At 40.1% G+C, this 72,089-nt stretch overlaps 1 protein-coding gene across 1 annotated transcript; it reads left to right on the top strand.

Moving 5' to 3' along the window:
* Positions 1-13,293: 13,293 nt before the first annotated feature.
* LOC124143394 (cerebral peptide 1-like) lies at positions 13,294-64,173 on the top strand. The gene is made up of 3 exons (XM_046512364.2): positions 13,294-14,197; positions 40,087-40,197; positions 63,843-64,173. Exons 1-2 carry the CDS (start codon positions 13,595-13,597, stop codon positions 40,150-40,152), a joined length of 669 nt encoding a protein of 222 aa, XP_046368320.1. The 5' UTR covers positions 13,294-13,594; the 3' UTR covers positions 40,153-40,197; positions 63,843-64,173.
* The last annotated feature ends 7,916 nt before the right edge of the window (positions 64,174-72,089 follow it).

The following is a 72,089-nucleotide window of genomic DNA, read 5'->3' as shown; positions in this document are numbered from 1 at the left end:
TATTATGATTATGCCATCAAAGGTGCAACTCAATAAATGTGTTTTTAATGTGGAAATACAGAAATGGTACAAGGTACTGTACGGTCAATATAATGCAATCTTTGTCTAGTTTGATTATCTATTTCGTAATTCCACTCAATGAAATGTATGTCGTAGTGTGGGCCACAAATGAGCTTCACACATCTTACCCATGTATGTATGTATGTATGTATGTATGTATGTATGTATGTATGTATGTATGTATGTATGTATATGTGTGTGTGTGTGTGTGTGTGTGTGTGTGTGTGTGTGTGTGTGTGTGTGTGTGTGTGTGTGTGTGTGTTTATCTTTATGTGTGTGTTTATCTTTGTGTGTGTGTGTGTGGATGTATGTATGTATGTATGTATGATGTATGTGTGTGTGTGTGTGTGTGTGTGTGTGTGTATGTATGTATGTATGTATGTATGATGTGTGTGTGTGTTTATCTTTGTGTGTGTGTGTGTGTGTGTGTGTGTGTGTGTGTGGTGTGTGTGTGTGTATGTATGTATGTATGTATGTATGTATGTATGTATGTATGTATGTATGTATGTATGTATGATGTATGATGTATGTGTGTGTGTGTGTGTTTGTGTATGTATGTATGTATGTATGTATGATGTGTGTTTATCTTTGTGTGTGTGTGTGTGTGTGTGTGTGTGTGTGTGTGTGTGTGTGTGTGTGTGTGTGTGTGTGTGCGTGCGACAAAATTGGGCGTGGCAGTATAACGCCTCTTTTTGAGTATCCAAGCCTCACGGACGGAGAAACACATCATGACTGTCGTCATACACTGTTACCATGTTTGGAATCGAACTCGGTTCTTTGGAACCATGGGTGTACAATGACACACAATCAGCTACTATAAGTGAGTGAGTGAGTGAGTTGGGTTTAACGCCGCTTTTAACATTATTCCAGTTATATCACGGCGCGTCAGCTTAATGTGGGAGAAAACCCGATGTGATGCAGGTCTCAGACCTTTACCACTTCGGTGAAACCCACGAGCACGTGTATGGTGCTGACAAACCTAGAAACATAATCGTGGCGAACCTCAGCTGCTATAAAGTAGTCAGCACATAAGTACTGGTGACCTATTCAGCCATATTTTACACCTGCGGATAACAGTCGATATTACAGAAATAAAACAAATGATCAAACCAGTTGTTTAAGAAATGTAGTGTGACAACCAGTTCAGTTGTTTCATTTGATTAGCTCTGTGCTGAAAGAGGTATTAAAAGGTTCACAATAAATGTTTATTACTTTCTAAAAATATAAACTAAGTTAATTACATACCAAAACATTAAGATCAGGCTGCAGAACGGGAAATATGACACAAGGACATGATGGAACTACCGCATCAAAGAAGCGGTTTTCATCAAAGCATTCCTGATTCCATCTTCACAAAACAACATGATGCGGGAAGCTATCCAATACTATGATCTTTACAGTGAGTTTTCACATCTTTTTACTCACTGGCACATCCTTTAATGGATCGGGTGGTCATCATTGCGGATGACATGAACGAGTGAGTGAGTGAGTGAGTGAGTGCGTGAGTGCGTGAGTGCGTGCGTGCGTAAGAATGGTTTTACGCCGCTTTTAGAATATTCCAGCAATATCACGGCGGGGGACACCAGAAATGGGCTTCACACATTGTACCCATGTCGGAATCGAACCCGGGTCATCGGCGTGACGAGCGAACGCTTTATCCACTAGGCTACCCGACCGCCCCGCGAACACCTAGTTTCATCGCTCCAGGATAAAATCGCTAATGCATTAAATACATGGTTATGATATAGTCGGAATTGTGCAATGGACTCTCATGATTAAGGAAATAGTTTAGTCGTTTTAACAGCGTGGAGTCGTACCCTGTTGACGAGAATCATTACTCATGGTACGGATCACTTGAATGTGTGGTATAGGCTCGAATGCTTACAGGCCGCCGTTGTATGGTCGGAGTATTGCCGAGTGCGGCGTTTGGCAATAACACTTACTTTTTAAATTGTGTGAGTGCTATCGGTAGAGCGGGACATACTTACCTGGTGTCAACACTGATTTTCAGTGACCTTTTCAAATAATTGTCATCACTAATTGCATTTTACGCCCAATGTATCTGTTTCGGCAGAGACTCAAGACTGATTATTCTCTGGCGTTGACAGTTGGTATTTAAGTAACGAAAAGCTGAGTATCACAGGGCAAAATGGGTGAAACGCACGCAATAAACACTCATGTTAATACATACTCACTCACTCACTCCATGTCGTAACAGTCAAGCCAACATAAATATCAATATGGCCGCCATGGAGTTCATTTAGAAAATAATGTGGGACAAGCAGTTTTGTCAAGTTTCATGACAATATTGATGAGATCTGTTACTCTTAGTGAGTGAGTATGGTTTTACGCCGCTTTTAGCAATATTACAGCAATGTCACGGTTGGGGACACCAGAAATGGGCTTCTCACATTGTACCCATGTGGGATTTCGAACACGGGTCGTCGGCGTGACGAGCGAACGATTTAACCACAAGGCTACTGATTAAGAAAGGTGATAATATGCATAGGAATGAACATCGACTTAATACATTTCTGCATGTACGTAATTACTTGGTGTCGAGTAACACATTGATAAATTCATCAATGGCTAAATATGGAAGAAACGACGTTTAATAATATATATGTAATTTATATTCATCTTTTAAATATTCACAGCCTCAATACCACTGAAAACGAAACAACAATAACAACATCCAAACAACAAACTGTATTTATGATACATCCTGGCAATAATGTCAACCCATTTTGACGAAATGGTATGTTATTCTTTGTATACAAATACTCACATTTTTCGTAACAAAATATGAACGCTTAATATGTGTTGCTCTTATCGATCATTGGTAAAAACAACACAAAAAGGCCTTTAACAAACATAACAGCATGCAAAACACAATATATTATAAATTGCGCAGTTACAGAGCGCCTAGCTTGTCTTGCAATATCTGTAAACTGATATCCCAAGTCAAATTTATTGCTACGGAAAAATAGCCATGTATGTACATTAAGTTGTATGCGCATATGCTTTGGAGCTTTCTCATTGGTTGTATTTCAACCAGTCAATGTTTCTAGTTTTCTCAGTGAGGTGGTGCACAACTCGCAGTCAAGTTACTACGGATCAATATCAGCGATCATTGCGTTTAGGTTGCGAAACGCTACCTTGCATAACTATCAAACCTCATATACGATGCGAATGCCAAAGGATCTGTATTATCAGGTTAACTGTGTTCCGTGTGCATTTTAATCACTGGCCATTTGCACGCTAGTGTATATTTCATAAACGTTGTTTATAATTTCGTCACTAATATTCAACCAAATTTTTATGTTTCTTTGTTTCTTTGCTAGAGCAGACAAACCTGTGATGGATATCGTGAGCAACGATCACCGCCGTCGCGGTACGATGACAAGCAATCAACCGAGTCAACGAGTCTGACCACCTGATCCGTTAAGTCGCGTCTTACGACAAACGTAGCAAGAAGACAGGGCAGTTCCACATAAACTACATTCTTTAACATATGTCAGTCAGACATACCGCAGATCGCCCGGCCCAGTCGTCTGTGGCGCTGCAAACACGATGTGCAGTGACGCCTCCGGAACATCCAGACGTTCCAGAAACCTATGATCGTGGCTTCGAACGCGTTCAACCAAGTCACCAAGTCTGACCACGCGATCTATAAAGTCGATCTAACATATGTCTGTCAGATACCGGAGATCGCGGGTGGCTCGGCCCAGTCGTCTGTGGCGCTGCAAACACGATGTGCAGTAACGCCTCCTTCAGACGTTCCAGAAACCTATCATCGTGGCTTGAAGCGATCAACCAAGTCTGACCACACGATCTATATGGTCGCTCGCCTCTAACGACAGAGAAAGGTTTGCTGTGAAGCAATTCTAGCCCGAAATCCCCATTACGGGGTAGTCATACAGATTACAAAAAAATTGTTCAGGATATTCCGATTTTTTTCAGTTTTAGAACTACAGTAAACTACGTTTATAACGAACACTCTTATCACGAACTGACGGATATAACGAACTTTTTTGCCCCGACTATTTGCTGTAGTTATGCTGTATATATGCATATAACGAACTACGGCTATACCGAACTAAAATTAGTGGTCCCTTTGAGTTCGTTATAACCGTAGTTTAGTGTACTTTTAATAATGTTAAGACGAACAAATATGTGAGTGGATGAGTGCATGAAAGAATTAAATTGTTATAGAGCTTTATTTATAGAACATCATAACGCGAGGTCTCGTTCTTGGGGACTTTTCGCTTGAATGAAACTTTTGCTCGTGGGTTCGAACCCCAGATTCGCCTTGAGTATAATTCTAGGTTTTTCTGTACTCTGCCTGTGCTCATGGGTTTCACAAAATTTGAAGTTAAGACATGCCTCATCTATGTGGGGTTTCAAGTTAAGGTTTTCTCCTGAATCAAGCTGACTCGCAGCTGAACTACATGTACCGTACATGTAATAAAAATGGGAGTTGTGACAGTACATATGCTTAAATAAAGACATATGCCGATAAATGAGTTTCGAAAATGCAATTATGCAAATATATGTCAGAAAAAGAATAATAAAAAAATTTCTTTTGTCTTGACTCCGCTGTTTACTATGGCATGCCACATTAATGAACCGTTATTTTAACAGTCAAAGCAGTTTAAGCAATGCATACATTACCACGTGAAAGTTTCAGCCACATGTGGTATGTGCATGAGGATTGTCAACACATATCCTATAGATCATGTTGCAATCGAGGCGTTGAATGCACATGCTTGTCCATAGTGCAAATTTTAAGTTCCTCAAATGCAAACAGTTTCCGATATTTGACCTTGCACTCTTTGATTTCTTTGAAAGTAAACAAGAAAGTGTAAAGCACGTAGATCAATAATCGACACTGAAACATTCAGAAAAGAATTTACGCCAAGCTGCGTGTGTGTGTTTGTGTAACCACTGCCGGTAAACACCATCGACTTCAAGTCAAATATGTGGGAGGAATGTGCAGGCGGAAAAACATTCTCACACCATATCACAGAGGAAAGTTGCTTTATGCACTTAGGGGTATTGGATCAGTGGTTAATTTTCATAATATTCACACGCTGTCAGGACGTCTGAAAGAATAAATCCCCCTGTAAGATATAGCTAAATGTACAGGCCCTACCGTCAACCTTGCTCGTTGGCGCTGAATAAAGCAAGAACAGTCGAGACGACGTCGAACTGTGATCGAAATTGGGTCAGATTGGTTGATTGGTTGTTGGTTTGTTGTTTAACGCCGCACTCAGCAATATTCCAGCTATATGACGGCGGTCTGTAAATTATCGAGTCTGGACCAGACAATCCAGTGATTAATATCACGAGCATCGATCCACGCAAGTGGGATACGATGACATGCATCAACCAAGTCAGTGGGCCTGACCACCCGATCCCCTTACTCGCCTTTTACGACAAGCATAGTCACCTTTAACGGCAAGCATGGGTTGCTAAAGACCTATTCTACCCTGGAATCTTCATGGGTCCAGATGGGTTGCAGATGGGTTGAACGCAGCTTTCGTGAAACATACATGTGAGGATATGATGGCGACAAAACCTGGTAACCCTTGGATTCTTCTACCCATAGGTTATGTCAAAGCCAGAGAATATATAATCACTGTCGATTATCAGCCGAAACAGATTCCCCAGGTCATAAAAGACAATGGGTATATGATTAGATCACTGAAAATCAGTGATGACATGTACACCAGGTGTTCGCGAAAAGGGTAAGCATATCCTGTCTTGTCGGTAGCACCTGGTATAATGAATGAAGGTTACATCGTAATAGAAAATCTAGATACCAAATTGACAATCGTCATGTAGATGTACATGTAGCAGGCTTCACACATCACCCAAATCGACGTCCTCTATGGCAATACTATCGCGACCGGGTTTCGAACCTGTGGCGACAGTGCCGCCATCCGACTGTGATCGAAGCTGACTCTGGTCGCGATTCAGTCGGGATCATAACCTGTTGCAACCCGACTGCCATCGGGGGAACAGGACATATGAAGCGTAGCGGCCATCATTACATTTGAAGTGTAGCGTCCCCCATTACAAATGAAGTGTAGCGTCCACCATTGTCGGTGTTGATTTGGTTGACGGTTCTGTACTGCTGGACGGTACAGAAATGAGTGTCAACCAAGCGGAGTGCCATATCAAGTCGGCCCAGTCTCGGTTTTTCAAGGAGAGGCTTTCTGAACGACCACTGCATCGAGTTTATGTGCAGTGTGTTGAGAAGGTCAGCAATCCTGCAGAGTCCTTTGCGTGGATGAAGTCGTCTGGCCTGAAAAGTGACCAGTCACTTCCAACTCGAAACCATCAGTGTGTGCTTTTGCATCAAAATGTAAATATGAAATGTAGATTATGTAATGAATTTAATGAGGCTGTCCAACACATTGTCAGTTGATGCCCAGCTTTGGCACAAACACAGTATCTTAAGCGACATGATAGAGTGGCTCGATCCTTTTATTACCGTCTTCACCATGCTTGTGGTTTTGACACAGAATATGTAGAGAAAAATGATAAATACAAAATTCTTTGGAATAGGCACGTATTCAGCCTCAGACCTGTTCAGGCCAACCAACGTGATCTTGTCCTTTTTGACAATTCAAAGGAAATCTTTTATATCATTGAATTTTCTGTCCCCTTTGACACTAATGTGATTGACAAGATTCAGGAAAGATATGGCAAATATGCGGACCTCGCTTTTAAAATGTCACGCTTGCAACCCAAGTACCAAGTTGTCTGACTTCCCATTGTTCTCGGTGCCTTAGGTTGGTACCTTCCAATCTGCCGACTGTCACTGGGTGAGTACCCGGGTTTGCTGCCAGGAATAAAGCCCTTCCGACAATCTGGATAATGCAGAAGGCTGCAGCGTTGGGGAGTTTTCACATACTCTGAAAGGTTCGGGATGAGTTCGACTAGCGCTTCCTGGGAGAAGTCCCATTCACTGTCTGGGCTTCGTGTAGATGGGACAAGGGCCCTGAGCTGATGATAAACCTAACAAGCCTGACTCTGCCAGGATCACCCAGACCCTCCTTGCTTCATTTATTCATTTGAATCTGTGAATAATAATAATAATGTATAATATATCGTTTATATTATAATTCGATGTAAGCTATGTATTTTGGATTTCGCAAACGAGAATCGTTACTTAAGTTACCTTGTCCATACGAATGTAACAAGATATTTCCAATGGTTCCTTGACATATAGCGTTGACCTTGTGATGACCCTACTGCAAAACCAGTGTCAGTTGGAAGCGTAAGTTAAATCTCAAACAGTCAATCCGTCAGATGAGTCGTCATTGTCTCAAAATATATTCTCAAGTAAAGAGGTCTCATATATACTGCGTCGTTTTCACTGAGGAGTAGAGCTACATAACAACATACGATACGAATGGCCAAAAGGCTCTATTTTCGGTGTGTGATCGAATGGCACATACATGTATACCTTTCTAGAAACCTGTCTGTATGACTTGGCAATTATTTACATACATTTTAGCAAATCGCCCATAAAGGGATCCGATTTGATGGTGGTAGACGTTTTAGTATTGTATTGCACAACATTATTTATATTTGTCAGAACATTTGGTTCCATATTCTTGAAGACCATCATGAGTCACCCCGTTTACAATGGAATTAGCATCGCGTGTTAAATAGCAACAATTTGTCTATAAAAGTGAGTGGATAAGTGAGAGAGTGAGTATGATTGTACGCCGCTTTTAGCAACTTGCAAGCAATACCACGACGGAGACATAGCATTCGTCACCACTCGCCCCTTTCCGTTACCTTTTGATTTTACATATGTCTTGCATCTAAATATATACCCAAGACACAGTTAAAAGAGTTCAATCATACTGCAAAATTCCGCACGTCCCGATGTGCTTTAAGTTGCATCTGAAATATATATAATATATGGGGAAATGTGTGAACCATTACGCAACGAGTTGACAACTGTTTTAGGTATACCCGTTTGCGATAAGACGGAACCCGGTCGCTAAAATGGCCACGAGATGGGCACGAGTCGCTATTCGGCTTGTCCCGGAATAACACGAGTTGGGCACGAATGGGAGACATAAGATGACCAGCGAACGCTTTAACCAATAGCTGAAGGCTATCCCATCGCCCCAATACAGGAAACGGATGTGCTCAATTTATTATATATATGTACACGATCAGTCACAATCCGAAACTTACTCTAAACAGAGGGTAGTGATGTCTACCAAAACGTCAATGTCCACAACAACTCTCCTTCCTCTGACAGCTTGACATCTGTGTTGATTGCCACATAGCAGAGCTGTCTTGTATTGTTGAGATCCCTAGTTCCTATTAATCAATCTTTATTTTGAGTATGCTCTCTCACAAGGAACGCCTATTTTAGGGCAAGCCATTAGCTGCAACTGCCTGCGTACCCTGGAGTTCGCTCTTGGTCTGTTTGGAAAGAATCAACGTGGAACATCTCAGTAAGGAAATCTCCGTAATCTACGGTCCCATCTTTATTGCGGTTGGCATCATTAGGTTCAATGAGACCTTGGAGACTTTGGAGACCAAGGTCGTAACACCTTCATTCGCGGATGTACTTAATTGTCTGTGTAAGGCGAGATCTGGCCCTGGGTTTGAATCTTAGATCGTATCTACCCACCCTAATTTAGTACATTTGGTGTACGTTCTATTGGTGCAATGACCTGTTAGCTAGGTTCATGAGATGCACATTTGATAAGTATCTTCTATCTATGGTGGATTATCAGGTTCATTCTCACTCCTCATCCGTACAGAGCGTGAACGTAATCAATGTGATAATGCCGAAATGATTTGGTCATTATTTAGATGTTATCTGTCGATACTAAAATCTGAAACCATTTATGCAAGGTGAGCGTGTTTTAAGAATAGCGTCATTGTCCGTATGTTACAGTTTTCTAAAACACACACTTTCATATTCGTTATAGATTTATCAAATCTTGAAATAATGTCGGATTGTTTTCCTTAACTTCCTATCCTATCAATACGACATGTGGTTTCAAATCCTTGACTGATCACCTTCTAAAACGAACAAAATGTCATCAATTGGAACTTATAAGCATTATGTGTTTCCGGTATAGCAGGACATTTAAAATGGACTTACATTTCTTGGACATAATCGAGAATATCTGTACTAGTGAGTGAGTGATGTTTAACGCCGCTTTTAAGAGTATTCCAGTTATATCACGCCGTGTCAGCTTAATGTGTGAGGAAAGCCCGAAGTGAAGAAGGTCTTAGACGTTTACCACTTCGCTGAAACCCACGAGCACGGGTATTGTGCTGACAAACCTAGAAACATAATTGGGGCGAACCGGGATTCGAACCCAGAATCATAGGTTTCTGGCGTTCCCAAGGGACGCAACTCTGCGCAGCGAATCGCGGCGCCTTAGACGACTGGGCCACCAGTGCCCCCTAACTTATACGAACGTTTGCAATGGAGTCGGTATTTGTTTCTCTGTTGATTGTCTAGTTAAATACTTGGGCGAGTATCTGTATATTTCTATACAGATACACACTTTCTCAACAACTCCAGAACTACGTTTCGGGTTGGATTGATATGAGGACCAACCCCAACTGTGTCATTTATTTGTCTAGACGACAGTGGCTTGTGTGAGAAGAAGATGGCAGAGAGTACATACCATCAGGACGCACCATGAACTATTAGTCTGCTCTCGTGTACGTGAGATATGCCAGACCACGAAATGAACTGGTTGCAATATATGTCCTTCTGGAACTACGTATGACTGAACTTCGTCAAGGCTAAACACAGTGCTTAAGGTAAACAATTATAATTCATCATTCTATCATGGTTGGAAGCGAGATCAAAACGCCGCCCATCATGTATTAGACAACAGATAGGACACACGCTGTCGCGTGAACCATCCCACTCGTGAAACCGCAAGAATTCAGACCTAACCATCATCTTACAAACAGATACTGCCCAGATATTAGCGCCTCCCTAATCATTGGGAATGGCTGTATGATTAGAGGAACAGTGCTATTCTCTTCCGGTGGTAATCACGTACATATGACGATTAAAGCTCATGAATTTACAACCAGCATATTAACGAATATATGGATCAATCTTAGCTGTATCTATGATCGATATTGTGTAAATGGCCATTGCTATTACATTGACAACTGTAGTATTATTGTGTTTGAGGTGAGGTGAAATGGGGTTTAACGTCGCGTCCAAGATTATATAGCGACGTGCATGCACGTGTGTGTGTGTGTGTGTGTGTGTGTGTGTGTGTGTGTGTGTGTGTGTGTGTGTGTGTGTGTGTGTGTGTGTGTGTGTGTGTGTGCTTGTACTAGTCCGGACTGATGCCGATTTATAGTGCTGGGCTCACTGAAATACCATGCCGCAGTTTAACATGAATACCCCACTCAGCCATAGTATACTGACTCCGAGCCGACCAGTCCTTGTTTTAGTCCCTTAAATGCTGAACGCCAGACAGGGTAACAACAAGTACCATCTTTTAGTATGATCGAACCCCGGGCCTTCCGCTCTCCGGGCGGACGCTCTCCCACTAGACCACGGAGGCGGTCTTAATGTGCTTGAAGGAACAAGCAGTAAACTATTTCGCTGTCTTTTTTTGCAGTCAGAACTTCATCAATTGCCGAAAGTTCACTTCAGAGCTGTAATGGTTCGCAACGCCTTTGTTTCTTCCACACGACATTCCGTCATTGTATGATACACTCTTATTTTCGACGCTGTGCTGACCTTCAACTTGATATACACTCATACAGGTTTCCCTCCTTCCCAATCCTAATTCCATGTTCTCTGATGTAGTGTTCCACGTATGTTTTCACGTCTTTTGATCCGAAGTGATCACTGTAGACAGTCGATTTGAGTTCCATTACATCATGCATTCCGTCCGGCTGTATGAATATGCATTAAAACAGCACTTGTAAGACGGGCATTGAATGTGGAGCACATGTACTACAATATATATCGAAATAATGAACATCAAATTAACGATACATATTTTTCAATTCGTGTAGTTCTCGTGTGTTTGGACTAAATATAAATCAACCAAAAATACACTATGACCACCGACAACCAACATTCAGCTACCAACTTCAAAACGCCACTATAGAGTGAGTGAGACGGGTTTAACGCCGCATTTAACAGTATTCCAGTTGTATCGCGGCGTGTCAGCTTAATGTGTGTGGAAAGACCGAAGTGATGCAGGTCTCAGACGTTGCCACAAGGAGTTAACCTTAATTAAATCCAGTTTGTTAGTAAATTGTCCGGTCGGATTCCTGATGCTGCATTGCATTGGGAACGAAACGCAGGCCAATGTTACAATGTTGAAATTGTGAACGAGTATGTAATAATATAACAGTCGGCGTGGTGAGCAATGCAATGCAACAGCAGAAAATATATTTTTTCAGGTTCTATGTCACTCCCGTCGTTTTGTTCACTCCACACAGGGTATGTTACAGTGAAGATATACTCCACTTGATGCAAATAATAAATTGTACACTAATATTCGCAATGAATATAATAATTATACTACATAATTTAAAATCAAATTCCACGCTCTTTTCGTAGATAAGCTAATTATCTCGTTCAATTTCTGTTCATGACACAGAAATGTTATTTCAAAAACGTTAGGATGCGCTTTTTGCCGATCGCCTTCTCTCCCCCCCCCACCAGAAACATTTTTGTTCGTGGATCTGTCGTCTCATAGTGGTTCCAGGACGTTTGGACCAGGCTTCCCTCAGTCCATGTAGTTGTGGCGTACTCTATCTGCCATCAGCTCACAACACTGGTCCAGTGGCATATCTACATGTGTTACCAAATGTCTTCAAGCGGCATGTCGCGGATATTCTTCATTGTTCTCTCGCAATCTTTGGTACTGCGTTTAAAAAAATCTGTTCTCTTGTCGATTCTTTACATGAAACCACCAACACATACATAGCTACCCCGCTCCTGAAATCCTGCTTTTGCTATCTCGAATGTGATGCACATAACTTCAGCAAGTTATAACTAAACTCAGTGTTAACTTTTCATTACACAGATTTAAGTAAGGTGAACGAAGTTCAGTCATTGACAGTTTAGCACACGTAACTATCCCTAATGGGCGAAGGAAGCTTTTCACTCCACCCCCGAATCATAAGCCCTTAGATAAACACAAGTAAAACAACAAGAACAAGATTCGCCTTCCTGTGAATACCTAGTACTGAAAAAGTCGCCTTCAAGCGAAGACACCGTTTTAACTTGATGATGTTCACTTAATCGTGAGTAGAGTGTGTTTGGTTTGGCGTTAGTCTGTATGGTAACGGGGATTATGGTTATTTTTTGTCCTTGAATAAAAAATAAGTTGACACCCACGAAGACCAAAACCGAATGATTTTATTCCCACAGAAACGGACCATCGACGTCTAATACGCTGAACAACTGATGTAATACTATTTGTGAGACTGCAACTACTTGACTAAGTGCCCAATCTGTATCTTCCTATTCGTCATGGCTGTGTGCATCGCTTCATCGCAAAGGATTCTTCTAATGTGTTGCCCCCCATTGGTTATCTAATTAATTTTCATTAAACGTTTTAAGAGAAATGTTGATGACCAGTGCTTATTTTATTTATGGATCAGTAAGTCGTACGTTTCAGTTTAAGGCACCACATCAACAGTAATCAATTAGGAAAATTACAACTAGTTTAAAATAAATTAAACATTTCCCTGAAGGACAGGAAATTACTTTGCACTGACAATAGTCGTCTTGTTACTCGGGTCGTGTTTGACTACGAACTACAACGCTCGGTGACAATCCGTGTTCAGTGGAGGGATCACATGTGCTGATTAATCGATGATTGCAACACTTTTAGAGTTATCGAGATTAACTAACTTTCTCCCATTAGTAGCAAATCAACAATATACTGATCATGGTAGTCCTGATGTAACAATGGCATAAAACGGACAAGTTTATTTAATGCGGGAGAGCTTTCACAAGGGGGATTTCCATGATCTGATCGAATTAATGGTGCTGTTATTTCAAGATTAAAGGCTTTTCGATTGCAGCCTATAACACGAACTGTTTTCCGAAGGGACAATCTAAATATGCCGTTTCACGCTCTATCTTCAATGCAACAAAGAGATATACATACACCACACAACACATCAAGCTCTGATGCCACATTCCGATCAGAACTACCGAGTACACGCTATACCAGCGGATTGATTGCGGCACTGCGGAAAGGCATTGTGCGTGAGGCAGCCCACTCGTTCTTGTCTCCACCAATAACTGATGCAAAGAAGGTAGCGACTCTACAACCGATTGGCATCAATAACGCCTTCCTATGGTTGGTGACGTGGGCTTGGTGTCAGAGGGGATGTAAGCTAGGCTTGTCACAACTTTTTCTCTCTCGTTGTTCCTATATAAGTTTGCAGCAGCTGACTTGCCATTGTAACTGCCCGTGTGTCACACTGCAAGCACCGAATCCCTCCCTCTCCAGTGGGGCTTTTTCTTTCAACCACGATGTCTTCTGTCATACATACGCTCACACTGGGAGTTGTTGTGGTTTTAAGTGTCCTCAGTTGTGGTTTGGGAGAAGATCAAGTTGCCAGTGTAACGGGTGACAAAGAACAATCGGACTTTTCTCAAAGGACACTAGACTCTGTACATGTTTTGAAAAAGAGGGCCCCTGGTTGGGGCAAGCGGTCACTGGAGGATGAGGTGAACAGTGACGACGATATGTCTTATGACAGTGAAACCCCCGAGGACATTTTATCAGGTGCTGATCTTTCCAAACGCGCGCCCGGTTGGGGCAAGCGTACCTTAGATATTCTAGAAGATTACACCAAACGGGCACCCGGCTGGGGTAAGAGAGACTCTCTAGATGTTAAACGTGCACCTGGTTGGGGAAAACGAGATATCGATATGGACAAACGTGCACCTGGATGGGGCAAACGAGCACCTGGGTGGGGAAAGCGTGCACCTGGCTGGGGAAAGCGGGCACCTGGCTGGGGAAAGCGTGCACCCGGTTGGGGCAAAAGAGCACCTGGATGGGGCAAACGATCTGACACATCATGTGCTGGAATCGACGAGGAGGTTGACTATTACATATACAGAGCTGTCCAGGTAGGTGATTGCTTCGTGAATACCTCCTCTATATATCAACCAAATAATTTCAAAATCTATTATTGGCAGCGGGGGAAATTAGTTTTACCATTGAAGTGAAATTGAAGTGAAATGGAAGTAGAAAAGCGTAGACCCAATATTCGTAGGCTGTTGTCCCAAACACCATAGAACAAATACTATTGGACTTTCTATGAAGGCAGCGAAATCAATATCTGATATGTCATGCAAGCTGATGTCGATTTACTCACCCACAGTAAATGTATTTTATTAAACCCTCTCGATTTTATATACTCAATTTGTTCTACATTTCACTGTTTTAAGTTCAACTGATTTAGTGAATATTCTTCATGTTTACCATACCGCTGCTGTGGGCTCATAAAACCCTCTGATCACAGAGCTCCCTGCATTACATATTCCTCCTGAGTGTAGGATTGATGATGATTTTATTGTCATTTATGCATTATTTTAAAGTGACAAATGATTATGAGGTAACCTTTTATCGTCCTTCATCTCCCACGTCCAATTATGAACGCTTTTAGTTTGCAGATTGGGCAATTATGGTCAGTATGACAAAGGGTTCGTTGCTTAAAAAGTGAATAATAACCTAAAAACGATTCTATCGTGTAATTCCTTTTTATAAATCACCCAACTGTATAATAAAATATAAAGTATTAAGTATTCGGAATCCAGTGCACTTTATTGTTTTCATTTTTTCCCAAGTTTAAATAACATTAAATAAGGCATGAAGTGAATGTCTCAGAATATGCATTTTTGACACGGTGGTACGTGTTGTGAAAGAAAACACACCACAAGCTAGTTATGATGGTGCCGCTACGTGCATATGTGATCGTAAAATATTAAGTAAAAGTGTGTGTAATCTACAAAGAGATGCGTAAAGGGATTAATAGCATTTTATTGACATCCTCCCTAATAACCAAATGTCAGAGACTGTTGTTCACATCAGTTGTCATACTAATGCAATTATTGCAGAGAACGCGTGTCTACGTGATCAGGAAAGTAGTATTGAGTCGAAGTAGGATATGAAGATATGATATGTTCCCCATATGTATGCTGGATATGACAGGGAAGTACTGCACAACGTACATTTATGTGGATTTTGCATTTACAGTTCTTTGATAGTTGAAATCTCGTATCCTTTTATTTCTAACTGAAGTTAAGTGTATGTTAATACCGAAGGCTTAAAGTTTCTTTCTCGTGTTCTGTGAATTTCTCTTAAAACTGATTATGCTATTAAAGTCGATTATGACTTGATTTAACCACATTTTTCTTGGCGTTTTTAGGCGTGGAATTGGTGTACTTAATGTTGCCACCCACTCACTCATGCGTCTTGCGTTACTTTCAGAGAGAACCGTTCGTGGTTGTTAAGGCAATAAAAACACAATGTGGAGTATATAACATGATCAGGTGTTTACAGGTTATATGGGTACTTTCATTGTATACACTGGAAACTATATATCTCCAGTCATAGCTATTCATTCATTTTGCAAAATAAACTGCCTCAAACATACATGAAGGTTTAAGAAACAACATACTGGTATCTTCAGAACCTGCGCCTTAAATAATTCTACCTCTTTTTGTAAAAATGTGTTTCTTTCCATACCTAATGGTGAGTGAGTGAGTTAAGTGTTTCACATCGGCAATATTTCAGCTATATCGTGACGATCTATATCTAATGGTGAGTGAGTGAGTTAAGTGTTTCACATCGGCAATATTTCAGCCATATCGTGACGATCCATATCTAATAGGCGCAAGCCAAATACATATATGTGGGCCTTTAAATCTACCAGTTATGCCATTTTAGTTCAATTAGAAATGAGTGGTAATCCGTATGTTAAACGCGGATAAAACATTCCTTGGCGCCAAGGCGACGTTGAGAACAGAATTCCTGTTTCGTTGATGTTTGAATCTAAATACATGATCATGATCGATTACAATGTTACGACATTTCCTTTTTGTTAATTGTGTTGAAAAGTAATTATATCTAATCGTTATGACATAAGCGAGAGTATTACACGAACACATTATCATATCGTTATGAATTCCATTGTCGCCATTAAACAATGGAGTGAGGATATTTACTCAGCTTTTAGCAATATTCCAGCAATATCACGGCGTGGGACACCAGAAATTGTCTTCATCACACAATGCATTAAGTAATAACAGTAACTATGCGTATGGTAATTTTATCAAGATGATACTTAATACCTAACAGTGAGTGAGTTCGGTTCAACGTCGCTTTGAACGGTAATCCAGTCATATCACGGCGTGTCAGCTTAATGTTGGAGGAAACCCAAAGCGTTGCAGGTCTCAGACGTTTACCACTTCGGTAAAACCCAAGAGGACGGGTATGGTGCTGACAAACCTAGAAAATAATTGTGGTGAGAGTCGAACCCAGCTTTCTGGCATGCCCAAGGGAATCAACCCTGCACAGCGAATTGCGGCACCTTAGACGACTGGGCCACCCGTGCCCCCTTTACAATCCTTTACTTAGATAGTGAACATTCAAGTTTTTGTTGCATTTTTTTCTCAATCTGCTCTGCCTATAACCTTCGTCACCAGTTGCATATTACCTTGCATATAAACTTATCTGTTCCATGAGGTTGTGAGATCAAATGTATCGCACAGCAAACGCATCGGTCTATACTTGTTGCGTTAAGGAACTTTTGCAACTGCGACTATCAATGTGTACATACAGAATCGATGTTTATGTTGTAATATTAGATCCTACGACATTAACAAGGTGTTTAGGCGACATTTATTTGATTAGATGCGCAGCATAGTGTCTAGACGCGGATTGAGATACCTATTGAATGAAATTAGCCTGACTTGCGTATTAGATAATATTTTCTCAAACCAAACAGTTTTCTCCTCGATTTCAACATCTCGCGAAGCCAGCGATGTTAAAAAAGCCAATTTGATTAAGATAATTTACATTGGACATGAAAATCCGGTTATGTTTTCTCGTGACTGAACTAAAAAGAGACGGTGTTGAATGTATTAATGATTATATATCTTTCATGGGATATCAGTTTGATTATTGAAAACTATTACATAATTGATAATACGTTACAAACAATACATGGATGTAAATTTAATAGAATGACATTGAGTGGTAGTATTTCGTCTTTTGGTTTATTTTGCTTGGAGGATCAAATAACGAAAGTGAATAATTTCGCCCACAGCAAGAATACTCAAGAGATCCGTTTGTCTTTTGGAACATGTTGGATTACATCAATATTATTGTTTCCACTGGGTAGTGTCCAACACGAGATCAGCGCGACTTTACATGCCTCTTTGAAACACAGTGATGAGTCCCGTGAAGATCCGGGGTAGAATTGGTCTTCATCAATCCATGTTTGCCGTAAAAGGCGGCTATGTTTGTCGTAAGAAGCGACTAACGGGATCGGGTGGTCAAGCTCGCCGACTTGGTTGATGCATGTCATCGCATCCAGTTGCTATGATCGATGCTCATGATGTAACTGGATTGTTCGGTGCATAATCGATTATTTACAGACCGCCGTCGTGTAGCTGGAATATTGCTGAGTGCGGCGTTAAACAACAAACAAACAAACAAACTGTTAATCGTCTACGCTTCGCTTCTCTGGACATTCCCCCCATATTCCATATACAAACAAACAAACAAACAAACAAACAAACAAACTGCGTAGATTGATTCTCATAATGTCGATCACTGGATTGTCGGGTCTAGACTCTATTATTTATAGACCGACGTCATACAGCTGGAATATTGCTGTATGCGGCGGTAAACAAACAAACAAACAAACAAAACATAGATGGTGCAAAACACATGAACTCTGGGAAGAGCTCAAAGCGCATGTCATTACCCCAAATGTGCATTCAAATTGCATTCTCAGCTCCCCGTGAAGTATAGGACCTAATCACATCCTACCGGGTTTGTTTATTGTTTAACGCCGCACTCTTTTAGACGTCTGTCTGTTAACATTCGAGTCGGACTAGAGAATCTAGTGACTCAATGATTGACACGATGAACATCTATCTACGATATTGGGATACGATGACATGTATCTGTAAAGTACCACCCGATCCTGTTAGTCGCCTCATACGACATGCATGGGTTGCTGAAGACCTGTTCTAACCCTCATCTTCATTGGGTCATCTCACTAGGTCTCCGTTCGCTGCATCTTCTTTCAAGAGTAATCGTTTTCTACTTCATCGTCGTCACAGAAACATAAACACGATATTAAGTGAATGTACAAATGGACATGCATTGAAGAACGACACACTCCATAAATGTGTTTTAACTTTAAAAAGCGAGCGTCCGTTCGTTGTCTAACGTCGCACCCAGTATTATTCCAGCAATATGACTGCGGCCTTTAATAAATCGAATCTGGGCCAGACAACCCAGTGATTAATATCATGAGCGACGATCCATGCCGTAGGGGTACAATGACACGCTGTCAACCAAGCCGCGCAGCCTGACAACCTGACCAATTAAGTCGCCCCTTACGACAACATAGGCTGCTGGGGATTTATTCTAATACAATATACTCATTCCAAATTCTGCTGAAGCACTAAAGGCGTGAAACATCAGTTGAATTCTCTGTCATACATCATTAAACAAAAAACACAAGTAAAAGCTTCAGTGCCTAATCGTTAATCGATAATATTTGAAAGGTTAAAATAATATCTGTCATGCTGAAGTTGTAGTTGATGTTTGGCACTGTGAAATGATCAGATACGTCACGTGGACGGACCACACAAATGATAGAGTTCAGTGGCGCGTAACTCAACCACTGATCGACCCACACATCGATATACCTAAAACACGCTTCTACATTTTAGTATGGTCAGATAAGCATTAAAGAACACATTTATATAACAATTGACAATAAACAATGGCACATGTCTTCAATGGATTCATTCAGGTGTTTTGACAGTCTAAGTAGTATGTAGCAGGATCTGTTGTCTTGAATAGTTGACGGTTTTGTTATCAACAACGAAGGACTTACTGAAGATCCTTGTCGCCCACCCTTTTCCTCACTAGGTCGATAATAACCAATCTTGTTTTTATTATGTGTAGTGGCGGGTCCTAATGATAAGATACCACCCGTATATAATTGGACATCAATTAGATGTGCCTGCGTCATGTTTGAGGTTTACGGTGATTGATTCTTGTAATCCGTACATATTATTTATTGATGGTGATTTTGTAATCTGGGCCTAATTGGGAAATGTATAAAGAAGACAAATGTCATACCCATTGAAGGGTCCTAAAGTATGTAAATTTATGTTTCCACTGTGTCCCGTCATTCGGAGCCACTTGTGTTAGTGAATGGGTGCGAAAATATTCTGTTATGCTTCACTTTCTTCTTTTACTCCATACTCCAAATATTCCAGTTGTATGATGGCGGATTGTAAATGTGAACAAGACAAACGAGTGGTTGATATTATGAAAAACGGTCCACGTTGTCGGATTCTGTGACATGCAACGGGGCGGTCGGATAGCCTAGTGGTTAAAGCGTTCGCTCGTCACGCCGAAGACCCGGGTTCGATTCCCGACATGGGTACAATGTGTGAAGCCCATTTCTGGTGTCCCCCGCCGTGATATTGCTGGAATATTGCTAAAAGCGGCGTAAAACCATACTCACTCACTCACTGTGACATGCAACTAACCAAATGACTGAGTCTGACCACAGGATCCATTGGGTCACCTCTTGCGGCCAGCAATGGTTACTTTGGTTTAATTATAACCCGGAATCCACTCTTTGTTTTTGCGCCTCACTCTACAATATTCCATCAGGGGCGGAGGGATAGCTTAGTGGTTAAAGCGTTCGCTCGTCGCACCGAAGGCCGGGGTTCGATTCCCCACATGGTTACAATGTGTGAAGCCCATTTCTGGTGTCCTCCGTTATAATATTGCTAAAAGCGGCGTAAAACACTTCTCACTCCCCCATTCACTCAATATTCCATCCATATCATGGAAGGAATCCTTTGGAAACTACCATCGTTATACACACACTCGCACTAAAGTAGATTTCATTATCCATGTATCCATTCTATGTTTTAACGTCAATGACTCTTAAGTATAGGCGCAATGGAATCCAGTACGTGTAATCATAAACGCATGTAAAATCACATAATCATCAAGAGACTTAAAGACAGGTGAAACAAATTGATTGGCATATTGGAGTTTCCGCTGTCTGTTTTGTCAGGAAAAAGAGTTCCCGTAGATATGATAAGGAAATTGGTCTCAAATTTATTTTTCAGAGGTATGTTTTTCTGTTATTATACGGCTAGACTAAACATTCTCTTATGGGAATGTATATCTAACTTTGACTTAATGACCTTCCCGGATATTGCTCGACAAATATATTGATATGCTTAATTCATGGTGATACTGGCTTCTGATGGCGACTATATTGCCCTTGATCTGGCCTATGCTGGTATATAAAAACAGAATACTTAAAACATCTTGAAAGGATTGGCGCCAAGGGAATTACAGTCAGCTGAAAGCTGGTCTGAGTATTTGAAGCTACTGATCATGCTGAGTTTATTGATAATCTTCAATTAGTGAGTAACCAAATTCTATTTTAATACAGTAGTTGTTGGTAATTTAATAACAGATTACGAAAAAGGCTTCTAATTGGAATAGTGGATAAACACAAGCCACACGTCACAAACACATATTCGGATTGAACATATTGACGATAACAAATTATTCAATACATTTACGAAACGCGGTTTGGGAGAAAATGGTATGAAAATGGGCAGAACCCGCTCACCTTTTCGCGAACACCTGGTGTCATCACTGTTTGATAGTAATTCATTAACACATGCTCATTCTATAGTTGCAGTCGTACAAAAGACTCAGTCAGTCTTGTCAGCAATATGGAAAGAGATGTGTCGCTTTATTATTCAAGCCGTTGTGATAGAACATGAACTGATGATGTCTGTTCACCACGTTTCTCGATCATTCTCGTATCGGTCTGTCAAAGAAAGCATCTGTCAAAAAGGCCTTGGACACTAAAAACGTCAGACATACATTCTTTAGGAACATTATCCAAAGAAAACGTTGTCAGTTTGATTGGTTAGGTCTTTGTTGTTTACCACTTTGGTGAAACCCACGAGCTTCTGGTGCTTAGAATCTTGAGCCACAGTCAGGGCGAATCTGGGAATCGAACCCACGATGAGTGGTTTCTGGCACGCCGAGGAAATGCATGTCACCGCAGAGAGTTGTCGCTCCTAGGAGGACTGGGCCAGCCGTTCCTCCTGTTACTAATCCTTCTAATATCGATTTAAGTGTTATTGTTGTACTCCACTTCCGATCTGAAGCTGCATCCTCTTACATGAATCAACGCGTAAATTGTGTTCCACGAAATATCACCCCAGGGGTATAGCATTATCTTTAGAAACTGAATATATCCAGAGCTGTACAAACAATGTTTGATATTAAATTTCGTTTGTGAAGAAATATATTTGATCGTATTATTCAAAACACAAAAGCGATATGAAATTTCAACGTCGGATGAAAAATACAATTCTGAAATTATTTTGGTTGATCATGAGCATGCGGGATCTCAACTGCCTCAAACTGATTCAGATAGGTTTATTTGATATTTAATCAGCTATTCTGGTTGTTAGTATATTGTTTGTGTACGTTCATAATTAAATAATTACAAATATGTAGGAATGCGTACAGTAAACTACGTTTATAACGATTACGCTTATAACGAACGGATGGATATAACTAACTGTTTTTGGTCCCGTTCATTTGCTGTGTATATATGCTGTACATGTGCTTGCAACGGACTACGGTTATGAAGAACTCAATTTATTTAAACACTCAGAAAAAAATTACAAACACATTGACGAAAGTTTACATGTTGAAAAAGAAAAATAGTTTGTTTGTCCACATTTGGTTTGCCTTCGGTACAAAAACGTCAATGCCCCGGTTAATAATATAACCTGTTTGAAATACCACCTGCCTGACAATCTTTATTTCCCACTCAATCTCTCGGCACCATCGTCCAACGTTTTATGTAATTGCTTTCTGTGATTAATGACTGTGTCAGAACTAGTAGTTACTAGACAATCTACTGTTGGTTACCAGAGGCTAATGTCTGCAACACAATACGGTCTCCTTTATGAGATACATTGTATGTATCAACCTCTTCCTCAGCCCCGACGCTGTGCATGGTATCTGGTCTCCATGTTCCCTGTCACAATTCGTTCACCGTACCTACTTCTTACATCTACAATAAACCACTGTGTTATATTTGAACGTTGTCTCCAAATACAGAAAATACGTTTAGAACGAACACGCTTATAACGAACTGACGGATATAACGAACTTACCTTTTTTGTCCCGACTATTTGCTGTAGTTCTGTTGTACATATGCATATAATGAACTACGGCCATAACGAACTAAAATTAGTGGTCCCTTTGAGTTCGTTGTGGCCGTAGTGTACTGTACAGTAAACTACGTTTATAACGAACACGCTTATAACGAACTGACGGATATAACGAACTTACTTTTTGTTCTCCCGATTATTTGCTGTAGGCATGCCGTATATATGCATATAACGAACTACGGCTATAACAAACTAAATTTAGTTGTCCCTTTGAGTTCGTTATAACAGACAACATTGGACATATCGTAAGCAATTACATGAGGTCTTGTATAAAATCATTAGGTCCATGTGGAACTGATTAGTTGGCACATGTCTTCTGCCTGTGGGGACAGGGGTGGCCCAGTCGTCTAAGGCGCCGCGATTCGCTGTGCAGAGCTGCGTCCCTTGGGCACGCCAGAAACCTATGATTGTGGGTTCGAATCCCGGTTCGCCCCAATTATGTTTCTAGGTTTGTCAGCACCATACCCTGGCTCGTGGGTTTCACCGAAGTGGTAAACGTCCGAGACCTGCATGACTTCGGGCTTTCCTCCCACATTAAGCTGATACGCCGTGATATAACTGGAATAGGGTTAAGAGCGGCGTTAAACCCATCCCACTCACTCACTCCCTCTTCTGTCGGTAGGGTAGGACAAAATTTCAATTTTCACGACTACCTGGTGTTATCACTGACTTTCATTCTGATCTATTCATATATTTGTCACGGCTATTTTGTCTTTTACGCCCAATGGAATCTGTTTCGTCAGATAATCGACTCTGGCTATTCTCTGGCATTGATGTCTATACTAGTATTTAGTGGTTTAAGTTCACCTCCTCTCTTTTGTGGTGAGGTACTGTTCCATGAGCCATTGGTTGCATATTCATGTTTATCAGCTTCCTTGTTACGCGTATGAACAATGACTTGATAGTTCCAACGTCTTTCATCAGGGGCATTGTTGCAAGCAATAGGCCTTTGAGAAATCAAGCCATCCAGACGATATTCAGTTTAGTTTATGTTCTGTGCAGACTGACGTGTGGTATAAACTTACATCTGTATGGTCCGACGAACTGTCTTACGAGACCCGAGTAGTCGATTATAAGGCTCTTTCTAAAACACATGCAATGCAAGCCAATTGTTCACCCGAAAAGCGTGGGAACATATGGTGAGGTCACATCTTAAGACTCAAACATCCTACCTGACTGGGTAGCTGAGTAGTGGTCAGTGTGCGCCGCTAATACACCTGGTCCGACCCGTGAAGATCCGGGGTAGAATAGGTCTTCAGCAACCCATGCTTGTCGTAAAAAGGGATCGGGTTCGGGTGGTCAGGCTCGCTGACTTGGTTGATGAATGTCATTGTATCCTAATTACGTGGATCTATGTTCATGATGTCAAACACTGGATCGTCTGGTCCAGACTCGATTATTTACAGACCGCCGTCAAATAGCTGGACGTTTGTGGAGTGCAGAGTTAAACAACAAACAAACAAAACAACTGGCCCTGACTTACTGATCATCTGTTAACAGTTACATAATTATGAAGTCTGAGCAAACCAAACAACGAATCAAACTACGGTTTGTTCAGATCTAATGGATGTCGGTTTTGACTGAGCATATTGATGTTACATTAATGTTTTATGATACAAAATACACCGACAACCAAAGAACCGGTGTCACAGACCTCAGATCGATGCTGATATTTATTTATTCAAGTTTGCAAATACGTCGAAATGTGTCCGCATAAACGACTCAGCGCTTTCAATACATGAGGATAATCAATTATTTTATCAAACGAAGACCGGTTAAGTGCGTACTGGAGGGCTTTGAGGCTTTTCCAATCATCTTCAAATACTTGGTTGAACTGAAGGAGCTTTTAAGCAAACGGACAATGTCCTTATATGTCAAATTAAGATGGACGCTTGATGGGAATAGTAAATTTGGTTCAATTAATTATCTCCCTTGAAAACGTTTCTCAGGAAACATTAAAGAATGGTCTCTTTCAGTCCTAACTTCAGGGGCACGGGTGGTCCTGTCGTCCAAGTTGCCGCATTTCACCATGCAGATTTGCTTTTCCAGTTTAGCCGTCGGGTTCGAATCCTGGATACGCCCTGATTATGATCCTAGGTTGGTCAGTGCCATGTTTGGGCTTTCACATCAAACTGATCAAACTGAACTACTTTCAACAGCATTGACTCACTGACTGCATAGGAGTGTGCCTATTCCCTAACAGGAATCTGGTGGTTTAAGCCTTCGTTCGTCACGCAGAAGGCCCGGGTTCGATTCTCCACATGGGTACAGTATATGAAGACCACCGCAGGTGTCCCTCGGCGTGATATTGCCGGAATATTACTAAAAGAGGAGTAAAACTTTTTCTCACTCACTCACTCTAACGATAATCAGATGTCATTTGACACTGGTGAAACTACAGTAAACTACGGTTATAAAGAACTCGTAGGGACCACTAATTTTAGTTCGTAATAACATTAGTTCGTTATAAGCATATATACAGCATATATGCAACAACTGGCTGGGACTAAAAAACAAGTTTGTTATATCGGTAGGTTCGTTATAAGCGTGTTCGTTATAAACGTAGTTTACTGTACAGAGGAACGCGGCTAACTAATTTTAACTAGGGCCATATGTGAAGCCAAAAGAATGGGATAAGAAATTATTATCTCGAAATGGCGGCCATATTTAAATAAATGGATCTAAATCCGCTGGCGTTTCATAACGAAGCCTTTACTGGTGTACATATACATACATGCCTGCATTAAATAACATAAGATATACTTGTATGTTTCTAGAAATGCATTTATTGTTAAAATGTTTAAGTAGCAAATATCGAACAGAACAAACCAAATATTAACGTAGGAAGCTATTATACACAATTATTAGCATACTTATCTTGTTGGCTGAAAAACAAGAATTTTCTTTTCGATCTGTTTGAATACGTCAATGTTAATAGCGCAGGCTGAAATTAGCTCGACCATGATAACAATAATTATTATGTTTGCTTAACAAGATCCTATCTTACCCACTCTTTCAAGATGGGTTCGATTTCCGTGCGAGTCTTCGCGCAACGGTGAACATAAAACAAACGCCAAGAATCTAAAACGTGTTGGAAAGCCCGTTATCAATTTAAGGCAATCGCCTGTAACGTACATATTCTCCCAGGGATTGTAGGAGAATGTACCGAGAATTTAACAGGACAATAATGTTAATGCAAGGGACCTTATTCGGGCATTTGAAACAGATAGCGAATTATAGTTTTGTTTTCTGTCATCAATACGAGTGTCTATAAAACCTATAATTTCTTTGTGAAATAAATATCATCTGACTTGGAAGTGTAATTATCCTGTGTATCATGTTTCACAAGATCGAAAATTGTGTTTTCCAGAACGTAATTCAAAACATCATTGATTGACTGCCAATTGTTGAGTTATCGGGTAGTGTATCAGAATGCTTGAATGATCAAACATTTACAAGCCATGTTGAACATCATTTTGAAACGTACATGTAACTTCCTTCATTATTTTTACATTGATGTTGAACTTAATGAACGTCGTGCTGAGAACCGTACAAATTTGACATGTGAATGTCAAGACAACTGTCTAATGATGTAGATTAATATATAATTACTTTCCTATTTCACACGAACAACAATGCAACGAGTAAAACAACTAATCTTTCGCAATTGGTTGTTCTGAGATATTTCTACTTCGTTAAACGAAGGGTCATGTTATATTAGATTTGTCAGCACCACACTCATGCTAGAGTGAGTGAGTGAGTGCGTGAGAATGGTTTTACGCCGCTTTTAGCAATATTCCAGCAATATCACGGCGGGGGACATCAGAAATGGGCTTCATATATTGTACCCATTGCGGGAATCGAACCCGGGTCTTTGGCGTGACGAGCGAACGCTTTAACCACTAGGCTACCCGACCGCCCCTCATGCTAGAGCGTATCACCAAGTGTTACCTTCTAGAAGAGGGTGAGAGTTGATCTTCACCACACCATGCTTGTCGTAAGAAGCGACTAACGGGATCCGGTGGTCTGGTTCACTGACTTAAGCTTGGTTGATGCATGTCATCGTATCCCAATTGCGTAGGTCAATGCTCAAGATGTCAATTACTGGATTCAGAACGCCGTCATATAGCTGCAATATTGCTGAGTGTAGAATTCAACAACAAACAAACAAAATGTTAATCGCCTACGCAGCGCGTCTCTGCGGACATTCCTCCCATATTCTGACGCCGTGACGTAACTAAAATGATGATCCTCGCATTGACAATAATTAAATAAAGCGACAAAAACTCTGCATAATGCAGAGTCGAAAATGCAATTCCGACTATATCAAGAGCATGTGTTTATACGATCTGGACAATACGAAGGTGACGGAAGTACAATGGTCAATTGGCACTTTGTGTGGCCGTGAAGGTGTGTTAACATCTATCCTGCCCCGTGTAGTCTCCTATGCACTATATCATGATTCACTCTACCGTCGTCAGAATTATATTAGGCCCTAATAAGAGCTAATTAGGTCTCGACACAGACGCAAGGCGGACGGGCCATCCCAATTAATTTGTGTTGACGGCTTTGTAGAAGTCATATTTCATTACTCGCGTAGCATCGGATAACGTTGGGCAGACCATTAGTTGATTAATAACCAATACACTTACACATTTGATCTAAAGCTTTCAGTTGAAGGGAGACTACGCTTAGGCATGAGGGGCGGTCGGGTAGCCTAGTGGTTAAAGCGTTCGCTTGTCACGCCGAAGACCCGGGTTCGATTCCTGACAGGGGTAGAATGTGTGAAGCCCATTTCTAGTGTCTCCCGCCGTGATATTGCTGGAATATTGCTAAAAGACATACTCACTCACTAGGCATGTGACCTTTCTCAGATAGTTAAGCCATTCTATACCCAGATTGTGTGTCTGTAAAATCAACGTTGGCGCTGACTGGTTGAGGCATTGTTCATCGTATCCCAATTGCGTGGATCGATGCTCATGATCTCAATCACTGGAATGTCTGGCCCAGACTCGTTTATTTACATACCGTCGTCAAAAAGCTGGAAAATTGAGTGCGGTGTTAAACAACAAACAACGTTGTTTGTTATATAAAACTGGCAGTTAATGATAACCCTGGTTACATAAGACAATGTCTTACCTTGACACAAGCACTAATTATTCTGACCCGTGAAAATCCGGGTAGAGAATAGGGGTTCATCAACCCATCCTTGCCTTTAAGAGGCGACTATGCTTGGTGTAAGAGGCGACTAACGGGATCGGGTGATCAGGCTCGAAGACTTCAGCTTGGTTGATGCATGTCGTCGTATCCTAATTGCGTAGATCGATGCTCATGATGTCAATCTCCGTGGCGTTACAAGACTAACAAACAAACAAACCAAAACAAAACACTAATTAGTTTACCCCGTGGAGATTGAGGTTAGTATATAGGTCCCCAGTATGTTGTAAGAGGCGACGCAATGGTTCGTTCAGGTTATCAGGCTCGGTGATTTGGTTGATGGCTTGTCACTGTACCCGACGGCGTGGTCCGTTGCTCTTAATATCAATCACTGGATTGTCTCGATTATATTACAGGCCGCCGTCATATCGAAGGAATATTAATGAGTGCAGCGCTAAGCAACGAAAAAGCAAGCAAACAAACGATAATAAATAAAAGCTGCAAAACAGTTTACATACTCATATGAAAGCTCGAGTCGATTGTACGAGTCCAACTATATAATGAGCATGTGTTTATGAATCACTATCAAATAATGATGATACCAGGTGCTCGCGAAAAGGTTAGCGTATCTTACCCTACTGGTGTCACCCGTCCCAAAAACACGCAAAGGCAAGTCAATTGTTCACCTGATTTGCCCAACCAGGAACGATAATGTCGAAAACTCATACTTCACAAGACGGTGACGGTGTTTCCTGTTTAAAAACGGTGTTCGGAATATCTTCCTATAATAAACCAATCTGTGAAGGGGTACCCGTTTGCATGACATTAGGTTCTATACTCCACGGAGAGCTGAGAATACGGCGTTTAAGAAAAACTCCATATCCCCAAAACAACAACACACTGAAAATGAATCCATGCTGCAGCATAACCCCCAATCCACTAATTGGCGTTATTCCAACGGAAGTTGTTCCATGAAACACGCGAGTAGGTTGACGGATCATCACCATTAGATCAGAAATGATTGAGTATTACATTTATCTTAATAATAAACGACATATTTGTCAGGACATCTCTTCACTGTGTTTCATGTCGTTCTGTGAAGATCTGTATATGTCAATCGAAAACAAATATTCATTGTCAGGACATTTGTAACACGTTGTTATTAAGAAAATCAATTCTCATATTAGTTGTTTCATCAAATAGGTAATGAAAAATCAGGGATCGGTAACTATGGCAACGAAATAATATCATAATTAGTCTCAGGAGAAGATATGGTATGATATAGACGTGTATTGTGTGTCATACACTACTTGTCAAAGTAACGTCCCCTCACTCCCGATCTGACGTACATATATGACACATGTGGGATTCGCATGTGATTCATCTGTGGTGCAAACCAAATTTTTCTGTATCAAGTATATCACAACAGTGATTTATAGTCCTCGTCATCAAAGCATACACGCTAGGCCATTGACCTTAAACTGGCTTCAACATTTCGAGTAGGCGCTCATGTGAATTCCGAGGAAGGATGCGTGTGAGTGAGTGAGTGAGTGAATGAATGAAGTTTTAGGCCGCAGTCAGCGATATTACACCTATGTCACAGATACCGTACATACTGGAGTCTGGACAAGACAAACCAGTGGTTGATATAATGAGCAACGTTTCACCGAGCCTGACCATGCGATCCATTAAGGCGACTTGCACGACAAGCATTGGCTAGATGAAGAACCAGTAGTACCCCGCTGTTATGCATGTCAGCATTAAAATGGTAAGCGTCTACGGCCATAGTCCTTTTCGTCCAAGATAAGGAATATGGTGCTCACAGACCAAGGGTCATAATCGTTAGATTGGAAACCAGCGGCTCCTGGCACTGCCAGGGGACGCAACTTGGACCACATGGTCACTCGTGTCCCTTTTACCTGGCCAGATGCAGCAAATCAACACTTTTCCACTGTAAAACGTATTGTTGAATTCTTAAACGCGAATCATGATGAAGATATAGTATCATTTAGTTTGACTTTTACAACTAGTGCCAAAGTTACCGTTACCATTATCTCACGTTTTCTTTGTTCATAAGTTTTGTTTTCTTAAAGTTAAAACAAAAAGTACGAATCTATAACCAGCGAAATAACTAAGATTCAGTCAAAGCAAAAACACAGAAGAAAGTCAATACTGTAAAAACAGCATCTCATCATTCTGATTCTGTATCTTATAACAAGAAGTAACCCCAGGCAGAACTCAGTCACTGGATAATGCATGAACGTTATATGAAGCACGGTTACGTGTGGTTGTGTTGGGTGATCACGTTGGTTATGACATTTTATCTAACGTGAAGAACATTCATTATTTTTATCAGCGAAATGGTATACTTTAAAATACATAATGTATTTTTGGTGAACCACGTTAAATACCAAGAGCCTGGCGTGTATGCTTTGATATTTGATAGTTTCCTTTTCTGGGTCTTTTGTGAGATACGTCCACCATCATATAACTATAATTAAAGTAAAAACATTAAGTCCAAAGCTGTACGTACAATAATAATAAAACAAATTTGAAAAAAACACGTATGTTTTGTGAAGGCTTACAGGGTCATAACTGCATCCCGCTGTGTTTATTAGAATTGCGTCCGTTGTCTGGAAGTCATAGGTTCGAATCTGAAATTTGACCAGATTGTTGTCCTCAACACCAACCGAAGTTCGTTACTTTCTTGTATCTTCTTTGTCACTTCGTGTGTTTCTCCCGTTACGACAGTTGTAAAGTATTGTTAACTTAACTGTTACTGTTATTTCCCAATAGCGATTAAATGTGGCAGTACAGTGATCATGTCTTATAATGAAATAACACGACCTCAGTGGATCGGATGTACGGCGTTCTTGGTTCAGTCTAGCGTAAATCTGATTGCCCATTCCGGTAAGCAACCCGTCGTCCAGCTATTTCTATACACAATGGGTAATTTCATTGTATTGCAACTTTAACTCAGAGTCACAAATGTCGGAATTGTTGAACCCAAAATTGTAATGTTATCTCAATCCTTTGACAAAGTTTTCATTTAAAAGTAATCACTATTATTTTGGAAAGTTTCTCTGAAACATAAGCATGTATTAGTTAAGACTTAATAATCATATATTATTTGATAGTCACAAAGGCTTCATTTATATTATGTAACGTTTGAAAAAAGATATATTTGTTTATTGTTTTGGGTGACTTTTGTATTTGATCTCAATCTTTTCATGGACATTCCACCTCCTTCGGGGAAATGTGACTATTTCTGACCAATAAATCAAGTAACTTGTTTTTGCCGGTCAAAAGTAAAGTATGAAACAAACAAGAAATGGTTATTTAAAGGAGATCATTAAACGGGTATCATTGATGTGTTTCGGAACTGTTTTCAGCCTAGTTACGTTTTGATAACGTTTGTAATTTTTTATCACATCTAATTTTCAAGTGTATAATTGTATTTGGCCCGGCAGTTTATTATTTAACACACTTTAGAGATAAGATATTCGAAAAAGAATTCAATACAGAACAAGAAGTCATTTTGGCTTATTTATTTTAAATAAACAATATCTGAATTGTATCAAGTTATTTATTACTTTGCACGTGTTTGCGCGTGTGTATATTCGTCTGTGTGTGTGTGTGTGTGCGTGCATGCGTGCGTGCGTGCGTGCGTGCGTGTGTGTGTGTGTGTGTGTGTGTGTGTGTGTGTGTTGTTGTATTTACATAACTATCTATCGGGTTATTACCATTATTTCTTGTCGGCAGGGGCGGTCGGGTAGCCTAGTGGTTAAAGCCGAAGACCCGGGTTCGATTCCCGACATGGGCCCATTTCTGGTGTCCGTGATATTGCTGGAATATTGCTAAAAGCGGCGTAAAACCATACTCACTCACTCTTGTCCGTTGATCTATATATATCAGTGAAAGTAAATATCGTAGCCGAACATTATAGCCTTCTTGATGGATATTAACGTGTTATGGGATTCCAGTATAGGTCATATCGGAGGAAGATCAACAGTTCGAGCAATTATTAATTTATATATAACGACTGATGGTTAATAGGTTATATACGGAGTTTCGTTTGTATGCAGTGCCGTATGATAATGTATCAGATTAAAATATGAATAGAGATATATGTCGGTCCTGATTGATTATTTGAGCTGTTTGGTAACGACGTAGGGGGCTTCACGTTGCTTTGGTCAGTAGTTCAAAAATAATATATCATATGAGCTCATTACACGGGATGAGAGACATTGGTGATGCTAGTGTGCTATACGAGTGCTATACGAGTTTACCGCCTCCGTGGTCTAGTGGTAGAGCGTCCGCCCGGAGAGCGGAAGGATACCAAAAGACGTTAAAAGATGGTACTTGTTGTTACCCTGTCTGGCGCTCGGCATAAAGGGTCTAAAACAAGGACTGGTCGGCTCGGAGTCAGTATACTGTGTCTGAGTGGGGTATTCATGTTAAACTGCGGCATGGTATCTCAGAGATCTAGCACGGACTGGTACATGGAGCCACACACACACGTGCATGCACGTCGCTATATAAGTGCAGTAATTTTGGACGCGATGTTAAACCCAATTTCACCTCGCCTCACCGCTATACGAGTGCTATATAAAGGTGCTGTGAATCAAAGGACAGTGAGGAAGGCAAATGCAGATTCGAACCTAGACCAGCATATCATCACGCTGAGGTATATGACGTTACACGGTTGTAGGGTATCAGATGTGGTCAATCCCTCACCAAACGGATAATATCATCTTGAAATCAGTTACAGTAAACTACGTTTATAACGAACATGCTTATAACGAACTTACCTATATAACGAACATATTTTTTAGTCCCGGTCATGTGTTGCATATATGCTGTATATATGCTTATAACAAACTACGGTTATTTCGAACTAAAATTAGTAGTCCCTTTGAGTTTGTTATAACCGTAGTTTACTGTATTTATTTCACAATTGTAAGATTGTGGATGGTATTGATACTGTAAACCGGTACAGCAGTATAATAACATCTGAAGCGAGAGAGGTTTAACGTCAAGGAAGACACAAGTTTATGGATAGCAGCTTCTTTAATACTGTAAAAAGCGACGTTTCGGTATAGATCCTTATACCGTTGTCAAGCACGACTGAATGGGGGACATGAATATATTAACTATTTTGCTGGAACCCACGAGCACACCTACAGTGTAGGGAAACAAAGGATCTTAGCCCCAGGCATTTTGGGATTCGAGTCACAGCGTCCTTTGTGTGAAATACGACTTTCTGCTGTGTAATGTGGAAAGGATATTATGCCCTGAATACCACGACATTAAGTGAGATGAATGGGATATAGTTACGTATGCACATGTGTGAATGCTTGTACCAGTTCGGACAATGCCGGTTTCATGGTGCTAGTCCACTTAAGTACCGTGCCTCGGTTCAGCATAGATACCCAACTCAAAACACTGTGCGTTTAGTTCTTTTACAATATTCATTGGATAAAAGAATTAAATTTCAGGTAAATCTATATAATAAATTTCATATGAGGTATAAAATGTATTTGAAAAAATACACGATTGTTATCTGTCTGAACGTGATACTTTAAAAGTCAACAGTAAGGCTTCTGTGACGTCGAACGATCCTAGATAACATTGTCCCGTTAATGCCGATGGTAGGCAGACATAACGCCCACATGCTCAAAACGCATAAATGCAATAAACGTGTGCACTTACTTTAATGGACTGGGTGGTCAGGCTTGGTGACCTGGTTGACAGCGTGGCGTCGAACGTGAATTATTGCTCATGATACTGATCACGGGATTGCCCGGTGCACTCTATTGTTTGCAGGGCGCCGTCATATTGCAAGAGTATTGCTGGTGCGGCGTCAGGAACAAACACTTACTTATTTTATGACCATTGTGTGAGTGGCAGGTGCTACCGGTAGAACAGGACATTCTTATCCTTTTCACTAACACCTGGTGTCTTCATTGATTTTTCAGTGATCCATTCATATAGTTTTCAACACTATTTTTGCCTATGCTATCTGATTCGGCGGATCATCTAGACTGGCGTTGAAGATTTGCATGTAATGGGTTTGGTCAGGTTACTTGAGCTGTTCTCACTTATAACATTTCGTAATCACACAACGCGATAGTCACAGGATTCTATTCAACTGTAAACGGGAACACTGGTTTAAATAGGATATTGCAACGGATGATTAATGAGCAGATGTAATATACCAGATTATTTGCACTTCATTCTTTACCATTAACTATGTTGACAATGTGGCTATCATATTATTCATGTGCAATAAATGATGTATGGTAAGAATAATAAATCTTTTTAAATGAATGCGTAAACATGTTCAAACAACCTTTTCCTTTGTTGGACTTCTTGCTGATAAAAGAATGTCGTTTTGGGGATAAGGAAGGAAGTGGATGGTATCTGGTGAAACAGGAGTCGAATGCGCCGCATCTCGAGGTGCAAGGATGCACTCCTTTGACATGTCAGGATCCGCTGACCATGGTATAATTATGATCCTTAGATTCTAAAATCCATGCATTATTCCATCCCTCGAATAACCACACCGCTGGTCCCCAGTAGTATTTGTTTGTAGTGAGAGATAGTTAATGGTCTCTTGAACAGGCTTGGATGAGAGCGCGGGGTGCTCATCATGCTATCAATCACTGGTTTGTCTGTTAAGTCCAGGTTATTTACAAGTGGTATCTTGATGACTGCTCCGTTTCACGACATCCATTTACTTACTGGTCAATTAACCAACTTACTGACCAACTGATCCACTTTAATCAAATTTACTCCTAACTTCTGATAATGTGTTACTACAAGCAAAGGGACAGTGGGGTAGCCTAGTGGTTAAAGCGCTCGCTCGTCACGCCGAAGACCCAGGTTTGATTCCCCACATGGGTACAATGTGTGAAGCCCATTTCTGGTGTCCCCCGTCGTGATATTGCTGGCATATGGCTAAAAGCGGCGTAATATCATACTCACTCACTCACTCACTCACTACAACATGCATATTCCACAAATACAGCAAACTAGTTTTTGTGGAGGCATTTTGGTTTGCACATAACGTAGGATTTCTTTCATTTTTTAGCTTACTGGCAGTCAGATATATTGTATTCAACATGGAATGAGGCAATCTCATTCTGTCTTTGTGGCGGACTTTGTGTTTCTTACAGCACTCTTACTTGATCTCCGTATATCTTACATGAACATATTGCAATCCATTAAACCTCAAGGAATGAATCTTTTTCTAAGTTCACCCGTCAATTAGTTTTGTTATTGCGTTTAACCTTAAGGTTTGGTAGTCCCAAGGCCCAGCATCTCTTTTTCAACATGATGCATTGCTTCTAACAGAAACATTATCCACTGAAAGAAACACATTTATCACAATTTATTTTAACACAATACCTAATAATGTTGTTCGTGTAATCAGTCATAAAAAGTGCTTTGTGGCATTAGGTACTGGTTTTCATGGAATGCAATGGCGACGTGTTTAATCCATTTTATACTGAAATGTAATTATCGCTCTTTATTGAACTTTGGTTATTTAAGAATAACTTGACATATCAACAAGTTAAATGATAGATAGTTCTGCAGAGAAATCTAAAACCTTTAATCGGAACCTATACACCATCTGTCCTGTTCCTGTGTCGAACGCCATGAAGACAACAAGCTAGTTAATACCTGCGTCAGAACTCCTTCGTGTATTGCTTACATGTTGTGTTGTTGTTTGTGGCGATACCATGATTTACAAGTACATTTTAAGTACGACATTGCTATATCCAGTTAAGCTAAATAACAAAATCATAAACACTGACACCTGTTTATCAGACGTGTTTCATGTGTGCATATTTCATATCATATTTAATATGAAATTATAAATGAAAATATTCGATATCATATGTTGTCCTTCACTTGGCAACCAGTGGGTTCGTCATTTATGGCAACTGTATCCAAAGTGTATTTTTCATTATGCAATCATAATGGCCTATTCAAACTCAATTGCTAGTACATGCCTAAAAGTCTTTTCGTATCATATCTAAGCAATCTTGAGTTTTCGTTCATATGAAGAAGTGTAAATAAACTAATATTATCTCTAAATATAACTTAACATGAACTGAAGGATCTTGGACATATAACCCTTGTGATGGTTTTGTGTGGATGAATAGAGTATTGCCATTCTATTTGAACGTTTTCCGTGTGAGTTTCATATCATGAATAAAACCATGTTGACATTGCTCTGAACAGCAGGATCGACAAAGGGAAGCCCCGTTATTTGATAAAACATTACGGGGAAAATTAGGATCGTGATGCCTGGTCAAATATTTGAGTCTGGTTAGGGGACGCATGGTAAATACCATTCTACACAAAATGTGATAAAAGCTATTTCCAATTATCAAGGACCATTATTTAAAAACATAGCCGTCCACGCACGAAATGTACCAGATTAATACACGGTGAACACGTGTTTTAACGTTTTAATATGTTTAAAATAACATGTAGTCTAGATTAGATCAAGGATAAAAAGAACACCAACTAATTGCAAACGTGTCTGATGAAAGCTACAAAGGTTACATGAGACATGTAATTTACGATCGATCCTTACTTCCGACCAACAAAAAGATTTAAAGCTGAGGAATCGAGAAGCAAGCTTCCTGCTGAATGCATACAGAACGACAAACCTTCGACTTTTGACACATAAAATTGGCCTTTGGTTTGGAAAATGCTCAGAATCATGTCCGTTAACATGTTATGGTTTGGTTTGTTTGTTGTTTAACGCCACACTCAGCAATGTTCTAGCGATAGGGCAGTGGAAAAAACTGGTTTATAGATGATGAAATCACCCGCGGCATCAGAATGTTGTCAATGATATTGTTGAATTGAGTTATTTATTTTACACTGCCGGCTTTAGGATGTGTTTATGGCAACATGATGACAAATCATAATCTTCACATTCGGATGCTAACAGGATATGTACATCACTACTCGAACAACGTTGGCTTTACATTGGTATTCTTTAAAACATCATACGTCTAGGATATGCAAAATAGAGAAAGGCTTACGTGTTACTGTTGATGGAGATGTCCTTCTATGAATGTTCGGACATATCGAAGTGGTTAAGATATCGAGGTTCAAATGTGCACCTAATAATTTCCCATGCTGACTCTGCCTCTGTTCGCATCCAAGAATAGGGGGGGCACGGGTGGCTCAGGCGTCTAAGGCGCCGCGATTCGATGTGCAGAGTTGCGGCCCTTGGGCATGCCAGAAACCTATGATTGTGGGTTCGAATCCCGGTTCACCCGAATTATGTTTCTTGGTTTGTCAGCACCATACCCGTGCTCGTGGGTTTCCCCGAAGTGGTAAACGTCTGAGACCTGCATCACTTCGGGCTTTCCTCCCACATTAAGCTGACAGGCCGTGATATAACTGGAATACTGTTAAAAGCGGCGTTAAACCCAACTCACTCACTCACTCACTCCAAGAAAAGAGATATACATAATGTTACCTGTTAAGTTGAGTCTCTCATTCGAACACGTGTGTGAGACGTGCTTCCGCTTTTCACGAACACCTGGTGTCCCCACAGATTTACAGCGATCGATTCACATAATTTTCACAGCTATTTTGCCATTTACGCTCAATAAAGTCAGATAATCGAAACTGGTTAATTTCTGGTGTTTACGTTTAATTATTTTCAAACCTCTGTATAACATTTGTTCATTCATTTTCTTTTTAACGACGTTAATCAAACTGAATCGAAAACAGTGTATGAATATTCATTCCAATGCAATATCACCCGTGAAAATCTGGGTAAGAATTGGTCTTCAGCAACCCATGTATGTTGTAAGAGCCGACTATGCTTGTCTCAAGAGGCGGCTGACGGGATGTTCCTTCGGGATATTAGCATATTATCGTATCCCAATTTCTTAGATTGATGTATATGATGTCAATCACTCGTATGTCCGGTGACCGCCTCCGTGGTCTTGTGGTAGAGCGTCCGCCCGGAGAGCGGAAGGTCCGGGGTTCGATCCCCGGCCGCGTCATACCAAAAGACATTAAAAGATGGTACTTGTTGTTACCCTGTCTGGCGCTCGGCATTAAGGGGCTAAAACAAGGACTGGTCGGCTCGGAGTCAGTATACTGTGGCTGAGTGGGGTACTCATGTTAAACTGCGGCATGGTATCTCAGTGAGCTAGCACTATAAATCGGCATCAGTCCGGACTAGTACAAGCAGCCACACACACACGTGCATGCACGTCGCTATATAAGTGCAATAATCTTGGACGCGACGTTAAACCCAATTTCACCTCACCTCACCGTATGTCCGGTCCAGACTCGAGTGCAGTGTTAAACAACAAACAAACAAATCCAATGCAATCTATCTCGTGTTTTTGAATACCTTCACTTACCCGAAACCTTCCCTGTCAAATACACTTTCCGACTTACGAAAGCGATTGGAAATACAACTTCCAAACACAATACCGCTGGCATACAGACCGTCAAAACAGGGCAAGTATGAAAAAGGTTCAGTGAGTAGACAGTAACAGATGTAGCACTAACATTTTGTTTGGGTTCTCCGACAACCTGAAATAATCACACAAATTGTTTTGAACTTCGGCAACGGCGCAAATGACGTTTGGCTCCTGTAAGTAATGGATGTTTTCAATAATGTGTTATTTGGACACACTTATCAAAGACCGTGTAACACGGAGGGCTTCGTCGAATGTCAGAGACAGTTCCGTGTAATTGACTGTTACACACACTCTGGATTTCTGTCAATATTAGACACACAATTCTAGTTTATAAATACCTTCCTAGGCTTTGTATAAGAGAGTTCTGTCTTTCCGGAAGGGAGCCCACGCATTATACGTGTCAACAGAAAACGATAGGCGTCAAACGATGCATTAACCTGTTTGGGAGAATATCTGGTATATTGGACAATTTGCGTTTTTCACCAACAGGGCATGCTATACCCGTACTTTATGGATGTGAGAGAGCTCTGGGGATTGAAATGATAACAAATTCGACAGAGCATTATCGTAACCTTATGACGAAACCATTAAAGGAAATTCGATTGAGCTTTTTTGTAACACAACCCTTCGGTAAACTTAACCTCGTCATGCAGACAATCGCATGACAACATCACACGTCAATATTTTGACTAACCTGTTTGAATTTGTTAAAGATTTACTCGTTGTGTTTTTGTTGGGGTTTATGATTTATATATCAATAATCTTCAGAAAATGATACATAATATTATGGTTAAGGCTTCCACATTTTTGGTCAAAGTTAAAATGATGGTCCGTATTCCAATAAGTGAAACCATTCTTCAGATGTTCGATTCTAGAAGTAATTTGAGCATAAGAAATAACAATAAAGTGGGTTTTGCCTTAATCTAAACTATGTGTCACTGGGAAATATGGTGGGCTAGATGGCCAAAGGCGTCGGAATTTGTGTCTCTTGTTAGTGCCAGGATTCACAGATAGCTTCTTCGAATCCTATGTTCGATCCGGTTGTAACCCTTGGTCCATCATTGCATGTAGAGTAAGCTAAACGGATTAAGTTTTATGAATTATGCCGCTTCAACCCTTCTACCTGAAAGCAACTGATATGCTGTAATAAACAGACTGATAAGAAACAATGTACTTCGAATTCCTTGCGTTGATTAGTTGTGTTTCTGTCAGTCGACAGTCGATATATATATATTAGCAATGGATGCACTGCATATGCATTGTCGATCCTAACCAGTTGTTTGTTTTATCAGTAAAAACCTAGGTAATCTTTGTTATGAGCTGATATCATAAAACCTTCAAATTATTGTATAAAATATCACGTATTATTGTACAAGTATTGCTTGTTCTAACAATATTCTATTTAGGACATTATGGTTTAAAACACTTCGTGTGACCATCGTACATGTTTTAGAAAGAAGCGCAACACGAACCTGTCTCATTTCAACTGTATCCCCGCCTTTACGAAAAACAAATTAACTTAAAAACACAACCTGGAAAATGCATATCCAAACACCAAATACGTTATCTTGTCAAACAGTCCACAAAGGCTCAACAGAAATGTCAACGGAGCCTCAGATTAAGCTATGAGAGAAGTAAAAAGACCACATCAATAAAGGGGAAGAACCGTTTTTCTGAGGCAGCCTAGTAGCAATTAAATCTATGAGTGACAGTGGGAACGTCTGTGGTCTCACAAGACCAATTGCTAGGGATATCCAGCCACCTGCTCTAGGAAAAGCGCGTCCAAACAAGGCATCTCTCTATTAAAGCATGATACTCTGTTAATAAGTGTGTCTTTCATTTCAGGCTGAGGCAAGAAGAATTCTAGAGTGCGGAAGCAAATACAATGGAAATGATGTCCTTCGGAAGTGAGGAGAGAGATACCATTGGGTCAAGTCGTTCATGCATACGTCTGAGGTACGACCCAGCACCTTGAAAGAGGCTTATTTCTTCTAATAGCCGAACGCAAAAGCATATCCAAGCCATTAAAGCAGTGAGACATCACCTGAGATCGCTATCAATGACTCCAGATACCCTTCAATTACTTTCTGTGCAGACATGATGTAATTCGATATGACATCGTGAAGACATTTTGTGTGACTGATAACCAATAGACTAATTAGAGAAGAACTATTGTGCAATTCTTTAACTTTGAAACGTAACTTTAAAATTTAAACGTCATATTATATTTAAAGATCTTGAAAGTAATATCTTGTCAATGAATACTGTTATGTGATAAAGTATTTTAAAGCTAATGTGTGTGTGTCTTTTAAGATGTACGAAATTGATTATATATATTTTCTTTCTATATGTTAAAATAAAATAAAAATATTGGATTCTTTCAAGTAATTTTTCTTCTATGGAGGAGATGAGATAACTGCCTTGGTTGAAAAGTTTCAGAATCTCCTGAGCTTATATGGCTCTAGAGAGGATAGAAACACAAAGAAAAGGCGACATTCTGAATCAACTTGTCGGAACTGAATGTAATAAAACCTCGTTATATTATAGTCCGGAAATCTTGCCTTCCGAACAATCAGCCATATACCTCCAAAGAACTATTGCTTCGTATCAATGGGTTGTTAATCCAGAAATCTGTTAATCAAGATCACTTCGCTTGGTATAGTACGGTCCTGATGAACAAGATTTAACTGTACTTTCAACTCGTTCGTGAGTTTTATCGTTCTGGAGATTAATGGCCAGGAGGCCACAGAATGCGGGGTAAAGTAACTGCCGTCCATAACAAGGACTCGAATTAGAACAATTCTGGTACTGAAAGGAGTCTTGTGAAAATATTCATCATTCATCAGGCTATGCCCTCAGCAGAGTAAAAAAAACATGATAACATATTAATCATTAAAATAGTCTGATGTAGAAGACCCTTCCTAGATATGGAGAAGAAGTACATATATGGTAGTTGGTTCCCAATATCAACATTATCAAAATACTGTTACACCTTGTCAACTTCACATACTCAGCATGCATCTACATATACTCCATTATTTACACATACCTGTCTACACACACTCCGTCTTCCAAACACTCCGTCATCAACACACACTTCGTCATCCACACACACTCCGTCATCCACACATACTCCGTCGTCTACGCACACTCCGTCATCCACACACACACACACACACATCATCCACACACTCCGTCTTCCAAACACTTCGTTATCCACACACACTCCGTCATCCACACACGCTCCATCATCCACACACACTCCATCATCCACACACACTCCGTCATCCACACACACTCCGTCATCCACACACACTCCGTCATCTACACACGCTCCATCATCCACACACTCCGTCATCCACACACACTCCGTCATCCACACACGCTCCATCATCCACACACGCTCCATCATCCACACACTCTCCGTCATCCACACACTCTCCGTCATCCACACACTCTCCGTCATCCACACACACTCCATCATCCACACACACTCCGTCATCCACACACACTCCGTCATCCACACACACTCCGTCATCTACACACGCTCCATCATCCACACACTCCGTCATCCACACACACTCCGTCATCCACACACGCTCCATCATCCACACACGCTCCATCATCCACACACTCTCCGTCATCCACACACTCTCCGTCATCCACACGCTCCATCATCCACACACTCCGTCATCCTCCACGCTTTGTCATCCAGACACACTCCATCATCCACATACTCACACTCCGTTATCCACATACACTCCGTCATCCACACACGCTCCGTCACTCCACACTCTTCGTACTCCGTCGTCTACACACCCCCCGTCATCTACACAATTCAGCACCCACACACAGAGTGACATCTCTACACACTCTGTCGTCTGCAAACGCTCCGTCCGTCATCTACATACACTTCATCATCTTCACACAGTGTCGTCTACACATACTCCGTCATCTACACACACTCAGCACCGTTATCTACACACACACTCTGTCGTCTACACACAATGCCATCCGCACACATGCCGTCATCTACACACACTCCGTCATCTGAACTGAACTTTTAACTTTTTTTACACCCAGGCCGCTGTCAGCGGCATCAGGGATACAAAATTATTTCATTAACATAATACATATACATATAAATATAGAATAGATAGAAAAACATCTTTGCCGAGCATGCATGCATGTTTATACAGATTCACAAGAGTAGCAATATATGTGCAATTCAGTAAGAGGGAAAGCTACTTGACAGGTTTAAACAATGACATGATTATTTTACAAAATTTGGACAGTGTTCTCAATGTTCCTAATCGTGAACATCAACACACGCTCCGTTATGTACTCACACATCATCACCTAAACACACTCCGTCATCTAATACACTCCTTCATGCACACACACTCCGTCATCCACAAACTTCGTCATCCACACACACTTCGTCATCTACGCACACTCCGTCATCTACGCACAGTGTCATCCATAGACACTCCGTCATCTGCGCACACTCCGTCATCCACACACTCCTTCATCTACACACACTCCATCACCCACACACTCCGTCATCTACACACACTTCGTCAACTACACACACTCCGTGATCCACACACACTTCGTAATCTACACACTTCATCATCTACACACGCTCCGTCATCTATACACCCTCCGTCATCTACACACACTCCGTCATCTACACACAGTATCATCCACACACACTCCCTCATTCACACACTCCTTCATCTACACACGCTCTGTCATCAACACACACTCCGCCGTCTACACACTCCATCATCCACACGCTCCGTCATCTATGCACACTTCGTCATTTACACACAATTCGTCGTCCACACACACTCTGTCATCCTTGCACACTCCGTCATCTACACACACTTCGTAATCTACACACTTCGTCATCCACACACACTTCGTTATGTACACACTCCGACATCTACACACACTTAGTAATCTACACGCTTCGTCATCCACACACACTTCGTTATGTACACACTCCGTCATCTACACACACTTCGTTATGTACACACTCCGTCATCTATGCACACTCGATCATCTATGCACACTCCGTAATCTACACATAGTGTCATCCACACACACACTTCGTCATCTACGCACATCCCGTCATCCACACACACTTCGTCATCTACACACAGTGTCATCCACACACACTTCGTTATCTACACACTCCGTCATCTCCGCACACTCAGTCATCCACACGCACTCCGTCATCCATTCTCTTTCACCTACGTACTTTCACCGTCATCTTCACTCCCTGCCATTTACGTACTCTGTGTCATCCATCCACACAGCATGACATTTACACAGCCCAATCCTGTCATCTACACACCGTCTTTTATCTGGACACTCTTATTTTCATTGGGGTATGGATGGCCCTGACGTCTAAGGCACCGCACTTCCCTCCTTGTGAAGATTTGCATCCCTTAGGTATGCCGGGAATCTATGATCTTTGGTTCGAATCATGATTATGCTTCTAGGTTTTTATCAAAGTGGTAAATATCTAAGACCTGCATCACTTCGTGTTTACCTCCCTAAGCGAGCTACGGAGATGATACTCAAAGAAGCGTTGAACTTAAATATCTCCACACACACTCCGACATTTTAGACACCTGAAGACACACCCCGTCACACAAACACACTCAGTAATGTACACACCCCGTCATCTATACGCTCTTTCATCAACACGCTGTCATTTACACACACTGTCATTTATACCCTCTTTCATCAACACACTGTCATTTATACACTCTGTCATTTATACATTCTTTCATCACTCTCTGTTACCTACACACCCTGTATCATCAACACACTTTCTGTCATATACATTGTACAAGTCTTCTGTCACCGCCTCCGTCATATGATAGGAAGCTCATTTGTCAGAAGAAACGTTACAGTTAGAATTCTAACAAGTAGATTGATTACGTGTTTACATTACATAACGGGGTGTGGACATTGGACATATTTACTTGTTCAAGAGAAACCAATCCGAGGATTAAGTGTCATCACAACGTTGTGTCTGGGGAATATGAATAACTCACTATTCTATAAGGTTTGGTTCATCAAAAATGATCCAATGAGGGAAAGTAGTGATTCACATATTCTGTTGGTAACGACTCCGTATTTACTACTTTAGGTATACAAATTCTGTTTTAATAATTAAATCATAAATCATTGGTTATTCCAGCGTTGGAATTCAAGGTTATAACCCTGAAGAATGTGTATTTTGTCAAGAGAAGTCTCTGAAGATATAATATACCCCAATGCATTACACATCCTTGCAAAAAATATTTAGTGAAATTTTGCACAATGCTGCTGATTTGACATTTGAAGGAAAGGTGGTTTCTATCATTGTCCAACACTCCACTCTTACCACATCAGGAAGAACAATCAAGCCTGCAACAAGACACATCAATTAGTAAGTGAATCGTAGTACGACTCCAATTTGGTTATAACCATTGAACAGTAGTCCGTTGTCATGGAAACTGAACAATGCAGGTCTCTATAGATAAACCTCCAATCAATTGGAATAAATATATCTGTGTTTTGTAGGATCTCGCATGAACATCCTGAGTTGACATTTAAAAGTTGGTGTATTTGTATCACCCAAACGCGCTCAAGGTAGCCTATGAGCACACCTGTTTTTGTGAAACGTACTGGTCATGATCAGCCAATAGATATTCATCTTGGTAATGCAATGCCATAACCACTGAGTTGTGTATCTTTCGTCAGAGAGGCCAAAGTAGCAAGTTCAGCTAGAAAGTTTAAAACCATTGAATTTCGGTTCCTGAAAGGACTACACAATGTAATTTTCCTTCTGTAAGAAATACAATGGCTCTTTGGAGGAATCTCGAATAAGAAGATACAAGGTATGGGTGTGTGTTACTCAGCTGCGAATACATATTCCATATAGTTCTCTGGAAATGAGATCTATGCTGTTTTACAAGTAGGCTTATGCCTAGATTTTGTTACACGTAAGGAAACCCTGATCCCTTGTGGAAACAAAACCGACAAGCATAAATCCGTGAAGGAGGGCTCGGCTTAAATAGCTGCTGCGTATATATCTATCATTGATTTGTGGTTAAGACGAACTATTAATATACAACAGCGTAAAGTTTACGTTTCCTCAGTTTTGGACCTTTCAAAAATACCACTGGCTATGAAATGTCCATTCACGATTTTCATCACCAAACAAAACCAATCTTCGTATGTTCCTGCATCGAGTGATTGGGTAAACATAATAATTATAATAAAATAGAAAAGTCTACTTTGGCATATCCACTGGCGTTAGATGGACCCTTTAAATATATGTGCAGAACTCGTGCAGATATGTGTCTTAGACGTGTCAGGGTGGCCAGGCAATGGTTTCGAATCGTAACGATTGGAATCCTGTGTCTTTCGGTGTCCTCTATCATTACTTTATAGTTTCAACAAACAATGGCGCGCCTAAGACCCGCGGGCTTTCCGCTGCACGTCATTGTAACTGATATATTGTTTAGAGCGGCGTTAAACCAAACTCGCTCACTCGCCATGGACACAATTCTCAAAATAGCTAAATGATAACTTTTTTCAACGTGTAAGATTTTAAAAATTAGCCAAATTCAAATAAACAATACACCTTTAAATACATCTGGATTAGTCGAACTACATCCATTCAGGTTCAACAATTAATTCCTGTTTTGTACAAAAGACGCTACAATTTATAGCCCTATTGTAAGATAGTTTCACAGGCACATTGCATATCCAGTTATGGGTGGTCCCAAAGATGTGGGGCCACACCAACAGCAGCCAGACATGGTACAACTACTCACGAGGAAATATTTCAGGAATAAACAGAAAATCTATTCACGTCAGCAAATACTTTTACCGAACATTCCACATCGGAGAACGGTGTTATGATTTAGCACTTAAATGACATCATCAAAAGTGTGTGTTTTGTGTCCGGAGATAGTCAAGTATCCCTTTGATATCAGGAATCGGTGTGCAGTATTACATATGGAAATTTGGCGATATTTATTTCATTGAATGCATAAACGAAATGTTTCGTAAAATGGTTGCTGATTTATCTTAAGAACATTTCAATGGACATTGTATGCATCAGTGGTCAAGTACAATTATACATATCACATGTACCATTGTCATAGTATCTCCCATTTCAAACAGTTTATGGCCAAGGAGTATCTTAAATTAAACGTTTTATATAATGTTATTTAATTCCTATTCTCAGTCATCTTTTAAAATACTACAAGAACCCAAGCATACAATACGCACGTTCATGTATGACAGCTGTGGCGTTCAATACAATGTACACATATGTGCTAGACATTAACCTTCGTAACATGTAAGTATAGTTGAAAATCTATTTTTTATAGAAAAATCATGAACAAGTTTGTAATTGCTGACCATACAATTGTTTTGTTATCACACCTCTGTTTAATTAGGCCAAAACACTGTTTTTTATACCGTTGACTGCATGAACACATCGACGTATGAGACACGTATTCGACTGTGATATAAGCGAGGTCCCAATGATACATAAACATGTTACCGCAAGGTTTGACGTCTTATGTAATTAGTGATCTGAATGCCCGGATTTCGAGGTTGCTGCAGTTACTTACTAGGTGGATTTATACAAAGTATGAATACTGCGATATCATCATCACTATATGTTTATATACTGGCAGGTTGTGAAGTCTTACGAAGTGATAAGGACATATATATAGTCTTATTTTCTATTACACAGCTTCTGTATTATGTAAGACTTTGACCTCTGTCGCGTCATTACAAAACAAGGTTAAAAGATGGTACTTGTTGTTACCCTCCCTGATATTAAGGGGATAAAAAAGACTCGGAGTCAGTATACTGTCTGAATGGGGTATCCTTGTTAAACTGCAGCATGATATCTCGGTGATTCAGCACCTTCAAACCGGCATTAGTCCGGACTTCGTTTTAATCCATTATAATGTCAGACTATTTATTCCGTAGACCGTGATCGGAACGACAGAGCGCAAGTAAAAAGCACAAGATAACTTTCAACTGATATCTGAAAGTATTACACATCATTTGAATAATTCGACGGAAACAATATCACTTGGTCGGAGTGATCGTTTCAGTTTGAAATATGATGTGGACATGACAGAATGCCTTGGCATCAAAAGATGGTGAAATGCAATTGCTGGAAATAGCACGTTTTATGATTCTGTCAAGATTAATGTTATTTCTACAATAGTGTTGACGCCAGGTTGTAATATCCGGCGATTTTATTGCAATTGTAATTATGTGTTAAGTGAGGTGGCCACATCGTGCTGAGAGCTCCAATGATGTATAATAACAGAGTTGGAATATAATGCCACAGAACAATATAAGATACCAACGACGAAGTATGAAGATCCCTTCTCAATAGCAGAACATTTCCGCACAGCAATTATAGCGTAAACGTCGGGCTGCCTGAAAGGTTCCATTCGCGGTAATTGAGGCTCCTTCGAGAGAAACATGCGTGTCTAGATTGTCGTTTAAAAACGTCCTTCGACTTGGATCGAATTTATAGTTTGATTCCATCATTATTAACAAAAGCAAATGATCGGATGGGGCGATTTGTTCCAAAAATTCAATTAGATGTTCGCCCCCATCGGCTTCAGATGAAACCTAAAAAAAATGATCGTGAATAGGATTGTACCGCTTGGGATACTAACATATGATCCATTGTATGTAAAAACAGTCTGTTAACAAGCCGTAGGTTTTATTGACAATGTCGAATCAGGTCCAAACATGGATTTCGTATCCCATGAGACCAGGCTATTCATTGATCATTTGAGTGGATTACCTTTCACAAGGGTGTGTTAGAAAGAGATATTTGGACGGTCCCCTAAGGACGGGATTTTACTCTAGTGCCTTTCTCGTGGATTAGCCATTTCACTGGCTGAATTAGAAGCCGGGGTTTAGTGCACGGAGGAATGTTTTGGATGCATGTCTGCTGTTCACTCTTGGGAAACCGAAGCGTTTACATCAAGTTTCATCGATTCGGGCTAATTTGTGTTCTTTTTGTATTATTGCATTTAAAGGACTTGGAACTCTCTTATCTTGAATTTTTTATACGAAATGCGAAGATCTGAGTTTTTATTTCGATTGCTATTAAAGGACTACTTTCGCATGTGTAGTTTTTTATGCACATTGTGTCTCGATAATCGTGACTTTTTAATGGAATGCAGCATCTTAAGTGCTGGTCTAAAACGAGATGCTCATATTTTAAAATATCTTTCTCCTCTTTAGAAATGTTTTGAAAAAGAGAAGGGTAGATTAAACAGAATGCAAGTCCCATTAGATGCACTTGTGGTCAGCAAATGTATAACTCAAATATTGTCTTAATTTATGTCAACTGTCATAGGCAAAGCTGTGCGCTGATGGGAAGTTTCAGAAACATATGATTTGCTTATCACCGATTGCATGGCTGTTGGGGTAGCCTAGTCGTTAACGTTTCAACGGGTTCTATTCTCCATATGGGTACAATGTGTGACCCTTGGTGTCCCCCGTTGTAATGTTGCTGGAATGTTGCTTAAATAAAGCGACAAAACCCTGTCCATATACTGTAGAAATCTCTGCCTAAAGCAGAGTCGATTGTACGACTCCGACTATATCATGAGCATGTGTTTATGAATCACCATCAAATAGTGATGACATCAGGTTTTGTATCTCCCAAATTCTGAAATGTAAACACCAAAGGCTGGAGTTGCTGGAATGTAGCTCGACATGAAGGGAAAGTTGACTATTTAGAACGTTCAAGTCACCCCTCTTGTCACACAAGAGAGTGGTTGTCACCCTGATCTTTATGCACAGATCTAAATATGAAACAGATGAGGCGGTCTCTCTGGTCTTCTATATTTCTAGTTCAGGTGGGTAGACTAGTGGAAGGGAATTTGCTATTTGATTGTTTTTGAACGATTTCAGACCAACGATATACCTGAAGTAGTTAAACGTCTTGGCCAAATGACCTTGTTTTGACCTTGCCAATCCGAACAGAAATTCAGATTCATATGCATAAAGAAACAGATCTACAAGAAGAAGATCACAATTGGTGCCCATGGGGATGCCTACTTCTTGTCTGAACGTCTTACCCCAAAATGCCACGTAGATGTTATCAATGAGGAGGTTAGCATGTCACATATTATTTTCTCAGTAAACTTCTGTATCTGTGTTCACCACGTGATGTGACAAAAGCCCCGTGGATCAGAGAATGAAGTGTTACCTTGGTTTGTCATGTGGGATAGTGGTGTACAGAGTTAAAAAATCAAATGTTATGACAGAATGGAACTTGGTTTGTTTTTTTCGATTGCAAAAACTCAAGCAAATCTTTTGAGTTTTTGAGAATCCAAATGATATGAATTCCATTTCTCTGAAATACTTTCTGTGAATATAAAGAAAGTTATTCCTTGATTATATTAAGGATTATGGTCAGTCTTTGAGACAGGGATTTGATGGACCCAGCAATATATCTCGCTTTGTACGGATTTTTATGGAACTTTGGAATTCGGTACAAAAGAGGAATGGACATGTCTTCAGGTTTTAGAGTCAAGTCAATAGTTGACAGTATTGATTTATGGTTTTAAAACAAAGTAAAGCATCACTCACTCGCTCACTCACTCAATCACATGTGACCATGGACTTACCGTTAAACAAAACATATTGTAACGCCAGCCGAAATGGAAGGACTGTACACGTAACACACTACTTTGGCCGTTATGAAGATGCATGTTGTGTTATTATCTAACTAAACAAGCGACAGGTCTGTTTGTGGTGAAACATTTCAAAAACATGTTCTGCCTTGCTATGACGCAATGTATTGCGCAACCCGAACATTCAACAATTACGAAGACGAGTTCAGCAAGTCCAATCAGCGCATATGGACATTTGTGAGAATATAAACAATGCGCACCTTGCACATTTGCTGCGAGTGTAATTACATCTGTACACTTCAACCCACACACTTTGTGATAATCTCTGTGATCACGTAGCTACTGAAAAACACACATCTTAAATTCATGTACATGACCGCTGAAGCTAATCACATTTCCCCTATGTCAGACAAACAGTGCTGTGTAAATGAAAGGACAATAATATACTGTAGGACATCACAAGGTATCTCAGCTGTTCTCGGAGATAGAACATCAATAAATATATCCTTCTGTCGGATTATGGTGAAGCTAGGTTACAGGACCAGCGTAGGCCTGCCTGCTACGTTAAGTGCAGTGCTGTATTGGTAGTAACATTATGAATCCGTCATGAGATTTATCTAATGAATTGCACATGGTTTTACGACTTAGTATGCCACTCTTTCTCTGGCAACGGATAGTATAATCTCTAAATCTACATGTTCTTCCTATGAACGACCCAGCTGTGTGACCCTAGTTTGTACCCAAGGGAAATCAACAACTTTTGCACGACCTGCAAGGATTGAAAAGGGCGTATTTTAAAACTGGGAAAGTTGGCTGACTAATCACTTTTGGAATGGTGACAAGGCCGTACTTTAAGTGATACGTTATCAGTAAGACCATCGATATTATTGACATGGAGGTATAATCATGTCTTCGAATGGCATTTAGAAGTGAATTCACATGCGGGAGTGGATGTCAACTTCTTTATTCTAATAAAATAAGTGGACATTCATATATTCTCTCTCTATCTCTCTTATTCACAAACGAGAGAGAATATGTGAATGTCAACATCCTTTTTCTTATAAAAAAAAAGTTGACATCTATGTGTCCCTCTCTCTTATTATTGTGTTTTGTAGGCAGATTTCACCATCACATTTAAGCCATAAAAACTTCATTCAATTATATATTTGTTAAAGTGTACATGTGACGATGTATTTTACTCGCGTATTTTATTATGTGAAGAGGAAAATAACACATATCTTACATAGTCAAATCCCAGATAATAAGGATAATGTACTTAGTGAAGTTTTATTATTAATGTGATTTAGAAATAACGTGTAAGACTATTTGAAATACCATTGTCCCTCAATGTACAATGTGAAATGCGTTGGACAATGGAATGGTTCAGCTCTCGCTTATAACGATTAGATGCAGGCTCGATTGACGGTTTCATTTTGCAACCTTTACAGAAATTGTAAATAAGGAGAAGTCAGTAAAAGTTATTGAAGCTGTGATTGCAAATGGTGTATACCACTTAAACTGCATCTCCCTTAACATCATGCCGTTTCATACTGCGTCAGGAACATGAAGACATCGGTGATGATGAAAGTTGTTGTCGCCAATTAATGATGTTCCCGATCCAGTTCCAATCAAACCAATCTAGACGAATAGATGATATCAGGGTTTCCATCTTTAATATGTTGCAGTTCCTATCTCTCACTAGAGTTGGCTTCATCTTTATTCGCTTAAATATAATCCCAACGAATTCATGCGTTAAATACCGGAGGTGTTTCTTTTAGAATTTGCTGTGTCCAAAGCGCAAAACAATTACGTTGACAAACATATGCAATTGATGAAAGAGAAAGAATTAATTGTACAAGTTAAATATTTGTAATGTCACTGTTCAATATACTGAACTACCCTGGAATGATTAAATAAAAGCGAGAAACCCCTTTACATAACGACAAGAAATCTCTGCTAAAAGAGTCGATTGTACGCTTCCAACTGTATAACGGGTAGCCTAGTGGTTAAAGCGTTCGCTCGTCCCGCCGAAGACCCGGGTTCGATTCCCGACATGGGTACAATGTGTGAAGCCCATTTCTGGTGTCCCCCGCCGTGATATTGCTGGAATATTGCTAAGAGAGGCGTAAAACCAAACTCACTCACTCACTCACTCCAACTGTATAATGATCATGTGCTGATGAATCACTATCAAATAGTGATGATACAAGGTGTTCTCGAAAAGCCGATCGAGTCCTTCCCCTTCGGTGGCAAAAACACATGCAAAGGCAAATCAGTTATTCACCTGAAAAAAGACGGGAACATACGGTGGGGAATTGCATAACTTTTGTCACCGAAGAGTCAAATTTGGAAATGTTCTCCACATGTCTAACCATCGAAAAATCACTGAGGTCTTGAATGTTTAACCTTCAACAAAGTCATGCTTCTTTTAAATAATCTAACATGACAATAGCGGAGTCATCTCAACTTGGTGAAATTCTAGCCTATTTATATAATATCAAACGTGTGTAAAATTTGTACGAAATGCTCTAACAGTGAGTTGAGTTGAATAATTTTCTCCACTATATTGCCTTCTACGTCCAAAGGAATTTGTTTCGTCGGTTAATCTCTGTCAAAACCACTCATGTCATGTATAATGTCAACTGTATTGCAAGACAATCTTGATGTACGTGTATTAACACCGTCGTCGTCCTCTGATTAGCCATGCCCCGTGATAGCAATATAGAACCTATTGCAACTCAGTTATGTGGAGACAATCGTGAATGTAGTCCCACAACTTAGACACATAATTGTGGAACGTTTCACTTAAATTGTTGTCCCAACGCAAGCCACGAACAATTAACTGCTCAAACAAAGGAAATATTACAAATTACGTCGTTCAACATTATAGTAGTTTTTTTCCTCTGAATTCAGTGACCTGTCCCTGAAACTCTGTTTAACGTTTATTTCACTGCCTGAAGTGGTTTCAAGCGATTTAAGACTTCTTTTACACAGCCACAAAACCATTTCCATAGTTATAAGAAATCTCTGCCAAAATCAGTCGATTGTACGATTCAGAGTATATCATGAGCATGTGTTTATGAAATACTATCAAATAGTGAAGATACCAGGTGTAAGCGAAAAGTCGAGCGTACCCTGTCCGTTTAAAGCAAATCTTTCCACTACGTACAACTGTTCATCACAGTTTTATTCGTTGATATCTGTCGTTGCACCGTATCATCTAATGAGGCGCTATAGATTCGTATTTGTCTTGGAGCAGTATAGATATGATTAGCTTGTGTGACATTGATCACAGGACATGTCAATCAAGGGATGCTCATTTCCATACAGCCTTCCTGTTTGTCAGAAAGCAAATAGTCGTTATTTATGTGTTTCGTTGATCTTCGAAATCGAATATTTAAACAAAAAACGTAGGACGCTAAACAAAACAACTTCAATTTCATTTTCATGAGTTCGGACATTATATACCATACGAATGGAAAATGGTTCATATCATGTTCATAAAATCAGAAACAACATGCATTGAATGCATGCTACAAAAGGTAAAATCGCAGATAATATCCAGAAAAACATCAAGGTCTTGATTCTAAATCTATTCTAAATTTAACAGCAGCAAATTGAGACATCACAATTAGTTTAAGTGTATAGTCTTACTCGACGCACCACATTATTGGAACAAGAAAAGGCATAGACTAGTTTCAGGTTGAGCAATATTGGCGTTGTCTGATTTGAGAGCACTATTGTTACAGTCTGGGATGGAGCTACATGTAAGGTTGCATTGACACAATGTCGTGGCACGGTTCTTCAATTATGTCATAGATTGGAAACTCGTTACACATAACAGGAGGGATGCCATCATACCCATATGATGAATGGTGATGGATGGTCATAGGCTACAAACAAGATGACAGATAATGAACATGTGTTCCAAGACCAAAGATGACGTTCAATTATGAAACATGGAGTCATGATTTTGTGATCGCATCGGGAAATGCAGATTTAAGACTCCTTGAATTGGCACATATGACATTGTTGCAAATGGAGCGGCAGTTTCTGAAACAGCTTAAAAAAAGACGAAATTTTATGTTTTCTAATACCGGTAAATATGGTAAGTTTATGATAATGGTCTGGAACTGCCGTGAGGAAAAAGTATAAGGTTAAAATGAAGCAATGTAATAACACACCGCAATGTATGACGAGGCACATCAAGGCGACCGTAGAGAATGCATAGTACATTACACCACAACAAAACAGTTTTCATGAGGGTTTCATGAAACAATAAAGGCAAGCAGTTAATTTTCACACGTTATAGTTATGTCCTTTCAGTGTGATTACCATCGTTAATGACATTGTCAACACAAATTAATTAATCTTTTATTCACATTAAACACAGGGATAATGTGTTTCAATTTCATAAATTCCATATATAACGTCAAAATCAGAGAATAACCAATTTCAATACATCCACCGAACAGTAAAAGGCAAAATAGTGGTACGAATTATATGAATGGATCACTGAAAATCAGTTATGACACCAGGTGTTCGCGAAAAGGGTGAGTATGTCCTGCCCTAGCGTAACAAACAACGTCTTATCCATCATTATAACACCCACTTCCTGGTAGTATCCAGGATATACTTTCACGTCAACCGCAACGTATATCAGCACCAGAGACAGACCTATAGTCAGAGTAAACAGTGTCTTCCCAATCATTCCCAATATTTCTTCTTCTCAATAGCATCAACATCGAAATGGACATTGCCTCGGCATCAGTGTGAAATGCGTATATATACACGTATGCAGATAATGGACATTTTCTTCTCGAGTAGACATGCTGGACATGGACTTGGACTTCGAAATCAATATCTTTTTCTCTGTATGTTGGTCGTAAAGTTTCTTGTGAGAACGCAGGGTGTCCCACAGGTGCTTATGTTCTCAGTAATGTTTATTTCAGTGATATAACAATATGCTTTTCTCGCGGTGTCGAGGAGACTCTCATTTAAATGCGTTTTGGTGGAAGGAAAATCCATATTTGCGTAGGATGCATTACAGATAAAGAAGCCGTGTTGAGTATTAGATTTATAGTAGTATTTGTATAATCCGACTCTTTGTGACAATCGGCTAATTGTGTCATGGCACACACTCAACCCTTCAGTAATCCGTTACATTTTCAAATCCAACTATTTACTGCTCCAAAGGGATTCATTTTGGACCTAGTTTGCTTTATAAGCCTGATACTGAATTTAAACGCTATTCATCTCAAACGAGCGGACATCTTAAACGCTTCGTGTAAAAAAATTGAATAAGAAGTTTGAGTCGTTAAAATGGTTTAATATCGTAATCAACATTTGGCGAAATATGTGACAGAGTGTCTTCTTTGGCGTCAGAGATGTGAAATACATCAGGCGGAATGAGTCATAAACGGAAATAACTGAACGTAGCTTCTAACACCTCCGCCAATTATTTTCCGAAACACAAATGCCTGGCACCGTTGACTCCGTCATGGACAAGGAATTCAACGTGTTCCATATCTTTGCATCCATCATCTAACCATGCCACAAAAGCCAATGTCAGAACGTAAATCAATTTGTAACACAATATGATTACCATGTATTCGTAGGTTTTCAGACAGTGACATGAAAATACAGGGAAATTGAAATTGGTAAATCACTGATCTTCACTACACTGACTATTATCTATAGAACGTGAAACATCTATGTCATGAGATATACCACAACGAACACAAAATGACAACATACATGTAGTCAAAGCATATACTGACAACTGAAACTAGGTGTTTAATATCCGTGAATGAGTGTACAGTAAACTACGGTTATAACGAACACGCTTATAACGAACTGACGGATATAACGAACTTACTTTTTGGTCCCAACTACTTGCTGTAGTTATGCTGTGTATGTACTTATAACGAACTACGGTTATAACGAACTAAAATTAGTAGTCCCTTTAAGTTCGTTATAACCGTAGTTTACTGTAATTGCTTAAGGTGTCTGACATTTGTTTACGTAACAGTTTGTACTTTCTCCTGTGAGTATCAAAAGTTCGTACAGCTCTGTTCGCTGTGTTTGTAGAAACGTTTGGGCACAAACAAACAGAAAGATACACCTTGATGAATCACCTTAGAGTGCGTGAGTGAGTGAGTTATAATTTAACGTCGCATCGGCATTATTATTTTAGCCATATAGCGACGAGACCAAGCATATATATACACAATTAAGTTATTTATGCAATGTCATATTTAAAAACAATTGATGAAACATATGAGCATAAAAATATCATTAATACAGTTTAAAACACGGGCTATAGGCCACCAGTAACCAAAGCTCGGCCACCTCGCTGGGGATCATGGGGACTTTCAGTACTTCTGCTTCCTGCATGATACCCTAGCAGGATTTACGTCATCACTTTAGCCACTGGTGGTTGTGCACACTACTCATAGAATCTCCCTCACTGTGTAAAGTTTGGTTCCTGGGTATGTCAGAAAGTTAGGTTCGAATGCCAGATTCTCCCTGATTGTGTTTCTGAGTTCGCCAGGCACACACCCGAGTCTGTGAGCTTCACCAAAGCAGTAAACGTCTAGTATCTGCATCACTTAGGGATTTCCTCCCACATGAAGTTGATGCTTCGTGATATAAATGAAATACTGTTCAAACCATTCTCTTTTAACTTACTCATTATTGATGGTTCCGTTAAATTGAGTTGAGTTCAGTTAAGTTGACTATTAGAAAGTTGAAATCATGATCCCTCTTGCCATGCCGTCTTGTGGAGAGTTTCTTTTTTATCCCTTTGAATCTTTATGCATAAATATAAATATGAAGTAGATGAGGTCTTCTTTATTTCAAGTTCTGGTCGGTCGGGGAGCCTAGTGGTTAAAGCGTTCGCTCGTCACGCCGAAGACCCGGGATCGATTCCCGACATGGGTACAATGTGTGAAGCCCATTTCTGGTGTCCCTCGCCGTGATATTGCTGGAATATTGCTAAAAGCGGCGTAAAACCATACTCACTCACTCACTCAAGTTCTGGTGGGTAAATCAGTCGAAGGGACTTTGCTCTTTGTCCCTTACGAAATCAGATCAGCAACTTATACCTGACGATTAAGCCAAACTTCAATCAAGCATTTTGCCAATCCGAGCAGAAATTTAGTTTCACATGCTGCAAAATAAATATCAGCAAGAAGGGGACAGTTGATGTCCATCGGGGTTTCTCCTTCTTCCCTAAACATCTTATCCCCATATGTGGGCTGGTCAAACAGTTCTGAGTCTGACTAACTTTCAACTATTGGCCATAACAAAGTGAACTTGTCAACGTAGTATATTATTTGAGTAGTTCATTAAAAGTGTCTGTTGAGGCCGTTTGTATATTAGTGACAGCCAGTTAGACGTCAAAGGGGTCACGATGGCCACAGAAATGGAAATGGAAAAGTTAATGACTTTAGAGAAAAGTACCCACTAAGAAATTCATGACCGCATGTCACAAGTATATTGGGATAAGTGCCCTATTCCACTATTAAACGTTGGGCAGCTATGCTTAAGGCTGAGAGAACAAGCCTTGATGTTGACCCTAGGTATGGACGTCCCTCAACTTCCATCAATGAAGATTCCATCAAGGAGACAGAAAAGGTTATACTGTAAGATAGACGTATTACCATTGCTGAACTTGAGGAAGTCTGGATCCTTTGAAACTATTATTCATGAACATTTACAGCTCGTTGGGTGCGAAAATTTCTTAATTCTGACCTTAATTAGGGAAAACGAACTGACATTGCCAGAGAAAATTTAGAGCTAATTGAGGAGGATTTTGTCAAATTCAAAAAGAGTTTAGTAACGGGTGGTGAAACAAAGGTCTACCACTATGATCCCGAGTCAAAACGTCAATCCTTAGAGTTGCACCATTCCACTTCTCCGGCACCAAAGAAATCCAAGTCTTCAAGATCAGTGAAGAAAGTAATGGCCACTGTATTCTTAGGTGCAAAGGGTGTGATCCTTGTTGATTATTTAGAAAGTCAAAAGACGATTACCGGTGCCTTCTATGCTAATTTGCTTCATCGCCTCAGAGATTCTATCAAAGAAAAGCGGCGAGGAATGCTGTCTGCTGGAGTTCTACTACTTAATGACAATGCCTCTTCTCACACCTCTAGACTTGCAAAGGTTGCTGTGCGACAATGTGGGTTGGAAGAGCTTCCCCACCCTCCTTACTCACCAGACCTGGCACCAAGTGATTTTCACCTGTTTCCTTAACTGAAAGATTACCTTCGTGGAAAGCGCTATGACGACACGATGACCTCAAAGCTGCCGTTAATGGGTTTTTCAGGGTGCTTCAGAAAACGTCTTCCTGACTGGAATCGAAAAGGTTCACTGTCGTTATGAGAAGTGCATTGAAAAGCAGGAAGATTATGTCGAAAAGTATAATTAAAAACACTTTCACAGTTGTTGGGTTTTGTTTGTTAGGCTTAGAACTTTTTAACCAGCCCTCATTTAAATCAAATGTTTTGACAAAATTGATCTTGGTTCTTTTCCGAGAAAGCGCAAAATTCGAGCAAATCCTTTGAGTTTTAAGTAATCCACATGGTATTAATTGTCTAAAATACTTTCTGCGAATATAAAGAAAGCCCTTCCTTGATTATGGTGATTTTGTTAATAGGTGGTACATTTGCTTGAACAAGCAATATAGTTCCCTTTGTATGGACTTTTATGGAACTTAAAAATGGACATGTAGGATTTGTGGTTTTGGCAGAATTCTTCCTCACTCAAAATTCTGGCCTTATATTTGTTCAATTAATGTAGAGCTGCTTACATATAATAGTTATGATGTTGAGGCCATGTACAAATATCTTGAAAAACACCTGCCTTTACCCCCCTCTCTGGAAGCGCAGGTATCGTTAAGAGATTGTTAGAATGTATCAGTGCTTGAGTGTATGCTAAAGTTTAAACAGAAATTCTACATGCATTGTATCTTTTAACACACAAGTGAGTAATGCATCACTAACACTCTTCCAAAGGATATTAAGTATCTCATGTTTTCCCCCCAAGCAACGTGAATTCAAAACAACCTCATGCCTCTTCCCTTCACTGTTTCTAAGCTGGTTATCTGGAACGCAGTTCCCCGAAAACAGGTGTATAATGTCAAATTAAGTCAATTCAGTTCCATCATGATTCTATGAGATATTGACTATGTGAAACAAGATGTTATCTATCACATCTGTGCACACGGTAATGGTGAATAATGACGACAAAGCAATTTGATTCCCACCCTTCAGTTATACACATTGGAAAAGCAACTGAATTCATGGACCAATTGCTGTCGTAAACCCGAACCACACACTTTTTTAATTGGGGCAAGGGCGTTGCTAGCAATTAAGAGACAAAAATGAAATTGACAAATAGCGTAAATGAATTGCCTTCGAGCCATAGGAAAGCAATACGTGAAACGGCGTAAGAAGACACCGTTTGGAAGTAAATGATTAGCTGCTGTTTTTTTCTTGACATGATACAGTGTTGGAAAGACGATAACAAAATGGGCAGGAGAACCATGGCCTGAGAGGTTGATACGTTAGTGTGTCGTTTCCAGATCCTATAATGATTATAAAGGGGAAATCCGTTTACCATTCTTACAACAACGTCACTGAAGAATTAAATTACCGTTTTTTATCAGATTGTTATGTAAATTTGAATAATGGGATAACGTTTTTCTGAGAGATAAAATTACACGTAATGTGGATTTCTGAAAAGTTTAATGAAATGATACCATCCGTTCCTTTGTTTTTTGTTAGCAATTGAATTATAAATTAAAAAGCCATATCACTTATTTTCCCATGAATGTGTTATCTCGCGGTTGATCACGTGTTTTTTTTTCATGAAAATGAACGATCCTTTGCATGCATGTCAGATATGGTGTCCATCTCTGTGCACATCTATCTTGTCATCTCGGCCTTTGCACACGGCACGCGGATCATGTTAAGGCAACTGTCACGCCCACTGGTGATCAATAATCATTGATATCGCTCGTCTGATCAGCCAGAGTCAATTTGTCGGTAACCTGTTTAACCCCGGACACTGGTGTGTATCAACAGTTTCTCGTCGAGTTATCGACCAAATGCTAGAGTCGTCTTGCGGTGGCTCACACGATCGTGTGAGAGTTCGCAAATGTATCGATGGGTTCCAACTTAAATAATGTCAGAAAATCGTCCTGTCTTTAATGTCATTCCGTTGTGAACACATCCAATTCAGTCGGTCTTTCTGTCAGATCACACCGTGGTTAAAAATTCTGATTGTGAAGATAGTTAACGCTATTTCAATGTTCAGCTCCCAACTTTCCCAAAGTTTTAATATATGTGAACAAGTTCTATAACTGGTGAAACAGTGTTATGTGTACATATAACAAAGTTGGTTGGTTGTTTAACGCCACACTCAGCAATATTCCATCCATATGACGGCGGTCTGTAAATAATCGAGTCTGGACCAGACAATCCAGTGATTAATATCATGAGCATCGATCCACGCAATTGGGATCGATGACATGCATCAACCAAGTCAGCGAGCCTGACCACCCGATTCCGTTAGTCGCCTTTTACGACAAGCATAGTCACCTTTTACGGCAAGCATGGGTTGCTGAAGACCTATTCTACCCCGGAATCTTCACGGGTCATATAACAAAGTACATCGAGTATACTGATAACCATTAAAAAATGAGCGTAATGCGTACGGAGAAGGATGGAGGGTGTTGGGCGTAGGGCGTAGGGCGTAGGGCGTAGAAGGAATAGAAATGTTTTGTTTTTGTTTGTTGTTTAACGCCGCAGTCAGCAATATTTTACCTATATATATGACGGCGGTCTGAAAAAAAAATCGAGTCTGGACCAGATAATCCAGTGATTAACACCATGAGCATTGATCCACGCAATTGGGATACGATGACATGCATCAACCAAGTCAGCGAGCCCGACCACCCGACCCCGTAAGTCGCCCCCTACGAGAAGCATAGTCACCTTTTACGGCAAACATGGGTTGCTGAAGACCTATTCTATCCGGGATGTTCACGGGTCTTAATATAAATGTTTGACGTCCACGTACACGTATTTGTTGTTTCACGAACACCTGATATCATCACTAATTGTTTGTGATTTATAATCACATGCGTGTGATATAGTCGGAACCATGCAATGGAGCTTTCTTAAGTTTATGGAAATGGGTTTTTCACGTATATTTACATACTGGTTAGAAACAAAAATGATCTTTCTTACATGAGTTTTTAATTACGTGTCAACCTACAGAAGAACTTTAAAATTATTTTGTTAAATAATACCTTCAAATGTTTACAGTGTACCTGCACAGTTTTGTTTGCTTTTGTTACCCTTTGCGATTATTGACACTGGGAACTACCGATTAAAAGAACGCGAACAAGGGCAGGTGACTTTTGACTCAAAAGTCCACGCGATCGAAATTTAGCAACCAGCCTCTTCTTCTCGTCATTAGTAATTCTGGAAACGCCTTGTGCAATGATTAAATTAGACTCTTTTCTGATGAGACGAATTTGAGATCGCAACGTTCATTTATTTCCATTTGTTACAAATGATTGCTTCTAAAGTAGATGTCCAAATTGAACTTGATTTGTGCGCAATTAGGGAGAAACATCTGTTGTCTTTATGAGTTACAAACGCATGGAGATATCATATGTCATCACACCTTTCAAAAATACTTCAATACTCAAGAAAGACACTGGTAAATTGAGACAAAATGGTTGACACGTGAACGAGTTGATATGTTCAATCATATAAGGTTTTAGTGTAAGAAGACGACTCGGTATATCACATATGACGTCAGTGAATAGTGATCACTCCGTCTTCGCCAGATGGAAATGTTCTTCAATATGAGATTGAGGTATGTCCTTCAAGATTAGTTATAAATCGACAATGGATGATTCATGATGTGGCGCCATATTGGTGAAACTGAGTGTACATTTAACTGCAAGAAACTCTAATTTTACAGATATAAATAGACTTGAGCGCAATGTATCACTGTCAGCTTTTGATTCATGTTTATTCATCGCTGGATGTAGTTTGGTAATCAGTTATAATTACAGATCGGTCCAGGGACTACATGTCGTTGATATTATAGAACATTTCCATATCCTTGAACTCTTTTCTCTTTAACAATTTCATGAACATAAAATGCGTTATAACTCAGTAAAGCCTTCAAAACGTTTTATGGTGTACATGAGGAGGACATTCCAAGTCTGACTCATCTGTTACAAGAATAATGTCAGATGCAATTCCGTATTTTGACTTGTACCATATTTTCCCGTGTTTTTGCAGGTGAACAATTGACTTGCCTTTGTATGTGTTTGTGACGGGTGCCACCGGTAGGGTAGGATACGCTAGTGTCATGTTAGACTTTTTAAAAGAAACATGAGTTTAATGAAGGTTACAACATTCAAGGCCTCAGTAAATCTCAGCTCATGATATAGTCGGAATCGTATTATCGACTCTGCTCTTGGCAGAGATTTTATATAAATATGGAAAGGGTTTTGTGGCTTTTATTCACTGAACGTAGTGTCCTTAGTAATAGTTACATCTCTAGCTTTAAAGGTTCAGCACAATTGAACTCAAATGTCATCTGAAGTTTTAAATTTCAGGTATATTGATGATATGATGTAACAATGTTCACATAACCAATTCCCTTCTACTGATTTACCCACCTGGACTAGAAATAAAGGAGACCAGTGAGACCGCCTCATCTAGTTCATATTTTGATTGATGCAGAATATTTATAAAGATTCAGAGAAACAAAACACTCTCCACAAGACTGTATGACAAGAGGGATGACTTCAACATATCCAAAAGTCAACTTTCCCTTCATGTCGAACAATATTCAATTAGCTCCAGCCTTTGGTTTCTATATTTCACAATTTTGGAGGTACAGTCGAGCGTGCTCTTTCTACCAAGGTTTCAAAGAGCATCATATTACTCTTGCCCAAAGTTGGTTGATCAGGGTTACAACATTCGAAGCCTTTTTAAAGGTTGCAACATGTTTAATGGTAATCATGTGGAGGACATTTCCAAATTTGACGCATCATTGGCAAGTATGGTTTTATGCCGCGTTTAACAATATTCAAGCAATATCACGACAGAAAACACCAGAAATGGGCTTCACACATTGGGGAGTCGTATTAGGACCTTCGACGTGATGAGCAAACGTTTTAACCACTAGGCTAACCCACCGCCCCGAATCAGCAACGATCCACGCGGGACACGATGACTCGCAATTAGCCAAGTCACCGAGCCTAACCATCTGGTCCTTTTCAAACGGTTCATACATGTATTTGGTAGAGGGAGTGTTTCAACATTCAAGGTTACTGTGACACTGCATATTGAGTGACTGAGGGGTGTGTTCCAGTGGTTTCTGGCTAAAATGTCCAGCAATATCACGGCATGGTATAACAGAAATGGGCTCCGTACATTGTACCATTGTTGGAAAGGGAATCCGTGCCTTCGGCGTAACTAGAGAACGCTTTTACAATTATGTTACCCCATCGCCTCTAACAAAGCGTACTGGGCAATGAAATAACATAATCATATTTATTACAGTCATGGGTTGTATTTAATCGATATAATTAATGGTATATCCCAATACGACAACAGAATTATGTTGCTTTCATGTGAAATATTGATTTATATCCAAAGGTATGGGGTTCGGTGTGGCGTGGGCCGGGTTCAAGTCCCCACATGGGTAAAATGTGTGAAGCCCATTTCTGGGGTTCCCCGCCGTGATATTGGTGGAATAAGCTGCCTACAACCAAACTCACTCACTCACTCACTCTAAAGGTAACAGTGTGCGAAGTATTTTGAAATCACATTCGAAGGTTTAATACTTACTTTGATTTTTTTTCAGGCTGGGAGATCAAAGGTCAAGATATGAAAGGAGTTTGAGATGGTGATCGACTGTTTAAACTGGCTGCTGTGGTATCCTGTCGGATGTTCCCAAACACGTACCTGATACTATTCTTTTCAAATCCATACACAAGACTCTACATAGCTGCTAAACCAATAGAAATCAGAAAGGAATTACTTTGAAGAAGATGTAAGAAACAAATGGACTTTCCCAGTACCAACTGCTCAAGATTAAGCTGCTATTTCACTGTGTTCGTTGCACTGATGTTCTGTGTTCTTATTGTTGCATCGCCCTGTTGAGAGGAGAGGAAATAAACAGTTCGTACCTCGAACTCTGTTCTTTGCTTACTGAGTGAGTGTGGGGGCGGTCGGGTAGCCTAGTGCTTAAAGCGTTCGCTCGTCACGCCGAAGACCCGGGTTCGATTCCCGACATGGGTACAATGTGTGAAGCCCATTTCTGGTGTCCTCCGCGTGATATTGCTGGAATATTGCTAAAAGCAGCGTAAAACCATACTCGCTCACTCACTGAGTGTGTGTGTGCAGGTTTAACGCCGTTAACAATGTCTCAGTTATATCGTAGCGTGACTGCGTGTGGAAAGAAAGGTCAAAATGACCAGGTCGACGACGTTTAACACCTTGGTGACACGCGTGCGCGTGTGTATGGCGCTCACAGACCAAACGAAATCAAGGTGGATCTGGGATGCGAACCCAATCTGCAAATTGCAGCGCCTTAGACCACGGAGTCATGTGGTCTTAGTGTTAGCTGAATTTATACTTTCATATGGTCACATAAGACTCATGTTGTCTATTCAACCAAGAATTATCTATCGCCCAGAATGCTAGTTTAATAATAAAAGCAACAAACACCATTTCATAATCATAACAGCTTTTGGCTATAAGCATAGTAGTCAATCGTACGATAACAGCTATAAAATAAGCATGTGATTTTTTAATCTTGATCAAATAGAGATCAAATTAATTGTCGCAATACGTTGAGCGTATCCTGCCCCTCCGGTGGCACCTGTCACACACATGCAAAGACAAGTCAAGTAATAGCTGACATTATACGGGAACATATGGTACAAATCAAAATAGTTGAACTGCATCGGACATCTTCGTTTTGGGATTAATCGGAGCTGAGAATGAGTGATAGGCCACCTATTAAGATACATAGCATAGAAACATATATCTTAAGGAGTTCAGCGTCCACCCGGAGAGCGGAAGGTCCGGGGTTCGATCCCCGGCCGCGTCATACCAAAATACGTTAAAAGATGGTACTTGTTGTTACCTGTCTGGCGCTCAGCATTAAGGGGCTAAAACAAGGACTGGTCGGCTCGGAGTCAGTATACTGTGTCTGAGTGGGGTATTCGTGTTAAACTGCGGCTGGTATCCCAGTGAGCTAGCACTATGAATCGGCATCAGTCCGGACTAGTACAAACAGCCACACAAACAAACACACGTACATGCACGTCGCTATACAAGTGCAATTATCTTGGACGCGACGTTAAACCCCATTTCATCTCACCTCTCCTCAAAGTTCCCTGTTGAAGTATTGCACCTGACCTTCGGTAATACTACAATGTGTTCGTGAACATTGTCACATTTCACAAGGAAACATACATGCTACATCAGCTATATCTTCTGAGAAGAGTTAGATTGGAAATTAATACGAAGGGAGGCTGAATCTTAAGCAGCAATAACTGGGATCTCTAAAACTTATACACACCCGTCTCCAGAGGTTACGCGTTTGTCCAAGATAAATTGTGAACGCTAAAACGTCTACGGCCTCCGCCATTGTTTGCTTCACTCCATGGGATGAGGACTCCCAGTACCAATCAATGTATTCAGATCGATAGTACATACCACTGTTTGGCGAATGAGAAATGCCTCTGATCATGACATGTACCTATAAAAGCAATGTCAATACAATGTATATATACATATATATTACCACTTATATACGATGACTGAACATTAAGGGACTCTACTTGGAGATAGGGGATATTATGTAATCAATGGATAAGAAAAGACACACACCCCGTAGATTACAGATGATTTCTAACGGTCCATTACACGATGGGAATCGTTACATCAATATATATCTATATATATATATATAAAATATTATGTATATATGTATTTGTATGTATGTATGTATGTATGTATGTATGTATGTATGTATGTATGTATGTATGTATGTATGTGACACAAAGGTACAATAAACAAAATTGACCTGTGTGAACTTACGGTAAAGAAGGAAAGAAAAACGTCAACGACAGAGAACAACCAGTCTCTATTTAACAATCGATTCCACTGGGCGTGGTGTCTCCTGAGGCAAGTGACTTTGCTCAAAACGTGCCTCTGTTCACCATCAGTAAAATGGGTACCCGTTGTGATTATATGGAAATGGGTATTATAACAGTCTAGCGCTGCTGATAAATCAGCTTGGGATGTATACTCCCCAGGGAGCTGAGAATGAAAATCGAGTGCACACCGTTCAAATGACCGGGGTAATGTTAGCGCTTCGAGCCTGCACCGAATGTGCTGAGGCGAACGCAATATGAGTACCCACATTTCTATTATTGAAATAGCGGTGAAATTTATTTGAATGAATGACTGAAAATCTGTGATGACTGGTCTTCGCGAAAAGGGTGAGCATGTCCTGTTGAAACCGTATCACCGTTACTCACACAATTTTCATGAAAGAATAAGCATTTGTTGCCTAACGCAGCAAAGACACACAGTACGTGTGTTGCTATGTTATGGTGGAGATAGAAATAAGACACAAACATTTTTAAAACGAATTTAGGGGAAACACCTACGATTTATCCGCCATCTACAGTGCCGAATATACACAAAGTCATGGTTGACGCGCCATCGGTCAAGGCTGATTCCTTGGGTGAGTGAGTGTCGTTTTACTATACTTTCAACAGAATTTCGGCCATTTCATAGAGGGGCAGGTGGAACTGGCTTTAACAATTGACGTGCGTGTCGAGCCACGGCATTGAGAACTAGTCTACCCCATCCGTAAAATTGAGAGAAAGGTACAAATGTTTACGCCGCACTCAGCAATATTCCAGCTATATGACGGCGGTCTGTAAATAATCGAGTCTGGAACAGACAATCCAGTGATTTACATCATGAGCATCGATCCACGCAATTGTGATCGATGTTATGCATCAACCAAGTCAGCGAGCCTGACCATCCGATCCCGTTAGTCGCCTCTTACGACAAGCATAGTCGCCTTCTACGGCAAGCATGGGTTGCTGAAGACCTATTCTACCCCGGATCTTCACAGGTAGAATGGTACAAATGGCACAATGAACATATACACATACCGAAAAGTAACATGCTGGCAATGACGAATTTATTAACAATAATTATTAACTACAGTTTCAATAATTGAAACAATATATACAGCAATACTGGGTACAGGATAAATATCATATTTAGAGGATATATATATTTTACAGGGAGTGTGTCAAATAAGGTGTTATTTGAATTGATAAATCTTATCCTTATTTAGTACTTCAACTTCTTAATGCCTCTCAAAGAAGTTGAACAAAGATAATATTGTGCAATTCTGGACTCTGATCATCACATTTGAGAGTGTTACTTGTTACAATCCAATTTAAAGCCAGTTACCATCCACTGATTTACCCACTTGAACTAGATATAAAAGAGACCTGTGAGACCACCTCATCTGTTTCATATTTAGATCTATGCATAAAGATTCAGAGTGACAGAACACTCTCCACAAGACGGAATGACAAGAGAGATGACTTCAACTTTCCACTAGTCAACCTTCCCTTCATGTCGAGCAATACCCCAGCATCTCCAGGCTTTGATGTTTACATGTCACAACTTTTGATTTGATTGGTTGTTTTGTTGTTTAACGCCGCACTCAGCAATATTCCAACTAAAAGACGGCGGTCTGTAAATAATCGAGTCTGGACCAGACAATCCAGTGATTAATATCATGAGCATCGAATCACTCAATTGGGATCGATGACATGCATCAACCAAGTCAGCGAGCCTGACCACCCGAACCCGTTAGTCGCCTCAGTAGGTATAACCGATATTTGCCTTTATTGCATGTAGTTATTTATACCCACTGGGGTGTCCCACTTCTTCTGCATTAGATCCCTGATGAAACATCTTCTGGCAGGTTTATAATCACTGTATGGTATAAGAAGTTGTGTCACAGATTTGTCGAGTGCTGCTTTTGCAGCAGCATCAGCCATTCTATTACCAACAATTCCAACATGGCTGTGTAACCAACAAAAAAGATGTCGTCATGGCCAGTAGCAAGGTTATTATGTAGTTCTATGATATCGAGGAAAATTGGATGCTGACACGAAGTATTTTTAATAGCCTGAAGACAGGAGAGAGAGTCTGAAAAATTGAGACTTCCTTATGTTTAGTCTGTTCGTTAATATATTCTAAAGCAATTAAAATGGCCTTTGATTCAGCTGTGAAAATGGATGAGTTATCAGGTAATCGTGTTGATAAGGTTCTGGATCCAATGATAGTGGCGTTGGCAACAACATCACCATCCTTGGATCCATCAGTAAAAATAGATTTGTAAGTATCATGTTCACTTCTTAACTGTTTATATTCTTGTTGATATTGTAGTTGATTAGTGTCAAATTTCTTTAATTTGGATAAGGTAAGATCCACCTGTGGCTTTACCAATTGCCAAGCCAAAGAGGAGAGGAAATCAGGCGGAAAGGAGATATATTTTCAAGTTTAATATAGAAAATATAATCAGAAATATAAGGTTTTATTCTTATTCCGAGAGGCGGAATAAGAGAGGACTTCTTACTTTACATGTCCTCATGAAGAGGATTAAATACACAGACTGATTAGAATATAACTTTGTGATGTAATGTAGAGATAGTTTGGTACCTCGTAGGTAAGTGGCGTCTCATCGGCCTCAACGTATAGACTGTCAATGGGAGAAGTTCTGAAGGATCCAAGACAAGTCTTAGACCCTGGTGATGTATGGGATCGAATAATTTAAGGTTACTTTTACAAGCTCCACCATAGATGATGGAGCCATAATCGAGCTTAAAACGGACAAGTGATCTATATAAGTGAAGGTGGGTCGGTTTATCTCCTCCCCACTTGGAATTAGAAACAACCATCTCAATCCCATTTCATAAAGATCTTTTAAAATTCCATGTTTCGAGGTGGTATCGTACGCTTTTTCTAAATCGAAAAATATTGATACCGCATGTTGTTTATTAATGATAGCATTTGTCACAAAAGTTTCCAGTCTAACCAAATGGTCAACGGTACCCGGTACTTCTATTTTTTTCTAAAACCACATTGAATATTTGTTAAAAGATTATTTGTTTCTAAATACCATATAAGTCGGTTGTTCACCGCGATATCGGCCTATAATTAGAAGGATCAGTTAATCACGGCCGTTTTTCGGTATTGGAATCACAACAGCATTTCTTCATGATGAAGGGAAATTCTCCGTTGTCCAAATGTGATCGAAAATATTTAATAATGTTTCTAAGCATGACTCGGGAAAATGTTTGAGTGACTGATAATGAATATAATCAGCACCCGTGGCTGTATCATGAGCTTGCCCTAGGGCGGTATGCAGCTCATGGATGGAAAAAAATCGTTATAACCCTCACCATTATCAGAATTAAAATTAATTTTCTTTTTTTTCTTGTTGGTCTTTAAATTGTTGAAATTTTGGTGTATGATTAGATGAGGAAGAATGCTTAGCTAAAGTTTCTCCTAATTTGTTTGCTGCATCACATTAATTGGTTAATAGACTGTCACCCTCCTTAAGATGGTGAACACCAGATTTTGATCCTTTATACCATATTCCATCATTTATTTTAGAGACATTGCTTTACCATGATTGGCGTTTATTGTGTTTAAATGCACGACGAGCTTTTGCATTAATTTTAACATTTTAAATTTATCTAAATTGTGGACAGTTGGGTGGGGTCGAAAATATTTCTCTGCCTTTTCCTTGCTTTTCTAGCTTGTTTACATTCGGTAAACATGATTCGTCAGCAATTCCATCTAAAACGTCAGAAAAATCCTGAATAGGATCGGTAACATCAGTGACACATTCGGGTTTTATTTTAATAAAGCACATTGTTTGAAACAAAGACAAGTTTGCCTTTGTAAAATTTCATCTTGTAGAATGATATGCACTGAACTGACGTAAATTAAAATTGTCTCTCTGCTTTAAATATGTTTCTTGTAAGCAGAATGCTGATGGATTAAGATCCTAGACTAATAGATGTAGTTCATTATAAATTAGTCTTTGTTCCTCTACGTACAATTCCACGGTACAATATTGGTTGAAGAAACTATATTTTCGGAGGATTAAGTGGGGATCTATCCCTCACCTTCCTTGAGGATGACAAGCTATGTGTCCGATAATGGCTGTTAACGGACACATCCATGTCTTCTAAGGATCCAAACTTATTGAAGTTGGATCTGGCTGTCCCCTTTTGAGGATCTGCCGCTTTGATATTTTTTGGGTGATTCTGGTCTAGGTTTGATTATGCTTTCTGCAGTTTGTTTCACATTTGTTTCTGATTTGGGTGCTTGAGCTAAATTAACTGATTGTTTCTGAGATAGAGACGAATCCGTATCACCAGATGTCTGTGATTGATTGAGGTTTGGAGATGTTGAGGTTGTTTGTGCGCTAGAGGTTTCTTGTGGGGGCCTCATCTGGACTGCTGCAGACAGCAAGGCAGGGGCAGATGTCGTAGCCCATGTGTAGTCGGTCTGGCAACCAACAGAATGACATGAAACATGTTTGGTCTTTGATGGCTGCAGAGAAGCAGAAACAGCCGAAGCAAAATGGTCCTGGTTGTTCCTGAGCAAGAACAACCTTATTTGTTTCTCAAAAAGAGATGATTTGTTCATGCCTTACTCTTGAAATTTTGGATTGCAGTTTCCATGTTGGGCATTCCTTTGAAGAAGATGGATGGCTGCCAGAGCAGTTAACAGAGAGAGAGGAGGTCTGTCACAGAGACAACTGTCGGCACATGTCCCAGCACTTCGATGGCATGCAGCTGGTACATGGCATGACTTTGATCCGTGGCCGTATTTTTGGCACGTGTAACACCTTAAGGGGCTTGGTATACATGTATCCACCCTTAAGCTGCGATAACCAGCTTTAAGGGATTCTGGGCGCACAGAAAGACAAAATGTGAATAGATAAGTATTTGTTTCAGTGACTTCATTGTTCGTTTTAGCTGTGAAGCTATTGCCAGCAGTAACTCCTTGGGAGAGTCACTTTCATTCATGTCTGAAAGGCAACGTCCGATGTCATGAACAATGCCTTTACAGCTGTTCAATGTCCTGTGAGGAGAAACCTCAACAGGAACATTTACTGGTGATTTGCTTGATAAATGAATTTGGGATGGTATTGGCTTTCTTACATTCAATTAATAGCGAACCAGATCTTAGTTTTTTAACTTCCTTCACGTCGCCAGCCAAACCTTCTATTCCCTTCGCTATGGCAAACGGGATTAAGTTTGAGAGAACCACCATCTGGAGCAGACAGGAACGGCGGGGTAAACTAGTGGTAACAGTATAACCTCATTACGCAGAACTCTCAAGTCTGTAATGGCTACACTATAAGAAGCCTGTTCCTTAATACGTTAATATGTCGTCTATGGTGCCGCGATTCGCTGCGGAGAGTTGCGTCCCTTGGGCACGCCAGAAACCCGGTTCGAATCCCGGTTCGCCCCGGTTGTGTCTCTAGGTTTGTCCGCACCATATCCGGGCTCGTGGGATTCACCGAAGTGGTAAACGTCTGAGACCTGCATCACTTCGGTCTTTCCCCCCACATTAAGCTGGCACGCCGTGATATAACTGGAACACTGTTAAAAGCGGTGTTAAACCAAACTCATTCACTCACTAATATGTTTGCGGTGGGACGGGTGTTTAAGTAATGTAAGGTGCCGAAATTCACTGTGCAGCGTTGCCTCCCTCAGGCGCGCCAGAAATGAATGATCGTGAGTTCTATCCTAGATTCCCTCAAAATGGTAAATGTCTAAGACCTGCATTACTTTGGGCTGTCCTCGTACATCAATTTGACAGGCCGTGATATAAATATGACATATAAATACTGTTTAAAGCGGAGCGAAACCAACACTTCCAACTCTGATATGACCTACCAACCGTTTATCATGTTTCATTATTTTGATACTTACATGCTAGAATCTCCTCACCACATAACTGAATTGTTTTGTAACGT

The sequence above is a fragment of the Haliotis rufescens genome, unplaced genomic scaffold (genome assembly GCF_023055435.1).
Source record: "Haliotis rufescens isolate VD_foot unplaced genomic scaffold, xgHalRufe1.0.p SCAF_12, whole genome shotgun sequence".
NCBI classification, from domain to species: domain Eukaryota; kingdom Metazoa; phylum Mollusca; class Gastropoda; order Lepetellida; family Haliotidae; genus Haliotis; species Haliotis rufescens.
The sequence above is the reverse complement of the archived record's forward strand: the minus strand, read 5'-3'. Positions and strand labels throughout refer to the sequence as shown.

Coding starts and splice junctions, on each gene's coding strand:
- LOC124143394 (XM_046512364.2), top strand. CDS start 13,595: ATGTCTTCTGTCATACATACGCTCACACTGGGAGTTGTTGTGGTTTTA. Junction 14,198..40,086: donor ACATATACAGAGCTGTCCAG/GTAGGTGATTGC, acceptor CTTTCATTTCAG/GCTGAGGCAAGAAGAATTCT.